General features: G+C 41.4%; 1 protein-coding gene across 2 annotated transcripts; it reads right to left on the reverse strand.

The window, feature by feature from the left end:
* Window positions 1-739: 739 nt before the first annotated feature.
* Window positions 740-41,346, reverse strand: LOC148012960 (uncharacterized). Of its 2 annotated transcripts, XM_087668182.1 has the most exons (5): window positions 40,713-41,346; window positions 39,616-40,615; window positions 39,182-39,382; window positions 38,889-39,059; window positions 740-1,035 (listed from the first exon to the last, which is right to left on the reverse strand). In XM_087668182.1, exons 2-5 carry the CDS (start codon window positions 40,396-40,398, stop codon window positions 946-948), a joined length of 1,245 nt encoding a protein of 414 aa, XP_087524308.1. In that variant the 5' UTR covers window positions 40,399-40,615; window positions 40,713-41,346; the 3' UTR covers window positions 740-945. The 2 variants fall into 2 exon arrangements, with proteins under 2 accessions (XP_087524308.1, XP_087524307.1); XM_087668181.1 differs by having other exon boundaries at window positions 39,616-41,346.
* Window positions 41,347-72,089: the final 30,743 nt, after the last annotated feature.

A 72,089-nucleotide genomic window follows, 5' to 3' on the forward strand; every position in this document is an offset into this window, starting at 1 on the left:
AAAGGTGCATAGATGTTTTGGATATGAACACCTTGGACCTAAAAATGGTTGCATAGATAAAAAAGGATTAGAGCTTGTGAATTGAAGATGATGGCTAGTTGCTAAGTGTGCTATGCAAAAAAATGACTACAACCTACAACAACACTAATGGCAAGTGAGTAGTTGAAGGATTGTGCCAATAAAATATGGATTCTTTGTCCAATATAAAAGGCAGGAATGGCTTCAAAGATAAGAAATAATTGAAATTTCCACATTGAGTTCATACAAGAAGTTCTAAATGACAAAGTTGCAACACTGAAGAACAAGGTTAATAGGGCATGGAAAGTAATCTTTCTCACAAGTTCAATGTGGAGGATTGTAATCAGTAAGGTCTCCAATAATGACAAAGGAAGGAAGTTCTAGGATATCTTACGTGTGTTCTACACAAATGAAAAAACGTGAAAATAGTAATGTAGTTTAACACTAATGTCCATTTACTCTCAAAAACCCTATGTTTGTATGAAAATAAAAATTGATGTTGTGGCACTTTCAACCCATAACAACCTCGTATTGAAAGAAAGCTTTTGTGCATTTGCTAATCAATGCATGGCACTTTGCACTTGCAAAGGATAATGTTTACACAAAAATATCTAGCATAGCTTCATGACAACTTGGGACCCAATATATTAGAAGAATATTAATAGAACATAAAAACAACTAGCAGTTGGCTAAAATAGAGAGCATTACCATAATTGCCCAACTTCTAGAAATTCATTTCAATGGAATAAGATGATTTAAAGTACCCTTTGTGAATGTATGATAGCTCAAAACATGCCCATATTTATTACATATACATACAAAGAAAATTTGAGCAAGGTCATGAAAACATGGATCTGTACAACATAAGTATCAGTCATAATTACATAAGGGAGAAGACTAACTTTATGAATTCCTACAAATCAACCTCTAAAGTAAAATTTGAAATCCCAACTTAGGAAAGATCCCAAAGATCATTGATTTGAGTGCCTCTATGTTTACAACTTCATTACTTTTGACCTGTTCAATAGAAAATGACAAGAACATAAGATATTAAAAATTGTAAGACCTTTTAAAGTTTTGCTTAGTTAATACCTTAAAGAATTAAGTGTAATCATAGTTTTCTTTGTTTGCAAACTCTTTAAGTATAATTGATAGACTTCTTTTTTCAAGTTTGTCATTTAAAAATTTTATGTACACAAAAGGTGAAGCAACCATAACATTCTACAAATATAATCCAAGCCATTATCACCCACTATAGGAGCTAAAACCAATAACTTAGTACCATATGTTTATGACACAACGGCCAATGAGAAACATTATTTGGATGAAATTCTTCTAATATTGGAATCACATTTTCCATAACACTCCCTCCCTCCCCCACCCCCTACCCCCCTCGCTGCTCGCACCCCAACCCCCTTTTTGATTGTACCTTTGATAGTCATTCACATTAGTTTCCTTCTCATTTTACTTCTATTTTGTATCCTTAGTGAAGGTGTCATTCATGAATATGTGTATGTAAGGTGGCTCCCATAGGTTAGTTCTGGCCTACTAAAGGCATTAATAGACCTTTTCTTTTATTTCTTTTCACTCCCCCTCCGTCTCTTTATCCCTTTTACATGTGTATGCACATGTGCATTTGTGCAAAACTTTGTACCTATACACAATCATGTGCCACTCATGGGGGGTTCACTCATAGTAAAGAAGACATGTCACCTGCGTGCAAGGACTTCTAAAAAACCCCCTATTTATGAAGCTTGTAGGACTAATATATCCCCCTATTTAAGCTTATAAGATATATACATGTATAACTTTTTATGTATCCCCTTTCTTAAATGTAAGTCTTCATAAAACATATACTAACTTTCTTTTTAAAAGTTGGAATTATCCTAAGCAATTAAAAGTATCAAAATGGTCATATCACAAAGTGATTTATGTAGTGGCACTTGGATACCATTGAAGTATGTGTCGCAATGTTTTTGAGTGGTCGTGCCCCCTTACCACATCAGGAGAGAGAGTAGGGGAATCAAACCCCTTTATACTTAAAGTGACTACACCAAGCAGACACCAAGCTCTCTTCGGAAGAAGGGGAGTTGAATCTCTCTACCAAAACCATGGGAGAGTGCCAACTCCCCCCTCCCACACTATGATTAATTCAATAACCCTACTATGTGAGGGTTTAGGTTTTTAACCTTACTTGTCAAGGTCTCTTGTATGCCATGGAGAAACTAATCTATGGAGACAGGTGATCAAATGCATCCCCCCCTTCTTTTTTCCCTCTATCCCCTCCTTAAATTTAAGTTCAATATAGGAAATTAAGAGGGGTCTACCTCTAATCTATATGCTTAAGTGCCCCCTTCCAAAAACCCCCCTCCCTTACACTCACGTGATACCATACAACATCTATAGTGAACCCCCGGGGTGCCACTACAATTACATGTGCAAGAAAGCTTGGTATAATGACATATACAATCATATGTGCAAAGAGACTCATGGATGCAATCTCCTTACAAGCATAACAAGTATGGTTAAATACTTATTGTGCCAAGACAAAGAGTATAACGAGGGGCAGTTGCCATCATTTAACAATTGAATGAGTGGCTCCACATAGATGCAATGTTCATTCAGTAACTTTCTATATAAGCTTTCAACTTGAATATTATCAATTTTGTATGTTTTTCTAGTTTTTAAGGAATTTTTGTTCAGTATACTTTTCCAAACTTTGCAAGTCTTTTGCCATTCAACCTTCCAAAGTGATGGGAGGGCTTGGAAATCCCCAAAAAATGTAAGAAATTTTAGGTGTACAAAAGAATAGGGAGATTGTTGCTCTTTAGAAGGGCCTCTAAAAATCCTTTTTGGTTTTGAATATGAGCAATTGTAATGCTCTACATTGGATCTTAATGTTTTCTTTTAAGTGCTAGCCATTTAGATGCAAAGTGTAATGAACATATTTTAAAAACCTCAATACTATTTCTAGAGGTAGGGATAATGGAAATGGTCTGGACAAACCTCATTCTATTTCTTTTCCACCTTTATAAGGAAAAATGGATAATGAGTCATTTTATGAAGTGGTGCAAGATTTGATTGACTTCATGTGTTTTAACTAATAATGGTTGCATTATGCTGAAAATTTTAATAATGAATAGGGAGTGTGTTCACACACTTACTAGATAATTATTATTTTATGTGTAAAATAGAAGAATATTGGCTTTCTGACATGAAGTTGTCACTTTTATTTATTCTTTTTTCAAGCCCACTTGAAGGTGGAATTTCTAAAGCCATGCTTTGTAGTAGAAAGTTCCACTCATATTTGGTTGTCCATCATCTACACATCTACTTAACATAAAAACTCAAAGTTATTCCACCAATGCACTATTGATTTGGAAATTTAAATAGCTATGAGACCACCACTTGATCCCTAATGTCCAAAAGGCTACATGAATGCTCTAAACTAGGGTTTTGTTCACATCAAAGCTTGGAAGCAAGCTCTAGTATCCTAGATTATGATTAGACGATAGTAGAAGGTAGACCCTAGTGTCTTTTTGTCACCCAAAAACTAGTATATTCCACATTGACCACAAAGCCTTTGATAATGGCATTGGTATGGCAATGAATGTTGTTGTTGAGATGAGAAACGTCTACATAATTAGAAACTTGCCTACCAAACTTGTCTATATGCCCTTCCCCTTGACGATTTCCCAAACTCCATTGCATAGCCTAGGTACCTGAAATTTTGACCTAGATGAATAATCTTGAAGCCTCGTTCTTGCATCCATTCTGGAGGGTCCTCAATCAAGTATATCAATTCATTCTTTGAGGGAACTGATCTTGGAGCCAAAGACCTTTGATTAGTCTCAGTAAACTTGTAACAAATACTCTAGTGAGACTTTCTCTATAGCAAGGATGTTTGTGTTGCAAAGAGTTGGACAACAAACTGGTTTTGCCATTAGAAAGGGTCGAGGATCTTAGAGCTCCTCTAATCTTAAGTTCCAAGTTTTTCATGGCAGCTAATTTTGTCACCAAGGCAAAGAGATGGGGGCTTAGGGGGTACCCCTATTTGACTAATCTATTCGGAGGAAATTGCCCTGCAATGTATTCGTTGATACATATTGTTGCATCGGAAGCGAGGATATTAGATTATAGAAAAATTTACCAAACCCCAAAGTTGCGAGTGTCTTTAGAATGAAAGGCTAGATTTTGCAATCATAGGCCATCATGATGTCATCCTTGCTAAGTACAAATGAGATAAACTAACCAAGTCAATTGCAATCCCTACTAGTAGAATTGTGGATTATATAATTTTGAGAACCAAGAATAGCTAGGGTAAATTTAGTAGAGTAGATTTTCCCCTTCGCATGACACATATGGTTGGAATTGAATCGAGTGTAGAGATATAAAGCATGTGGTGGATGAAAAGCTAAGGATATGGAGACAGAGTTTGATATAACAAATAAAAAGAGAAGGTTTAGAGAAATCATCCTAGTAGTCTGTTCAAGCCATATTTGAGATGATAACCCTTATTTGGAAGGTCTTGGATAGCTAACTCCAAGCTTTAGGTTTTCTCTACTTGCAATCATGCATTACTCTCATGAAGTTCTTATATATTTTGTAAAGTGGTGATGATACTTTCCATCACTGTATCCATCACAACTAGGCAAGATCAAGTATGTAGTCTTGCCAAACGGTTATGAGGGCGATAAGAACTTAGGAAGGACAAGGATTGCCTCCTTACAAAACAACTGATAAGAGAATAACTTGAACAAGAAGAAGAATGTATTTTTTCATTACAAAAAGATGAAGCACAACATTATATTTTATGATATTAGATTGATACAAGACAAGCCCTTGATACAAGACTAGATCAACAAGGACAAGACAAGACAAGAACTAGAGATACATGGCTTGAACTAGAATAAGAGAGGACTTATCTTGTAGGATCCTTACAACTGGTGTTGGCAAGATTGATGAGCTAGCTTGTAGCCCAAGACCCCCTATTTATATTATAGTTGAGGAGGTTAAGGAGAAGCTTTCATAATTAGCAATTGGTGTTCTAGAACCTTTCAAAGTCTAGAACCTTCTTAGAGTATTGTAGAACTTTCTTGAATCTTCTAGAATTTCTAGAAGATAATAGGTTTCTTGGTGTCCATGAAATTTCCCCTTCCTTCTAGTGATGGGTTCCATGAGGAGTAGTGGGGTTTCTTGGTAAGGCTCTTGGCTTCAATGGATGTCATTCATGAAACTCCTTTACTTTAGCAAGTCCTTGGTGAAGATGAGAGGTTGGTTCTCATGTCCGCTCACTAGCATCATAGCCCTTCCAATGATAAAGTATTCAAGCCTACTAATGACAAAGTATTCAAGCCTTCCACATGAGATTCTAGAATCAAGGATATTCTCAACTTTGCACTTTGGATGACCTTAAATTCCAACATCCAGTGGTGGTTGTCAGTTCCTCCCCGTTATTGAGAATGTATGACTAGGACATGGGATTCTAGGCAAATTCTCATGGATTGTGGTAACATGAGATTATGAGTGACTAGATTCACTTGGCCAATGAACTTGAACGACCCAAGTCTTTGATAATCCAACTTTTGGGAAAGGAAAGAAGAATATAAATCTTGCTACAAAAATCAAACTTAATCTTCAATGTTGTAAGTTGGATGTTTTCTATGTTGTCAATCGGGATTGTTTTTATAGCATTCCTAGGCTTGTTGAATATGTGACTTTAACTCCTTATGAATCTTTGATAATTATTTAGCTAGATTCATTGTTGTTGAATTCTTTATTGGGTCACTCATATAAATGCCCATTTTAGGATGTCTTTCATAGTTGGCAAACAATGATGTTTGCTTAGTAGAGGAATGACTACTATTATTGTAGGTGAATTCCGGCAAGAGAAGTGCATAACTTGATGGTAAGTAATTGTACATCAAAGATTTTATTCTAAGACTTGATTTACTTTCTCTGTTTGTCCATCACTTTGAGGTGATTGACTAAAGATAGATTGGTTTGAACACCTAGGATCTTGAGGAAACTTACTTAAAATCTTGATACAAATTGTGGTCCTCGATTTGAAACAATGTCATCTTGTAACCTATCATAATGGTACATATATTCAAGTAAAAGTCGTGCCATGTTTTCACCTATAATTTTCTTATGGGTGGTAATGAAGTGTACTATCTTGGTAAATGTATCAATGACCACATGAATGGAAGCGAACCCCTTGGAGGATAGTAGATTGGTGATAAATTTCATTGATACCAATGACCAAGGATGATTAGGAATAAATGAGGAGTGGAGCAACCCATGAGGTCGATGGTGAGGGACTTTTGTTCTGTTGTATGTATCACATGTGTGTACAAATTATTTGACTACTTTCTATATTTGAGGCCACCAATAATCTCGAGAGATGAGCTCTATTATTTTATTGGCCCCAAAATATCATGTAATTGGGAATTCATGCCTTGTTTAGAGTATATGTAATTGAAGTGATTCATGTGGTATATACAATAGCCCTTGATAATAGAGCAGACCTTCGACTTCTTGGGAGCCTTCAACACTTGTACATATTCTAAAAGTTGAAATTATCCTAGTTTCAAGAGAATGGAATTCTATTGGTCATGAACTATATCTTCTTTTTAAATGTGTAAGATAAGAGCATCGAGACAATGCATATGCTTTCCCTTATTGCTTGCCAGGTTGATATGTTATGACAAAATTAAATCTAGAAAGGAAGATGTTCCATCTAACTAGCCATAATTTGATTCAAGACTTGAGAACTCATAGTACTCTAGATATTTATGGTTTGTAAAGATTGTGATTTTATGGGGTGCCTTCTCTCTAGAAGATGCCTCCATGTTTCAAAAGACTTAATAATAGCCAAAAGTTCCTTATCATGATTTTTATAATTTATTTCAGTTTCAGAGAATTTTCTAGAATGAAAAACCATTGGATGTACTCGGCCATTATTGCCAACTTGGAAAAGGATCAGAGTTGGTATCCCAAATCCTCCTCCTCCACTTAGGCTATGCCTCGTAGCCTTGGATGGACTTGGGAACCCAGTTCACCTCGTCCTGCCAATAATCTGTTGGTTCTTGCCTCCATCTGGTAACTACAATGTTTCTCTCCTCTATCCATCTGTTGGGGAGGTAATTAGTCATTCTGTTGATTCTTCCACCGTCTCCAGGGGTCGAACATGATCCAAAGCTCGTGGATAGTAAAATGACATCTCAAATGGTCATGTCTGGAACTCTCGCTGTCGCCATATAGTCAAATCCTGAGACCAGTTGACGGGATGGGGATCCTCACGTATCGACATCGACTCTTCAGGGAGTTGCTATGGCCGTACTCTTTCTCTCCTTTGGGCTTTCTTCGCAAGCTCTTGCCTTATTCTTTGGGCTGCTACCATGTGTCCAGGAATTTGTGTCCCTTTTGGCTCTTCTGGTGGTAATTCAAGTAGAGGCGGACTGGGCTCTTTATGCTGTTCTTCCTCGAATTCTTGCTCAAAGTCCATCCCCTCTTCTGTGGCTTGCTCTATCGCTGACTGGTCTTCAAGTCGTGGTTGTTACACTTGTCCTTCAAACCCTAGTTCCCTGAGCTTGTCAACGGAAAGGCTGGCTTGCTATAGGTAACTGTATTGTTGTACCGCAATAATACCTATGTTGGTTAGAAGGGTGTGTTTTTGAAGGCCATATCTCAAGGCATGAGATGTCAATTCTAAGTTCCTCTTCATCCTTTCCATTGAGTCCTCGCTTTCAACTTGGGTGACATTCAACACCGTGCTCAAGAAGGCTTATCTCTAAGTGTTTGAGCACAGTTCGACAGCCTCTGCTCTTGATTCTGCGAACACTCTTTCGCATTCACTCGCTGCCAGGGGTTCTATTAGTCCACACACTCTTTCGAAGTTGTGCCGCTCCCATTGCCGTGCCTTCTCTTCCATATTTTTCCTTCCCTCCTTCTAGCATTTGCGTCTTCTCCTTATTGCGGCGGTTCAGTTGCTCTTCTACTATTTTCCTTGTTCCGCAATGGTAAACTGTAGTTGCGCCTTTGCGAATCTCTCTGATATTTCTTCCCGGATCTTCTCAAGGCTTTCTAACTCTACAAAATGTAGTCTTCTTTCTATTATTTCCATAGACATGAGAGCTTTGTGTATTTTCCAAGTCATCTTTCAGCTCCTGTGTGCTTCTTCCTGTGGCATCGTGCCTTTCTTGCTCTAGGACTTGGATCTCTCTTTCTAGTCTTTCTTGCTCCTCTATTTCATACCACAGCCGGAACGCCAGGGCTTCCTCTTGCTCTTGACACTGCTCTTTCGACTCCTGACTTTCTTCGTGCCAGTGCTTCTCCAAGTGAGCGGTCCTTTCCATTAGCTCATCATACTCCTGAATTAACATTTTTTAACTCTTTAAATGAGCTAGTACATCCTGTTCTTCCTCCTCCAATCTTCGCCTCAAATGATCCTCATTCTCTTGAGCTTCCTTGGTCCTGGCATCCAACTCCTCTTTTAGGGCCTTAATCTCTTTTTGATGATCTACGGCTTGCTTGGACACGTTGAGCCTCAAAGCTGCCGAGGTTTCCTTTTCAACGTCCAGCTCTGTCAAGGCTGCTTTCTTTTTCTCTCTGTCCTTGCTCAACTGAGCGAGGAGTTCAGCCACATGCGTCGTAGTCTGTTGTTGGTGACACTGTGAGAGGGGCCATAGTGGTTGATGCTTCCAGCTTCTTCCACTTAGGGTCTTGCCGTGATTCTGCATCTGCTGCGCCTGGCCTCTTTGTTCCTACTTCAGGGGCTATCTCCGCCACTTTGTTAGCTAGGAGCTGTATCATTGCCATTAATTGAGCCATATCCACAATTGGCACTGGCTCTTGTGTCATGGTGGGTGTGGTTTCAGTTGGGAGTGGCACAAGGGAAGAGGGGAGGGGGTGCAGTGGGGCCTTGCTCTTTCCTGCAACCACCGTGGCTATTTCTACACTACCAACAACTCCAGCCTCATGATGCGGGCTCAGTGGGCTCATCTCTCCCCCTCCATGGGTCTCTTCCACGGACCTGTGAGTTGCCTCTGACAATAGTCAGTTGCTACAATGATATATCAAGCCTGTGAATATTGGGCCACAGGACTAATGGGTTTGATGAAGTCAATGTCCCATTTCTTGAAAGGTTGTTGTGCTATTACAGCTGCGTCACGGAATAGTGTGGGCCACCATAGTTGAGACTGCAGCACCTTGTGGGCTATCGTGTCTCCACTAAAATGCCCCCTAGCGATTCCGACGTGTGCCTCTCTCAACATGTCGTGCATTTCATGTTGGCACATACACCTGTGTACCAACCCATCTTGCCCTAACCTATAAAGTTGGCCAGCAATCAGCTGATAGGGTTGGATCTTCACAATAAGCCTCCTAAGCTTGGCCTTCTTGGTAGGTCTTTTGGGTAGACCGTGTTCGAGCATGTGGATGACATTGTCAGCCTAGTATGGTGTTAAATCAGCCTTGAATAATTCCTTGTCACTGGAAGGTGATGCACATCTAGAAGGTTGTCCGTTATGCCTTGTCTAGTAGCTTTACCTATGGGTATGTGGGACATGTGATCTGCCATGTAATGTTGTTTCCCTTTGCATACAACCACAGAGAAGTCAAACTCTAGAAGAAGCGATAACCATCATGTAATGCGTCCTGTAGCTTAAGGCTTGTTCAGTAGATAGAGCAATGCTTAATGGTCAACAAGAAAGGTGAAGGGTGTGGCCAAAAGATAATGTCTGAATTTCTTAATGGTAAACACCATGACCAACCCCTCCCTTTCCGTAGTGGAATAGTTCATCTCCATGTCAGTGAGTTGCCTACTAGCAAAGCTCACTGGGTAATCAAGGTTGTGTTCGCCAGGTTGGCATAGAACATCTCCAATGGCAAACTTAGATGCATCTATATGCACATGAAACATTCTGGTCCTCCAATCCGGGGCTCATAAGATGGGTGCAGTGGTAAGAGCCTTTTTCAATTCTTCGTAAGCACGTTGGCATTCTTCGGTCCACTCGAATACAATTAGCAACTTGTACAATGGTCTTGTGATTAGTGCATAATTCAGAGTAAAGCGTCGATAGTACCCTGTGTAACCTAAGCACTGAACACCCTTATAATTGTTGGGTGGTGGCAAGTCGACAATAACCCTGATCTTCGAGAAATCAGTGGCGATGCTGTTCTTGGACACCACGTGCCCTAGGATGCATCCGTGTTTCACCCAAAATTTGCACTTCAGGGGATTCAACGAGAGATTATAAAGTCGACATTGCTTCAAGACTGCTCATAGTTTCTCTAAGTGTTCTGCCCAGCTAGAGTGTACACATAGATCGTCCACAAACACCTCTAGCTCACGTTTGAGCATGTCTTTGAAGATCATGCACATCAGGCGTTGGAAGGTTGCAGGTGCGTTCATTAGCCTAAAGGTCATAACGATTTAGGCGAATACCCCCCACTCTATAGCAAAGGCAGTCTTGTGCCTATCATCGGGGTGTACTCGCACTTGATTGTAGCCCGAGGAGTCATCCAGAAAACTATAGGCTTCTTTACCTACCATCCTCTCAAGCATGTGCTCGGTGTATGGCAATGGGTAGTTATCTCTCTTTGTAGCGGTATTGACTTTCTTGTAGTTGACGCACACTCGAATTTTTTCATTTTTCTTCATAACGATCACTATTGGTGATACCCAATCCATATGCTCTATTTCGTAGATGAATCTTGCTCTCATGAGTTTATCAATCTACTCTTTTACTACATGGGCATGCTTTGGATTCATGGGATAAGGGCATTGTTTTACAAGGACATCGTTAGGGACCATAAGGATGTTGTGGGTCATAACCCTGGGGTCGACTCCCTTAAGTTCATCAAGAGACTAGGCAAACATGTCTACATACTCTCGTAGGAGAGCAACAAGGCTAGCCGCCTCATCCTTGGTCAGGTCGTCTGCTATGAATACAAGTCGAAGCTTCTCACCTTTCCCTGCCAGGTTAACTTCCTTGACCTTGGCGGGTCCTTCAATAGGCTCACTGGACTAGCCCTGCCTCTTTGCTTCGAGCAAGACCACCACTCTGTCACCTTTCTCGAACTTAGTGAAGCATTTGGGTAGGTCTTGCGGTTTCTTCTGTCATTCTGTGTCTGACTCTTTTGTTCGTTTCTTTCTTTCCTCCTTTAGCCGATTGCGCCTTAGGTGGACTGGCAAGTCCCCCTTGGTGTGTTTGGTTTTGGATGGCATGGGTATTTCATGGTCGCTCTCTGTACTGACTTCAGACTCCAAATTGAACTCACAGCCCCTCACTGGAGGAAGGAGTCTCCCCGGGTGGTCGTAGTTCAATAGGTGCATCTGTCCTAAACACAGGTACCACTCATGGTTGGGCAATTCCAGCCTACTCATAATCCACTACCCCTATGTGTTCCAACCAAGAGCGATCGCAATCCAATCTCATAACTCCTCTCTTGATCTCATATGCATTCCTTTCTCGGGGCCTGGAGTCTACTCTTATTTGCTCTATCACCCTTCCATTGGTATCGTACTCCATGGTATCCATTTCCTCCTCACTCTCCTCACTGATGGAGGAACAATCCTCATATTCATTGTTAGAACCATCACTCCCTGACTACTCATCATCTCCTGGGCCCTCCTTTCTAGCCTCTTTCTCGTCAGTGATTAGAGCCCAATTGTATAGCAAGTTCACGTCATGAACTTTGGTCCACTTCCACTTGTGCTCACCCACGAGGTCTCTGAGGGGCAAGAGATTAGCAGAAGGATTCCCCTCCAATCAGCCTATCAAATACTCTAGGGTCTCCTAGAGTTCTAGCTCATCATTTGGGACATGGAAAGTGATTGGTTTGGGCCGACCACATGCACTCCTTGCCATCATGAAGAGTGGTATTGAGTGTTCCTCATCTGGCGTGCACATGGCTTGTGTGGCTTTCTTATACTTCTCCGCATCGTCTGAGAATGGGAGATTGATGGTTGCAAGGACATGCATCCAATCTCACTCATCCTCAGGGCAGGGGATATACTTGGTCAGCGGCCCATATGATGTGGTTGGTTGTGTCTTAATCCTCAATGTGGCTGAGATGGCATCTAGATCAACAGGTGTTGTCTTCCGAATATCCATCTCCACCCTTACTACTTCCTTCTGATTCCCTAAGAAGATTAGACCGTTGCCCTAGTCCTCGATGACTCGTGCATTCCTCATCCAGGGTCGGCCTAGCAGGATGTCGTAGTCCACTCCCTTCATAACAATGAAGTGTATAGAGAACTAGACACCTGCAATCTTCACTGGCCAATTCTTTAAAACTCCGAATGGCCTTACCTTCATTTCATTTGCTAGTGTGACATTGAACCTAGCAGTCTCGATGGGAGGGTTTCCCCAGGCCTGCAAGATTATGTGGCTCAAGACGTTACCCTACACCCATGTCTACGATTCCTTTCTGCGTCATGTCTCCTAGGGCCAGGATAGGTAGCACAGTGTGCATCTCGATGCCCTCCCAATAAGCATTTACATGCAGAGATTTAGGCACTGAGTGCAGCGTCAAGCTCGGTATCTGTGTGAGTGCATCATGCTCATATAAGTTAGCAGCAATCTGCTCAATTGGTTCCTCCACCCAGTTCTTTAATTCTAGCCAAAGCGTCACATGTTGCCTAAGTAGATCTCCTAGGCTCAAGGTTACTAGGGTGGTTACTAATGTCGTGAGGAGGTTACTTGTCATTTGTCTCTCCTCCATTCCCACATCTCTAGGCCATTGATCTTGGGTGTTTTGCTGGCCCATGGCTCCTAAGCTTCTCTTGGGTGGTGCTGCCCGTAGCATAGGTGCATCTCTTGAGCTTGGTCAAGAGGGTAAGACTAGGGTGCTCACACTAGAGAAGTCCTTAGTTCCATCTTCTATGATGGCCTCAGCATCCTTCAGGTTCTCTTGGGCTTCCTTTACCCACTCCTTGACCTTTTCAGTCGCTTCTAATTGGCACTTCTGGTGGGGGTACTCCCCTACCTTAGCACTCCCTTTCTCTGCTATTTTCAGAGTGGTGGTTTCAGCCTCAGCATCAGTTATCTTCCTGCCACTCACTAGCGTCGTCTCTCCCTCAGTTTTGAGAGTGATCTTAGCGATGATTTTCCTCTTTTTCTGCCAACGACTCTTCTTTCCTATTGAGGCAGCGTCTAGGTTGTTAGGCCCAGGCAATGATATGCCAGCCTACCACGTTTGTGCACGTGTCATGACATGCAGTGGGATGGGTGTATCCTCGCTATCGAATGTCTCAATGCCAAACAGCCCCAAAGGTACTAATGGTACATCGCCTGAGCTCAAGGACGGCTTTTGTCTAGGGCATTCCTTGGAGAGATGGGTGATGCCGCACTCGGCACATCTAAGATCAGCTCTCTCCCTATTAGCCTGCTCTTTTTCTAGGCATCGTGTCGATATGTGACCAGGGTGACCACAAGTCCAACACGTGACTAGGTCTTGGGTTGGCCCTGAAAAACCTCTGCCTCTTCCCCCTCCTAACACCATCACCAGCACTGGTTGATAGTCCATGAGGATCAGATTACCCTCTTCATCATACACGATGTAAGGGTTCACATATGACTCCTTGTCATTGGGCTCTTCCATGTAGTGGATGGGAACATCCCTCGGTGGATGTGCCACGAAGGGTCCAGGAGGTCTGGGTATGCCTGTGGGATTGATCTCTAATCTAGGAACGGCCGGTTTTGCATCATTAGGTGCTGGAAGGGCCAATGGGGCTCCTCTTTCGAAGAAGTTAGGTGGCCTATTCCCGTAGTATGGTGAGTTGTACTGCTGAGCGTAAGGAAACCTTCTTGGCAATCGACAATGCATTAGGTTGTGGCCAAACCTTCCGCAATTTGCACAAGGCCTGGATCTTGGATCCTGGCACTCGGCAGGGATGTGGTTGCCTCCACAGTGCACACACTAAACATGCGGTCTAGTGGGTCTCTTTACCAACTCCTGCAACCGTGCTAATTCCATCTTGACTTCCACTAGCTCTTGGTCTTGTGTCGTGCTCTTGCCCTTATTCTACATGTCAGGGGATGATCTCTCGCCATAGGTGGCAGCTTTCTCTATGGTTCTTTGGCTAGAGCCATCTCGATTCGAGCTTCTAGCGCTTCTCTCCCTAAGCTGGTCATCTACCCTTATTGCCTCATCGAAAACCCTAGCGAGCACATCTCTCTGCAAGCTCGAGTTTCTTGCTAGTGCCTTGTAAAGTTCCTCCTTGCGAATTCCGTTTATAAAAATGGTAGAGACCACTCTCTCGTTTGGTCATTCGTTGGTAGGGATTCTCTTAAATAGGCTACATACAAGAGTGACGTAGTCTCTAATGTCCTCCTTGTCCTTCTAACTGACATTCATCAGTCGCCTATGGGTTGTCCGAATACCCTCTCTTTGAAAATCTCTTGATGAAGAGATCCTTTAGGTGATTGAAGTTTGTTTGCTCTACTATGTCTAGGCTGGTGTACCACCTCCTTCCCTTATCACCCAAGGAAAGCTTGAAAGCCTGCGAGCGTTGGGCGAGGTCCGTGAGACCGTTGCCTTTGCAAACCTACTCGAATTGCTCCACGAAGCTATAGGGGTCGTTGTTGGTGGGCTGATACTTGTCCAATTGCTTTGCCACTGCAGGGATCTTGTTGTGGCTTTTCACCCCCTGCGTGACTTCTAAGCCTGTGAACAAAGAGGTGGCTAGCGCAGTTGCACTCTGTTCTGCAGCTGTGTTGTCTATGAGCCTCTTGGTGACAAGCTCGCTCAACATCAGGTCTACCTCTAGCTCCCTTCCCTCTCTGTGTTTGGCCCTATCGTGGCCTTACCAGCTCTAAGGCTAGAATGCATCGTGTCTCGTACACCTCTAAGTCTTGCCACAATTTCCTCGTCCTTTGCTCGCGGTTATAGGCCGTGGTGCTCTGTAGCACTTTCCTAGCTGCCTTCATCTCTTCTCCTCAAGGCTCGTAACTACTTCCTCGATGGGTCTGCCATGGATCACGATCCTTGTTAGCCGTTGGTCGACCATATGCTACAATTCGATTGGGAACTCGCCCAAGTCCAACTGGTCATCCTCTTGGTCCGCTCTGCTCCTGACATTTCTGCAACCTCTCGCTCCACTCGGTTGTCGATCAGTCCAATCAGCTCGAGTAGCGACTTGCCCTCAATCCTGTCATCTTCTAACTCTTCGGGGTCTTCAGGGTCCTATTAGCCGGGCTCTATGGCACCCAACTACATCTCAGGGTTTGCTCCTACTGGTGGGTTCTTTGAATTATTATGATTCTATGTGAGTTCCTTGTTATTGAAAGTAGCTATCAACTTTATTCGCACGTGTGCCTAGTGCTTTCTAGTGCACAATGCCAAATCAGGCTTTCTCCCTAGTGCTTTCCAGTGCACAGTGCCAAATCAGGCTTTCTCCCTTTTAATGTACTTTAAATTACGAAATTAGCGTGGGGTGCGAATGCAAAATGAACAATACAATTCTTGATTTTTCCCCTTTTGTTCGTAGCCTAATATGGCTCTAAGCGCATTTCTTGGATGTCCTCTCATATTGTCTAGGGTCTATGATGCACACTCTATACCCCGTCAAGGCCGGATTGGAATCAAAGGGTCAGTTTCACCTCTAAGTCTCATCTGTTCTATGGCCTGCTACTAGAGGTTGACTCTGGGCTGCACACGTGTGGTTTCTCCAAATTTTGGCTTCTGAAAGCCAGATCAGGTACTCAGGGATGTTTGGGGATTCGTTCAGAGTGGCGTTGGCCTTAAGGAGGTGGCTCACTTACCAGTTTAAAATGTTTTGCCCTCGTGGTCCGATTCCCAGAATCGGACAGTCCGATTCTAGGTGGTTCGACTGTCCAAGTCGAACTGTCCGATCGGACCGGGTGATCCAAACCTAGTCTTGGTCCGGACAGCTGGAGTTGGTCCGACTGTCTGACGGCGGTCCAATCGGACGGGTGGGTCCGAGTCTAAAATGGGTCCTATTGCCATGTGGCAGGGTCCAACTGGCAGAGTCAGACAGTTCGATCGCATAGATGGTCCAATTGGACCAGGTGGTCCGAGTCTAAGGTGGTGCATCCGATCGGACCACAGGTGGTCTGACTAGCAGAGTCGGACGGTCCGTCTCCGAGAGTTGGATAGTCTGAGTGTCCAATTCTGGGAATCAGACACCTGCAGCCTGGTCCGACTGTGTTTGTCGTGATGCAGTTGCGAGGACGCGAATGATGAATGCTACGCGTGGGGGTCCTGGTACAAGCTCCAACTTTCCAGATCAAACAAGCACAACTCAAAGAAGGTCAAGGAATACTTGGAATGGCTGGGCGACAACAAAACGACTTGATCGAATCCATTCTGAACTTGCACTCACACACACTCTCTCAAGCTCTCTCTCTCTCTCGATGTCTGACTATAAAACGAGGGCTCTCTTCACCTTTTCAGCCTCTTATTGCCCTGCTCAAGTCTCCTTCAACCTTATGGTTGCCCCTCCCTCTTTCCTTGGTCCTAATCCTATCCAAGCGCAATAAAAATAAAAAACTGTGGTGGCTGAGGTTGATTTACCTACTTGCCTACTCAACAACAAACCAAAATACTTACTTGTTTCGAAGATCAAACCACCTAAATCTCCTATCTATCTCAAGCACCGGTTTGGGTTGAAAACCCTACCTCTATGCTCGATTCGAATCGTGCGGCGCTCAAGGCTCAATTCTGTCAGTCCCGGCAATGGAACCAAAATGAAGGGAGTTACAAGCTCAACCCCCGAGACCTATGGACCGCTTATTGGTCAAGTGTTTCAAACTGAGCGGCCATGGCTACCTCGCACATAGCCGACGTGCCCTCCCTACCTGGGTGTAGTGAGCTTACCTTGATGCCCGATCAAGTACTCTCCTCTCCCATGCACACCGATAGCTCCACAATCCTTGAGGCAAGCTCAAGAAACCTCAATCCCTTTCCAACAAGCTTCATCCTCCATAGCGTGTGAGATAAGAGAAGAGTAGAGAAGAGAAGAAGATGAAGGGAGGAGATGGGGAGCTTCTTCTCCTCGGTCCCTCACTCTCACACACTCACTCCCTCACTCCCTCACACTCACTCACTCCCTCTCTCAAGCACAAGTAAGAAGGCAAGAGAAGAGTAGAGAAGAGAAGAAGATGAAGGGAGGAGATGGGGAGCTTCTTCTCCTCGATCCCTTACTCTCACACACTCACTCCCTCACTCCCTCACACTCACTCACTCCCTCTCTCAAGCACAAGTAAGAAGGCAAGAAGAAGAGAAGAAGAAGAAGAAGCTTTTTGCCACACACAAGAATGAGCTTCTGATTCACTTTTCAAGTTTATATACATGCCCTACTTCCCACGGGCGGTCATCCTCAATTTTTACATGGCCGGCCATGGACTAGGCCCTTTTTCTCCATTCTTTCACTTCCTAGCTACTCCTACTGCCCTTCTAAGTTTACTATGTGCATAGGAGGGAGCCTGGTGCTCTTTTACAACAATTTGAGAGCGCCTTTGCATTTAAAGGTGTGCTTTCTTGCTTTTAACTCCTTCAGACTTCGGCGGCTGTGCCTTGGACTTTTGGAGGTTGTTCCCATGCTTTTTGGATTTTTTTCGAACTTATTATTCTTTTGGGCGCCTTCTCCATGCCTGCCCTATGCCTTTCCCTGCTTCTCAGATTTTTCTATTTTTTCGTTTTTTTTCTTGTTGTTGATGTTACAGTAAACAAGTTTTGGAATCAAGGCAAGTGGATAAGAATTCTTAATGGTTACTTTATTGATCCTCTATAGTTAACACATGTACAAAGAGAGCCATTCTTGTTGTTGATATTGGAGCTCTTATTAATGACTCCAACTATCATCCAAAACCCTTAGCTAGATTCTCATCAATATATTTTCATAGTTCTAGCAATCCATCTTGAGATAGCTTAGAGATTGGGCCACAATATGATTGAGCTCCCTTATGGTACTCGATATGGCACAATCATAAGGTCAATGCTCATGAAGCATTTTTGCTTTCTATTTTTAAAAACATATTGATAATCATGATATTGGAATGAAAGAGCTTGCATGACTTTGTTAGTCACACTATTTCGGTTGGCAAAACATATATAGAATACTAGAAATTTTATTGGTTGCTCTCACATGAACACATTTTCCCTACACAATGTAAGTTGGTCTTGCATTCTCTCTTTTGGTAAATCATGCTAGCCTCGGTCTGAAATTTTTAATTTTCCAATTGATCTTGGGATTATGTATTTCGAGCCAAGGTAGACCAATTATGACTAGATTGCAATGGCCAAACTAGGAGCTCAGATCATGATAGTCTCAGAGGAGCGATTGGCCAAATGGCGGTCTCAAAGAGACCCAACCTATGTGGCACCAACTTCCCTTCGAGTGCTGACTGCCATTCGAGGTACAAACTTAGCTGAAAGTAGCCAAGAGAACTCTCTGTCTGATAAGGTTCTCATTGAGGAGGAGTTACATGTTGCTAGTAGACTCGGACAAGGTTCCATGCTACTCGATGTTGCAAAATACCTATCGGTATTGAGTAAGCTGCCATGAGTACTAGATGCGTGTGCCACACTCCAGTACAATCCGGAGTTCTACAATTGGCTTTTATCCTCGTGATGTGACAAGGATTCGTAAATATGTACATAAATAAACAATGAATTTTTTGACCCTGTATAGACAATATCAACACACACAAGCAATGATAGTCAAGCGTAGGGAGAAGAGTTGGGTTCAACAGGCTAAGCTCCTCAAGTCCTCCTCTCATCACACATTTAGAAGTCGTGTGACCATTACCGCCTCCAGGTGGAGGGCATGCGACCCTCATCCCCACCATAGGAAGCTCTGACCAACATCTTTGAGGGTGTGGATAGGGTACCGTCCCTTCCTATGCACCTTTCCCCTTATGATCTATCCTTTCGAGGATGAGCCCTGCCCCGCTCCCTAACAACCGGTCCACGCAACTTAGAATAAGCCAAGATCTGCTAATGGTTGGAGGCCAACCGAACATCATCACAGGGGCCATCCCTCTACTACAACCACTGCATGACTCATCTCTCCCCTCCTCGTTATATGCGCTTGATAAACCACTGTATAATCCCTTCCATGCGAATGGTTTTATCGTGTATCAAAACCTAATCCTTGGTTCACATTTTTCAGGTCCCCCTACATGGAAGACATGGAGCACCCAAGGTAGCTGGCTTGCAAAGACGCACTCTGCCGTCGAAGAGAACATGTAGCACAAGCTCCTCTGCCGGTGCGCTACGTGCCTAGCCTCAAAAGGTATGCAAAGAAACGAGGTCCCAAGCGACATCGCCTCGGACGTAGGCCGAAGAATCCCCAGGCCAGGGGAATAGAAGCTCAAAGAAGCACACAAGGTGTGGCAACACCGGTTGCGCAAGCCCCCAACAGACGCTCGGGCACCAGGTGCTTGAAGGCAGAAAGGGCAGCTTGAGACAAGGAAGAATTCGATGCATTGTTCAAAAGCATTTTGGAAACGGTGGCAGCCAGAGACTACACCATTCAGGTCTCGGCTGACATCTTCCCTGCCCAACCTCACAGGAGCCCCTCACCAGCAGAGTCTCAGTTGCCTGACCACCTGGACTCACCCCGCCTTGTGCAAATAGAGTAGCTCCTATGATATGCAAGCAACTTAACAAAGGCCATCCTGCCATAAGTTTTTGTCTTTTGAGGGTTAAAGGGGCAGGCTCCCCACTTGTACACACTTTCCTTACCTATTGCTAATATATGTCAAGTCTTTAACAAGCACCGGAATGGGCATCGCAATCAGCATCATAGGATTTTGAAAAAGTAACATCTTGACATGATTGCATTTGTTCATTGTACTTGACGCATGCGACTTGCATATACTCTCATGAAGTGACAAGTGGATGCAAGATGACACAGGTTTTCGTGTGAACGTGTTCAATGCCCAAGTCATCACAAGACCACCAACCTCACAAAGCACCGCGACAAAACCATGCTGTCGAACGCAAAGAATCACCCTTATGAGTGTCCACATCGCATGATCCAAAGCATAGTCATGGGCTACACTGTCTTTCTGGGTCAAGCTCTACAGTGGCTCATGATAGTTGGTACCTCAATTGTACCGACATCACGTGTCACAAAGAGGTTTGCAATATCTCAAGTGTATCTCCCCATCGCAACAACTGCTTCTCTAACAACGAGGCTAGGGCACAATCATCACTGTAATATCCATTTCCTGAGCCTTTGAAGCTTGACATTTCCCAACCCATTGAAAGGTTGATAGCCTCAACATATTGCAATGGTTGTACTCAGGCAAGTCAAAAAAAAAAAAGCATAAGAAAAAGAAACAAAAAAAGAAAACAAAAAAGGAGAAAAGAAATGAAATGAAATGAAAGGAAAAAAAAAACGAAAAGATAACAAGCACCCATGATCACACCACAGCACCTAGGGGTCCTCAAATTAGGTGCGTCCCCAGTGACCTTGGTCGGCTGGCTCCGTTCCTAGTCCTCTAGCCCCTTAGCATCACCCACAATTGTTCAGGGTACACCAAGGGCAGGACATACCTAGGGAGCTTGTCTCGCCTATGATTAGACCTATCACCTTGACCCATTCACACGATTCCCTCTTGCACTCTGCCTTAATACCATTGCAATCAATTGTGGTAAGCATCGCACGAATGGCCATGAGAAGTACACTGTCCTCATCATGCAGGTCCAATAGCTACCAACTACTGATCGTGCAGTGTCCTTGTGTTCAATGATATTACTTTTCATGGCCATTCGTGCAATAGTTACCACAATTGATTGCAATGGTATTAAGGCAGAGTGCAAGAGGGAATCGTGTGAATGGGTCAGGGTGACAGGTCTAACCATAGGCGAGACAAGCTCCCTAGGTATGTCTTGCCCTTGATGTGCCCTGAACTATTGTGGGTGATGCTAGGGGGCTAGGGGACTAGGGACGGAGCCAGCCGACCAAGATCACTGGGCGCACCTAATTTGAGGACCCCTAGGTACTGTGCTGTGATCGTGGGTGCTTCTTATCATTTCGTTCTTTTCTTTTTTCTTTCTTAACACAATATTAGTGAGTTTGGGAATCTCCCAATTCTCATTTTTTGAATACTAAAAAGGTGGCACCTGGACAACATGCCCATAAGTTTCTCAAAACCATATAATGTGACCTGTCATTGGAAAGTGCTTGAAAAATGGAATCTATTGAGCTATAGAGCACTTGATTTGGAGTTATAGTGTTCAAGTTATGAAAAATTCAAAGATTAGACCACGTGTCCCAAACTTATGGGAAATTCCCATGTTTCCCAATATGGTGTTTCTTTCTTTCTTTTTTTCTTTTTTGTTTCTTTTTCTAATGCTTTTTTCTTCTCTTTTTTTTTTTGACTTGCCTGAGTACAACTATTGCAATATGTTGAGGCTATCAACCTTTCAATGGGTTGGGAAATGTTAAGCTTCCAAGGCTCAGGAAATGGATATTACAGTGCTAATTGTGCCCCAGCCTCATTGTTAGAGCAGCAGTTGTTGAGATGGGGAGATACACTTGAGATATTGCAAACCTCTTTGCGACACGCAATGTTGGTACAATTGAGGTAACAATCGTCGTGAGCCCACTATATGATGTTTGTTTGGCCTCCAACCATTAGCAGATCTCAGCTTATACTAAGTTGCGTGGACTGGTTGTCAGGGAGTGGGGCAGGGCTCATCCTCGGAAGGATAGACCATAAAGGGGAAAGGTGTATGGGAAGGGACGGCACCCTGTCCACACCCTTAGAGATGTTGGTCAGAGCTTCCTATGGTGGTGATGAGGGTTGCATACCCTCCACCTGGAGGCGGTAATGGTCACACGACTTCTAAACGTTGTCGTATTGCTGTGCATTTGAGGTGTGAAATCCACCTAAAGGTTGTGTGTGGGATTTGATACTTTGTACATATTTAGTTGTTGTGATTATACTTTTGTTCTGCGTAGGCAGTATAGTGAAGAGGGTTTGGAGCAAGAGGAATTTATCAATAATGCTCTGGTTGACATGTATGCAAAATCTGGTATGCTTGGAAAAGCCCAAGAAGTATTTGACAATATGTCAGATCAAGATGTCGTATCCTGGACGACACTTATGACAGGATATGCTGAACATGGCTGTGATAGAGAAGCATTGGAATTCCTTGATGAGATGACACTCAATAGCATCGGTCAGGATGCTATTACTTATGTGTGTGGCTTGAAAGCTTGTGGCAATGTGGAAGCCATAGAAAGAGGTCAAGAGATGCACTTGGAGGTTACGAAGAAGGGATTTGATAGAGATCTTATTGTTGGCAGCACTCTGATCAAAATGTATGGCAAGTGTAGCTCACTTACAGATGCACAGGGCGTTTTTGACAGGTTGCCAAGTTGAGATGTTATGTGCTGGAATGCTTTAATTGCTGGCTATGCTGAACATGGGCCTTTTTTGGGAGGTTTTGAAATGCTTTCGTGCAATACAGCTGGAGGAATTCTCTCCAGATAATTGCACATTCTCTTGCATCTTGAAAAGTTGTAGCCATCTAAGAGCAAAAGACCAGGGCAAAGAAATGCACGTAGAAGTTGCCAAGGTGGGACTTGAAAAAGATATCTTTGTTGGGAGTGCTTTGGTGGATATGTATGCAAATTTTGGTTTCCTATTAGAGGCACAAAAGGTCTTTGATCTGTTGGCAGTGCGCGATATTGCGCTATGGAATGCACTAATTACAGGATATGTGGAGCATGGACCAGTTCAGGAAGCACTAAAGTGTTATGACCGAATGCAAACAGATAGTGTTTTACCAAACACTGTCACGTTTGTCTCTATCTTGAAAGGATGTGGCAGGATCGGAGCTATCAACAAGGGGTCGCTTTTCTGGTAGAAGAAAGACTTCTTTTTGGAGCGCAATAAATCTGGCAGAAAGAAAAAGCTCCTGCGATTATAGGCTGAAAGGCTTTATTGGTCGCGGAAGAACAGCTCTAACAGGTAGGGATGCTTGTACATGGAACTCAATGATTGGAATTAGGTGTTCGAGAGCCCACGAAATCAAAATGTTATGTTGTGGAATGCGATGCTATGGGGATACGTTGAACAGAATCAGCAGAAAGAAGCCCTTTGGCTGTTTGAGCAAATGATTCAGCAAGGAATGCTACCAGATAATGGTTTTGTACTTCCTATCATAAAAGCTTGCATTGGCATGAGAGCATCTGATGAGGCAAGATGAATTCATGCGTATGTTGTGGGAAAAGATCTGGAGGCAGATGCAGCTGTAGGAAGGGCTCTAGTAAGTATGTATGCCCACTTGGGTAGTGCAGAGGATGCTCGGCTTCACTTTGATAAGTTGCCAATGATGGAAGCTGGTGGGCGATTGGTTCGAGACCTGGATCGAGGTCGGGGAAGTGGTAGAGCAAGCAACAAGCCCGACAGAGTGCAGGATGATGACAGGAATGACTGTTAAAGTCCAGGAAGAACTTTACTTTGAGAACTACATGAGTGACCCAGATGCACCTGGATCTACACAAGTTATGGCTTCACAGAATGATAGATCCCGCAGATTGAAGAGGCCTGGTACTGCTGATGATGCTGGTGGAGAATGGTTCAAGGACAGCTGGGGAATGGAATAATATACCTCCTGATTATGCTGATGATGATGGCGAATTTTTGAGAGAATTCGAACTAGAAAGAAGTTGTAGTCAAGGGAGGATTGAAGCTCCTTCTTCTCAAATTGTTATCATAGAGGGCATTTATGCTTTAAGTCTGATTGTGCCCCAGAAGACATCATACAACAAGTTTCCGAAACAGTTTATCATATGTATAAAGCTTTCATTGAACCAGACCTGGAAACAGTGCATATCACATGAAGAGCAATTTAGAGAAGTTCTATCCTTCATACACACTGAGACAATAGAAGAGACTTAAGATATATATCTTTTGCCATCAGAGATGGGAAGAGATAATAGGACAAGCTAGGCAGAGTGTTGAGTTTTTGAAAGATCAAGAAGTCATTAGAACGGTGCTGAATATACTTCAGACAAATACAAGTGTTGCAAGCTCCCTTGGATCGCCTTTCCTTACACAAATATCACTTATCTACTTGGATATGCTGAATGTGTACAGGATGTACAGTGAATTCATATCTAGTAACATAGCAGCAGAGAGTTTAGACCAGACCCTGACTGGTTCTATACACTTATGGTATTGTCAACTGCACTTTTCAATAAGCCAGCCTTCAAAAACCTTGTATACAATGGTCTAGTTCTTGTTGAGAATGGGAAGGTGTCCTTTTACAACTTGTAAGCGCAGGCTTTCCAGAGTGTGGCCATGAATTGCAAAATCCTTGGCAAATTGTTTGTGAATACATCTCTACTGCTATGATTTTCAGAATAGAGGGATCAACAATGTGGAACTGATTCAGTTTCTCCTTGAACTTGGATTTCATATTGTTGGGAAGAATTTATTTTTGAAACCTTGTACTTCTCAACTGTGCACGGCTTTGAATAGAAAATATCTAACATAGGATGATCAATTGATCCATCTATTATCACTGATATCTCTTGTTTTAGAACTGATCTTCTATCTTGAAATTTGTCAAGGTCTTCTAAAGACGCGACTTTGCTTTCAAAAACCCTTCGACATCTTTGGTGAACCCGACGTGAAAGCGTCGCAGAAATTTCAGGATGGGAGATACTTCAGCATCATTTTCAGCCTCTTCTACAATTCCTGCTGCGTCCTCTACTTCAGCTCCATTATTGACTGCTGCGTCAAGTACTTCAACAGATGATCTAAAGCAGATTTTGCAGAATATGTCCATGTATATGCAGCTTCAAAATCAGCAGACACAATTGTATATGCAACAGCAGCAGCAATTGCATCAACAACAGTTGTCTCAGCAAAGCCAACTATATTCGGAGCAGGAGAATGCAAATAGCGCAACTAAGGCGATTGAAGCAGTTGAGAATGAGAAGAAGCTATTTGATGGCCGTAATGTTTCAGCATATTTGAAGACATATGAGATCAAGATGGGGTTTTTTGGAGTTCCACCTGGACTTATGAGTAAGTATTTCTTTCGTCTTGTCACACCCGCCTTGAGGGCAAAAGTGACTGATCTTTTTATTCAAAATTCGCATTGGCAAGATTTTAAGAAGGCCCTGAAAGAAGAGTATTTCCTTGAGGACTTTGGTATGGCTACACGGCGGTCATTCCGAGAGTGGGTCTACATGCCAAACAAAGGTTTAGCTGCTTCAGAGTTGATTTGAGAATTTGAAGAGAGGTATAGTCAGCTTGATGCCATTGAACAAAGAGCATTGGATGTTGAAAAAGTTGAGCTTTTCTTGCAAGCTGCAGATCCTGCTCTTCAGGAAGAATTGGGAGAACTTCTTGAGGATCGCACGAAGCCTATGGGACTTAAAATAGATCGGCAAGATGCCCAGGATGCAGTCTCGACTTTGACCAAGAGGAGGATATGGAAGACCCGCCTACAGAATGGTTCTATGACACCAACATCGTCTTCTGCTCCTATGCCTGCTTCTATCCCTGTTATTTCTTCTCCTCCTCAGCCAGTTTCTTGGCCTATGCCAGTGCCTACTGTTTCTACTCCTCCTATTCCTCCTGTTCCACGACTGATGCCTGCACCTTCTGCTCCAAAACCATCTGCTCCATCGGTGCCTTCCTCTCTTGATGACATAATCAAAGGCATAACGGATTTGACACTGGAGTCAGTTAAAGCAGAGTTGGTGGGAAAATTGAAAGAGCAGTTTGCTTCGACTGCGCCTACTATTTCTTCTAGTGCTCCTACTGCACCTAGGAGTGCTCCTAGTGCACCTAGGAGAGATCGGAGATGTATTTGGTGTGATAGTACGGACCATCAGCATTGCAAGGATTGTGAATCTTTTCAGGATGCAAGGAGAAAGAATTTGGTATATTGGGGACAAGATGGTAAGATTTGGTTGACTAAAACAGGAGCTCCGCTTGCTACCAACTTTGGTAAAGGTAGAATGAAGAAGTTAGTGGATGACATGGCTGCGCGTACTTCTTATGTGACAGCTAGAGGAGATGCTTCTGCATATAGAGTCCAGATTGAGAAGGGATCAGAGAATCAGTCAGCACTATGGACTTATGCTATGGAGACTGCAAACAAGGGAAAAATTCAACAAACTATTTTGACTAGTGCAGGCTCTAGCATCAGATCTGAGACAGGTTGGGATTTGCCTGTTGACAGGTACTCTATTTATGCCTACTTGGCTAAACAAAGAAGGGATTTGATAGAGATCTTATTGTTGGCAGCACTCTGATCGAAATGTATGGCAAGTATAGCTCACTTACAGATGCACAGGGCGTTTTTGACAGGTTGCCAAGTTGAGATGTTATGTGCTGGAATGCTTTAATTGCTCGCTATGCTGAACATGGGCCTTTTTTGGGGGGTTTTGAAATGCTTTCGTGCAATGCAGCTGGAGGAATTCTCTCCAGATAATTGCACATTCTCTTGCATCTTGAAAAGTTGCAGCCATCTAAGAGCAAAAGACCATGGCAAAGAAATGCACGTAGAAGTTGCCAAGGTGGGACTTGAAAAAGATATCTTTGTTGGGAGTGCTTTGGTGGATATGTATGCAAATTTTGGTTTCCTATTAGAGGCACAAAAGGTCTTTGATCTGTTGGCAGTGCGCGATATTGCGCTATGGAATGCACTAATTACAGGATATGTGGAGCATGGACCAGTTCAGGAAGCACTAAAGTGTTACGACCGAATGCAAATAGATAGTGTTTTACCAAACACTGTCACGTTTGTCTCTATCTTGAATGGATGTGGCAGGATCGGAGCTATCGACAAGGGGCCTCTTTTCTGGTAGAAGAAAGACTGCTTTTTGGAGTGCAATAAATCTGGCAGAAAGAAAAAGCTCCTGCGATTATAGGCTGAAAGGCTTTATTGGTCGCGGAAGAACAGCTCTGACAGGTAGGGATGCTTGTACATGGAACTCAATGATTGGAATTAGGTGTTCGAGAGCCCACGAAATCAAAATGTTATGTTGTGGAATGCGATGCTACGGGGATACGTTGAATAGAATCAGCAGAAAGAAGCCCTTTGGTTGTTTGAGCAAATGATTCAGCGAGGAATGCTACCAGATAATGGTTCTGTACTTCCTATCATAAAAGCTTGCATTGGCATGAGAGCATCTGATGAGGCAAGATGAATTCATGCTTATGTTGTGGGAAAAGATCTGGAGGCAGATGCGATCGTAGGAAGGGCTCTAGTAAGTATGTATGCCCACTTGGGTAGTGCAGAGGATGCTCGGCTTCACTTTGATAAGTTGCCAATGATGGAAGCTGGTGGGCGATTGGTTCGAGACCTGGATCGAGGTCGGGGAAGTGGTAGAGCAAGCAACAAGCCCGACAGAGTGCAGGATGATGACAGGAATGACTGTTAAAGTCCAGGAAGAACTTTACTTTGAGAACTACATGAGTGACCCAGATGCACCTGGATCTACACCAGTTATGGCTTCACAGAATGATAGATCCCGCAGATTGAAGAGGCCTGGTACTGCTGAGGATGCTGGTGGAGAATGGTTCAAGGACAGCTGGGGAATGGAATAATATACCTCCTGATTATGCTGATGATGATGGCGAATTTTTGAGAGAATTCAAACCAGAAAGAAGCTGTAGTCAAGGGAGGATTGAAGCTCCTTCTTCTCAAATTGTTATCATAGAGGGCATTTATGCTTTAAGTCTGATCGTGCCCCAGAAGACATCATACAACAAGTTTCCGAAACAGTTTATCATATGTATAAAGCTTTCATTGAACCAGACCTGGAAACAGTGCATATCACATGAAGAGCAATTTAGAGAAGTTCTATCCTTCATACACACTGAGACAATAGAAGAGACTTAAGATATATATCTTTTGTCATCAGAGATGGGCAGAGATAATAGGACAAGCTAGGCAGAGTGTTGAGTTTTTGAAAGATCAAGAAGCCATTAGAACGGTGCTGAATATACTTCAGACAAATACAAGTGTTGCAAGCTCCCTTGGATCGCCTTTCCTTACACAAATATCACTTATCTACCTGGATATGCTGAATGTGTACAGGATGTACAGTGAATTCATATCTAGTAACATAGCGACAGAGAGTTTAGACCAGACCTTGACTGGTTCTATACACTTATGGTATTGTCAACTGCACTTTTCAATAAGCCAGCCTTCAAAAACCTTGTATACAATGGTCTAGTTCTTGCTGAGAATGGGAAGGTGTCCTTTTACAACTTGTAAGCTCAGGCTTTCCAGAGTGTGGCCATGAATTGCAAAATCCTTGGCAAATTGTTTGTGAATACATCTATGCTGCTGTGATTTTCAGAACAGAGGGATCAACAATGTGGAACTGATTCAGTTTCTCCTTGAACTTGGATTTCATATTGTTGGGAAGAATTTATTTTTGAAACCTTGTACTTCTCAACTGTGCACGGCTTTGAATAGAAAAGATCTAACACAGGATGATCAATTGATCCATCTATTATCACTGATATCTCTTGTTTTAGAACTGATCTTCTATCTTGAAATTTGTCAAGGTCTTCTGAAGACGCGACTTTGCTTTCAAAAACCCTTCAACAACGTGTGATGAGAGGAGGACCTGAGAAGCTTAGCCTGTTGAACCCAACTCTTCTCCCTGCGCCACTTGACTATCATTGCTTGTGTGTGTTGATATTGTCTATACAGGGTCACAAAATTCATGGTTTATTTATGTACATATTTACGAATCCTTGTCACATCACGAGGATAAAAGCCAATTGTAGAACTCCATATTGTAGTGGAGTGTGGCACACGCATCTAGTACTCGTGGCAGCTTACTCAATACCGATAGATATTTTGCAACATCGAGTAGCATGGAACCTTGTCCAAGTCTACTGGCAACATGTAACTCCTCCTCAGTGAGAACCTTATCCATCAGAGAGTTCTCTTGGCTAGGTTCAGCTACGTCCGTTCCCCGAATGGCAGTTAGCACTCGAAGGGAAGTTGGTGCCACATAGGTTTGGTCTCTTTGAGACCGCCATTTGGCCAATCGCTCCTCTGAGACTGTCATGATCTTGGCTCCTAGTTCGGCCATTGCAACGCGGTTTTCATACCAATGTTGTTCAAATTGACTTCGACTCTCTGATAGTCGCTTTAGTTGCTCTATCTCTAAGAGATTTGGTTGGCAGAGCACATCATTGAATGTTACAGTTAAGCATAGTTCGTCGGCTTCCTCGTCAGAGATGAGTCGCATGCGTTCATACAGGAGCCTATTATAGTGCTCATCAAGATATTCTTGCTCTTCCCAGGATAAGGGAAATGGCAAGTATTCTTCAAGCTGCTCTTTAGGGAATGCGCCCATGTCTGCCAGGACATAGACACGTGCGAACACTTTGAGCTTAGCATCCAACTCGGTTAAGCATTCTGTGACACTTCAGGGCTTGCTCTGTTGCTATCTCATGCAAGGTTCTAGGAGTTTGCTTGGGCTTTAGCGTAGCTGGGGGCTCAGGCCTAGACGAGCAGGTTTGGCCAATGCTAGGATTTCTTATTCTCTCGGAGTTTCCATGTTTCTCCTGAGACTTCGTTATTATGTCATGGTTCTCCTTGGATGTGACTGGTATAGATTTGTCAGCTTGTTGTGGTAGCGTCATATCCACTCTTGATTGGTCAATGCGAGTTCTATTGTCGGTGGATAGAGTGTTGCAAGCAGTCGTTGATGGTAACGACTCCTTTGATTTTTCAGAGCACACGAATGTGTCTGAAGTTTCACCGCTATTAGGAGAGGCATCAATTGGTTTAGTGGTGGATGGACTCGATGCTTTATTTCTCATCTCTCTAGCGCTCTTCGTCTCAATGTTCTTGGGGTCCACAACCACATGCAACTGCTATTGTTTTCGTTGTTTTCTCCTCTTTTTCTTGGTCAGTGAAGGTGTATCTCTCAATGACTCAGGACCCTGGACTAGGTCAACCGTTGATGTGCTTGGTTGGGCCTCAGCATTCTGTTTCTCTAGTGTGTCCTCATGGGACATAGCCAAGGTCTGTTGAATAGCCTCGCTAGGTTGTGGGGGTACAACTACCTCCCTTTTCGGAGAGTCTAGCTCTTCAGCCAATTCCCTTGTGTTTAACTCCTCTAGCCTAGGCTTTAGGCACTTTGGAAGTGCTAGAGTTGTCAAGGAAGTTGGTTGCGACACCTCCTCCACAAGTAAACTACCTAGGATATGTTCTGCAAGGGGCATTGTCACGGCCAAGGGATGTGATTGCTGTGATCCCTGATTGGAAGTAGTACTGGCTAGTCCAATGGGCTGGCTACTCTTGGTGGATTGCGGTGTCAGGTCCCTAGGGCGATCGGAAGTGGTCGTGTCTTTTGTTGCCCTTTGAGCATTCGTCTGTGTAGATCGAGCATGAGTTGATCTAGTCCCATTAGGTTGCACAGGCATATCCTTGGGCCGAGAGCTACAGCTAGTGTCATGTCCCCCCTCTTGGACATTTGGAAGCTTAGATGGAGATAGAGATTGGGAGTGAGTAGCCGCCCTTGACGACCGTTGCTGTGCTTCCTGTGTCCGTTTGGGTGTAGGAGATATAGGACTCTTAGGTGGACTTGGCACTGGCTGAATGATTTGCTCGAGGCTATTGGAAGATAGTGCCATTTGCTTTGTTGAACAATCAGTCTTGCCATGAGCAATGTTGTGCCTATGATGCATGTTATTCTCTCAAGAAATTAAAGGCTTTTTGGGCACTAATGGCTTTTGTGCACGCTTTCCTGCCTCGAGACCTAGAGTTTCTCTTAGATTTCCTCTTGTGCTTTGTTGCTTTTGATGTAATCTGGCCTTCAGCTAATAGAGGTGGTTTAGCAGGGGGTTTTGGTACCCAAATCCATCGGTTACCTGCGTAATATCCTTGAGCACGTAGCAATGCTTTGCATATCCATTGCGGCGTTGTGCTGACCCTCCATCGATGCCTTCGTCTATAAGGCTTGGGCTTCTTTTGGGGTTTTCTATGATATTTATAAGTCCAAAGCCGTCCTTGGCATTGTCCCTTGACCTTCTTATTTCAGCCATGGCCTCACTCACTGGTTCTCGTCGTTCAACCTGTGCTTGTATCAACTCTTCCACGAAGTCCTTGCTCTCGTTAGCAAGCTTGACTGTTATGTCAGTACCTTCCTTGCCTTTTCCTCGAGGTTCGATGAGGTCACCTTTGCTAAAGGTTGTGACTATCCTTACACCCGGTAGTGTCAGATGTATCCTCTGTGCTACATAGTCGACCTCACACTTGATCGCCATTTTAAAGGGTCTTCCTAGGAGGGTTTCCTTACTGTAATTAGCACTATTTGGAGGTACATAAAATAGGATAGGCAAGCTTTCAGTTTCAATTGTTGCAAGGATTCTACAATTCCCTATGAGCGCTTGTGGGTGTCCCCCATAAGGGCTAAGAGTTGCGCTAGTCGGTGGGAGCTCTGGTTGGCCTAGTAGGGTCCACGATTCATAGGTCAAGATATTAAAATCTGCTCCTTCATCAATTAGAGCATCGATAGTATGTTCTCTTTTTGCGGTGAGTTTGACCCTAAGATAAGCAGGTGGTACTATGTCCTCGTCTTCTGGGTCTTGGCTTGTAAATATAAGCCTTCTAACAAATGCCCTTGAGTCCGCAATTGCACGACCAGATGTGGATTCTCCACCGATGTCTTGGGTCGTCTGTGCAGTGCTGCTCAAGGTACATCTCTCATCAAGAGTGTCATGTCTAGTCATCTTCACATTTGTAGCTTGCTGATGTTGCATTTTTCTTTGACTAGACACGGTCTGAACACAATGTCTTTGTGTTCTCATGGTGTGGCCTTTTTTCCCTTGATGGCTAGATTGGCCCATTGAGGTTCTAGGGTCTTTGTTTATCTCTGTTCGGGCATGGGTTTTTGGTTGCTCTTTTGCAAGTGAGAATCCATGCTCGTGTAGAGCCATTACTACACTAGGGTCTAATTTGGAGGGCCTGTCACGGTGCGCATTTTCTCTCCAACATACTTGGGGGAGGTGCGAAGGGGGCAGAGCCCCCTCTGCGGGGGTACGGAGGGGGGGGGGAGCAGTCCCCCCCGGCCCGCAGGGTCGTTACGGTAAACGCCATGTACAATTTGAAGGACCGTCTATAGCCAAATTTTGAACTACTTGCTCTAAATTTCAGCTCAGTGATGGATCTGTGATGTGCATTTAGCTCTATGTAGCCTTTGGGGTCAATCTTGGGGTTTAGATGCGTCAAAATTTGTGTTCTAGATGCCTGTCCAATTTTGACAGTTTTTTGTCCGATTCTCAGATGTCCGATTGTCAGGAGTCCAATTATCAGAATCGGACATCCGATTTGGGTTGGTCCGATCGGCTTAGTGGTCTGATTTTTGTCATGTCCGATTCTGGGAGTCGGATCGAAAAAGTGGTCCGATTTTTCAAAGTGGTCCGATTCTGGGAATCAGATCGGGCAGGGTGGTCCCATTCTAGTAGTCGAACGGTCCGATTCTAGGATCAGTCCGATTTCGAGATTGGTCCGATTTTGGGACTGGTCCGATACTAGGACTGGTCCAATTCTGGGAATGGTCCAATTTTGGGAATCGGATTGTGGTCTGATTTTTGGAGTCGGACAGTTTTCGAAGAGGTCCGATTTTCGGAGTCGAACTATCCGATTCCAGAGATAGGGCAGTCCTATTCTGGGACTCAAATGAACTGGTTTGACTGCGCAGTTGATGGCCCGTGAGTTGCACGCGACGCCTCTAGATTGACGTCTACTTCACTGAATTGTGCCGTGCCACCTAATTAGATGCAAAACCACAGAGGGAAATGCCTGGCGTACCTGAAAATGGTGCGGCGCTCGAATTGGTCAGCACGCTGACGATCTCCCTGCAGGTCTCTCTCTCTCTCTCTCCCTGGCTCTCAAGCTCACTCTCTTCTTAGAGGGTAGGATGTCAAATGTGGCCTTTCCTGGTTCCCTGGGCCTCTTATTGCCCCATCCCAGCCTGCTGTGACCTCAAAGGTTAGTCCCTCATACTCTTCCAGCCTGAAATCTGAATCTGTGCCCCTATTTCCCTATTTCAGCTTGTTATACAACAACAGAAAACCCTACTGTTTTCCTTATTTTTTCCTATCCTAACCTTAACCTAATGCAACAAAAATCAAAACCAGAGATGGAGATGGATTGTCCTACTCTAATATTCAACAACAAATCAAAAACCTACTTGCTAAGGAGATCGAATACCTCTTCAAACTCCCTCGCTTCCTACCTATCTACCTCAAGCACCGGTTTGGGGAAAACCCTACTCCAATGCTCGATTTGAAGTGCGCAAGCGCTCAAGGCTTGAATCTGTTGGTCCCGGCAACGGAACCAAAATGTGGGAGCTTTCGCTCAACCGTCAAGACCCACGGACCGCTTATTGTTCAAGCGTTCCAAGCCGAGCACTAATGGCTACCTCTCACATAGCCGACGCACCATCCATATCTACGGGTGTAGTGAGCTTACCTCCACGCCGATCGAGTTACCTCCTCTTCTGCGCACTCCAGTAGCTCCACGATCCAAGTGCAAGCTTCAAGCAAGCTCGATCCTCAAGCTCCACGCTCCAGCTCCATTGCCATGAGCAAGACAAGAGAAGACAAGACAAGAGAAGAAGAGAGGAGAAGATGGAGAGCTTTTCCTCCCCGGGTCCCTCACCCTCACACACTCACTCCCTCACACTCTCGTACTCCCTCTCTCAAGCAAGCAAGAAGAAGAAGAAGAAGAAGAAGAAGAAGAGGAGAGCCACTTTTGGCCACACACAAGAATGAGCTTCTCATTCACTTTTCAACTTTATATACAAAACCCTAAATCCCTTTTGGGCGGTCATTCCCTTATCCCCTTTTTTACATGGCCAGCCGTGGCCTAGGCTTTTTTTCCCATTGTCCTTCTATCTTCCTAGCTTCCTTTCCACCGCCCGTCTACATTTACAAATTGCACGGGTGAAAGCCCGACGCTCCTTGAATTAAACCATGATGCGCTTGTGCTCTTTTACTAAAGTATTGACTTGCGCTTTTCCTTGTGTGCCTTTCTCCCTTATTTAGGATTTTTCTTCTTGTGCGCCTTTGTCTTCTGTTTGTCTTTGCCTTGGCCTTTGTCTTTTGCTTTAGCTTTTCCAGATTTCCCACCTTCGTTCGTTTGAGGGTTAACACAATGTTTTTTTATGTTACCTTTATATGATGAGTTTCATACCTAACAACACCTGAAGAAAAAGGATGATCATCTCAGACTATACTTCTACAAGAACTGGGCTATATTTATCCAGGGTCGTGATACCATGTTATCTAGTAAACTTCTCATCCATGAAACATACAAAGGCTCTAGAATACAAAAGTGCTTTAAGATCTAGGTGTTGATGTGGTATTTCAACTCTTGTCAAAACGTAAAGCTTGAAGTAGCCTCAATAGACAAGGAGGGGCCTTCTAAGAGTAATTGATTTTCATCTAGCCACATGGTCCCTACTATGGTTGGATATGTTTTCTAGAAATGAAAGCACAATAGAGCTTCGTATATGTAGTCTTTTGTTAGAATTATATTAAACAATATACCCATGTCCTCCACAATACCAATGTAATCCTTGAGAATGGCATTGTTACTTTTCTTAATCTGGCAATGGCTTGAATCATGTTGAATTAATCAACATAGACTCGATATTGCTTTCTTATTTTCCTTGGGAAGTCATTGTTGTTATGGCATCTAAACTTAATGAAGCCCCATGACACTTCTCTTGACCTTTGTCTATTGCTTCAGAAATGAAGTTAATGTGTGAACCTTTGGTATTGTCAATAAAAGATATTGCATCATCATTCTATCCCCAATGAAATTGGCTGATAAAATAATTGTCATGCCAAGTCAAATCATAAGTAAGTTGCTCGAATTCAAATACTTTAAGTGATTATGGTCTAGATCCTTCATGTAGACTTCTTATTTTTGTCTCGAAAACTCTAGCTCTATCAGTATCTTTGAAGGTAGCTAAGAATTCTCAAAGAAAACCTTTGAAATCATAAAGTGGAGGAGATTCTTTCTCAAGTAAAGGTACGAACAAGGAGAGGGTTGTACCTGAGAGGAGTGTTCTGATAAGCCCCGTTTGAGAAGCATCATTAGGATAGCATTCATGTTACATGTGGATGAGCAACTGCATCTACCATAAAAATGTTTGAACTTTGATCTTGTTCCATTGAACTTTTTAAGTAGGTTAACCTTTAGCTCCTTATAACTAGGAGAGCGGCTACAAGATGTTGAAAGGCCTTCTTGATGTAAACTTGTCTCTCAGAGTTCTTGGAGTTGATCTTAAAGTTGTATGGCAAACCCCAAAGCTTGAAGTTTCTTCGCTTATGATCGCGCATTACTCTCATGAAGTTCTTGAATATTTTGTAAAGTGGTGATGATATTTTCCATCATCGTATCTATCCTAACTAGGTAAGATCAAGTATGCAACCTTGCCAAATTGTTGTAAGGGTGACAAGAACTTAGCAAGGATGAGTATTGTTGCCTCACAAGTTACAGGATAAAAACTTTAAGAAAAAAAAGAACTTATTTCTTCATTACAAAAGAATGAAATACAAAAATATATTTATTGATATAAGGTTTATACAAGACAAGCCCTTGATACAAAACTAAAGTAAAGACAAACAAGACAAGACAAGAACTAGAGATACATGACTTGAATTGGAACTAGAGAGGACTTAACTCTGGAGAGTCTCATAATCGAGGGCTTGTAGCCCAAGACCTTTATTTATACTAGAGGCATGGAGGTTAGCAAGAAGCTTCTAGATGATGACATCGTTGGCGACATAAGCATTGCTGACATACTCAGTGACATAAGCAATGCCATCTAAGGGAACTTCTAGAACTTTCTTGAAATCTTCTAGAACTTTCTCGAATCTTTTAGAAGTTTTTAGAAGATACTAGTTTTGATATCCATGACATCGACAATCTTCACAATGGTCCTCACGGTCACAACTATGTGAATGCGATCTTCTCCATCTCAATCATCACTTTGATGGTCCTCACAATCCTGACCCACTCAATCCTCCCTTATATTAAACTAGAAGCTTCTAGGATGACATCATTGATGACATAAGCGACAACATAAGCAATGCCATCCAAGCAAACTTTCTAGAACTTTCTTAAATCTTTAGAAGTTTCTACAAAGATACTAGTTTTGGTAATCCATGACATCCATGATCTTCACAATGGTACTCACGCTTACGACTGTGTGAACACGTCTTCTCCATCTCGGTCATCACATTGATGGTCCCCGGAATCCCTAACCACTCAATCCTCCCTATTATAACTAGTTTGCCATCTGCATCTTTGGAGAATCCTGCCCAAAGAAGTAAAAAACGCTATTGCTATTGACGAAGAGAACCTGGACGATGATGCCACCAGCCTGCTCGAAGCCCATCAGTCTGTTGGTGTGCTGGAGTGTCAAAACGCAGCTGTGGAGAGTGAATTGCTGCAAAACGCAAAGTATGGCCTTGCTGGGACGGGAGACGCAAGCTGATAACAGCCAGAGACTGGTTCACAAAGCCAGCTAGAAATGGGCCATCTTTGACAGACAGCAGTTGGTATCACCTCACCGGCATCCGGGCTGGAGAGAGGATGTCCCCCGGCTGAATAACTGCCTCCCAGCTCTCAGGGCGGACCGACTGCTGCAGAAAATGCAGCCTAGGCTGATGTCGCCAGCATTGGATAGCGGTCACCTGGCTGAGAAAACGACGGCCTGCTGTAAAACACAGCTGCGGTAGGGATCGCCTGTAGAAAACGTAGCCATGGGAGTCGACGTCCTGCTGAAAAATGCCTTGGTTCGGCTAGGAAGCATGCCGCCTTGCACAATCAGACAAAGAAAATGTAGACTGCAGCAGTTGCTGACGACTGCCAACAGTTGATGCATAGACAAACGCTCCTCTTCAATCCACTCTTGCTCCCACCCAAGGCGAATGATACTATGCGAGCCAATGCAAAGGAAAGTGAATGTCATGGAGTGAATAGAGAAGAAGGAGAATGAAAGAAACCTATGAGAAAGAAGAAACAATTTGACAAAAGACCACCGCACTCCGTCTCCGCCACCATCTATGGCGCTGTCATCATTTTCCAGCTTGATCTGGTGCCCTCACAGATGATTTGGGCTGTGTCAAGGGACTGATCGGTCCATTATTGTATTCAGCATTCTTTCCAAAGTCGGTGGCACTGCAGATTTCTCTTTCTCTCTTCTCCTTGTCTCTCCGTGTTCGTGTTCCTCTTCAATTGCACACTCTCACACTCTAGCCCTCAACATTTTGGGATCATTCTCCTGCCTCCGTCTAGCACCTTCACTGACACTCCATGTTGAGTGTAGGGGCTGACAGTTGCGTGCTTGTGCCTTTGGTTTTCTGTCAGTTTTATTCCTTTGTTTCCACTGCATTCCTCCTCTTCATCTTCTCATCTCACTCTTTGTTCATGTTCCTCTTCATTGCGTGCGCACTCTCACATGACCGGCAAACCATTTCATTAGACCTTATCGAAGCCTTCTCCAGTCAGCAAACTTTTACCCTTTTGCTGTTACAAGCCATCCGCAGACAATCTCATTTTTGCTATCTTGCCCCTAGAGACCTTCCCATAGACTTTTTCAGCCAACAAGCGTCTGCCTTTTTGCTGCTACAGTTGGTTCCATCAGCAAACAGTTTCGTTTTTGCTATTCTTGCCCTTGGAGGTCATCCTCATCATCCACCACAGCTATGGAGGACTGCATCTGGATCCTTCACTACTGTCCACCTTTATTCAATGTCTTCTTCAACACCCCCCTACCTGGAGATTGTTTTTTTTTTCCTCCATGGTGTAGATTCCTTCCAAGGTGTTGCCACTTGATCAGCCAGGACAATGTAGTCATCAGGGGTCACTCCATAAATGTGAGATTCCATCCTCATGCCTCAGCCCTAGTCCTAGAGACACATAGGCCAGGGGCTCCATTGTACACGATCCACCATTTCATTCGTACTGTAAGTTTCTAAGCTCATTCACTATCATTGTTTATTCGTATAGCCTATTATCTCAACTGCAGACCCTATGATCGCTTGTTTATATGGTATTAGAGTCGTCATAGGGTCTCCGTGTGCTTTGTTTATAATTCGATGCCTGATGTAGTAGTTTCTTGGATGGTCCATGTGGATGGATCCTTGGAAAGTATTAACTCATAGTTCATTGGACAAGCTATGGATGGATCATCTAGACAGGCAAATCCTAGCAATGCCTGTAGATGGATCACTTGGGAAGTAGTTCATTGGACAAGTGGTATAGAGTTGGACTGTGTGGTGACTTATGGCCAAGTTGAACTTGAGCTTGAGGTATCTAAGTTTAGAGCTGAACTTGAACTTGAGGTATTCAAGTTAGACTTGGATATCAGATCAGGTTTGACCTGAATGAGCTTAAAGATGCTGAAGGGGAGCTTAAAGATGGTGAAGGGGAGCTTCTCAACTGCATTTTGCATTAATTCCATCTGTCTTCAGATTAGTCTAGATGTTTGATAATTTATCTGTCTGTGCCCTCTTTGGTTCTGCATAAATCATTAATAACCTTTATTGAGATGAGACACTAAGCTGCCTTGGAACTTCACCTAGGTACAAGGGGATTCTGAAGCTTAACTAAGTACACTAAAGGATTCAGGTCTAACAAATGAAATTCTTCAAATTTGTTTACCCCAAATATCGTAGGCTATGAGCTTACTTTGTAATGTGACTAGGCTGAATTGACTCCCCAAGGTAAGTGCTGAGCTCTTACTGCTGCTTATCTTAACTATGAGCTTGAACATCAATGCCCAAAATTGTTATTTTTGTGGAAACAGTTCATCAGTCATGCATGAATGTTTAAATATGAGGGCAAAGATGCTAATAAGGTAATACCTTGACTATTAAAGTGTTCAGAATACGATCGTTTACTGATGTGAGATTGGCATTGATAATCTCTAGGTCCAAAGCCTCCAGTGCCCTTGTCAACTGAACAAAAGCCCCTGGTCCTCTTTTGCCATGAATTCGAAGATGATAAGTTTGCTCCTCCATTTGAGAAACCTCAAACTAAGCAGAGAGAAAGAGGTAGAGAGAGGGAGAAGTCAGATGAACTCATGCACATTGAAAGAAGTTCTACATTTGAACCACACAGAATTCATACAAGGAGAAAAAGGTCACCCTAGTCCTACCTCCAGGAGTTTGTGCTCGGGCATATTCAAGCCAAGTTCACTCCCATTACTTGGAGCTATGCCAGGTACAGTTGGGGACCCATCTTGCAAAGCATCCTTGTCTGATTGAAGAATACTAATTTCAGCTTTTATATCCTCCACCTGCTTCTGGAGATCTCTAACGTAGCCAATAGCATCACCAACGATAGAAGCCTTGTCCATCTACACACATGGTTCACTATTTGTTGGAAAAAATGGGAGAGGAAAGCACATGACATTTCACTCAATGTGATCCAAAAATGGTATTGGAGTCTGCAACCTGTGAATGATTATGATGAGACAGTCTAGGACTATCTTCAGGTTCATCATTTGCATATTGGAAAAAATCAAAACAGAGTGCATTTTGTTGTTAACAGTTAAGCAAGTTCTTCCCGATACAGCTGAGCAGAGAGTACCTTGCTTATTTTGGGAACAATGGCCCGTAAGGAGTATAGCCGTTCATTGAGTTTTTTCCTCCTCTTCCTCTCAGAGACGAGATTCTTCGACACGTGATTCTCGTCATCGGGACTGAGCTTACCTCCTCCATCATCATCCATGGCATCACTGTTGCCAGATGAATCAATTTGTTTCACGTCATTTGCAGATTTGGACCGCCCAAGTCGCCTTACTTTAGCAGACTGTGGATGTGCTGAGGAAGCAGCTTTTTGCTCGGCAGAAGAGGAAGCTAATGTAAGCATTTCAGCATTTGCAGCAGCCCCATCCTGTTGTTTCTTCTTATTGCACCAGCTTAGCTTGGCTTGGGGTACTTTCGCAGTGGATGAATGAATCCCACCCAATGCTGCTTGAGGAAACAAATCTTTGTGTTCAGTTGACGGATCCTCGGGAGCTTTCCAAGAAGGATAATTCTGCTCCAGGGGCAGGTTCCACTTGTCAGAATGCTCTAATAGTCTTGACAACTCATCACAGTCAATTCCTTGTGAAGTTGCGCCAATGCCAGATAAAAGCATTTCATGGTGAGTGGTAGTTAGCATAGTGGGGAGCTCCAGATCCTCTGGTGAAACGGTGGCAGGGGAAAACACCACCGGCACTGAGCATGGGATGTTGCTGTCCACTGTAGTCTGCATACTTTGAAACAGTTTAATGCTTACATCTGCACTCAACAAGGGATGCAAAATGCGAATAGATTCAAGGAACTTGTCACTTGAAGCCGAGTCATCTGCAAAATCTAACTCAGCCATGCTGATTGCTGCAATGGACCACCCCAACAGCTGTAAGGATTAGTCCTGTGATTGCTCTAAGGTGAACCGTAGCGAGTGATCAGACAAGAGACTATAGGATGAGCCCCAAGAGTGATGCAATCAACTTGAATTAATGATTGTCAATGAGTCTGAATCTTGTCAAAAGAAGTGTAAGGAAACATCTTCTTCTGGAGGAAGCAGCAATATATAAATTTGCCTGATATCAGTTCAGTTCATTAATGTCAGCACGCCATTCAAAATTGGGCTTGCTGTTTGTTAAATGGCATGTTGCTGTTCAGTTGTATTGAGCTTACCAAGGCTCAAGCTGGAGAGATGGTAGAATTGGCTGCTGGTTGGACTGAGCCTATGATGGCAATTGCACTTGGATGCTTGGATTGAGCCTATGGCAATGGCACTGGCACTGATGTCGAAGAGACGGCTTTGAATTGCAAAAAATAATGTATGGCCATTGGTCCTGATGACAAGGGCTCACCGAAGGACTTGGAAACCATAAGAGGTGCGATCCTTGAACTCAATTGAGACTTATATTGGTACTATTTGTGGAAGCAGATCAGGGCTGGCTGATGGTAAGATGGAACTGCAAACACAGAGTGGAAGTAGAGGGCTGGCTGATGGTAAGATGGAGCTGCAAACACAGAGTGGAAACGAGTTTACATGCATGGCTGGAACAAGGCGTTATCTGGATTACCAGAGCTTTTGTTGGGTTGTCAATGTGAGTTAGTGTGTCAAGAGAGACCCATTTGGAGAAGCTAAAGGAAGAAACAATGGAGAGTGTTGTTCATGGAGGGCTTGGTAAAAGAAGCTGGGTATTGGGTTGACGAGGGAGACTGTGCTGTCTTGTGCATGCAGGCACACGATACAGGCCACAGCAATATGCCAAAGATACTCTACTCCCGAGAGAGCGCGCGCGCGCGCGCGAGAGAGAGAGAGAGAGAGAGAGAGAGAGAGAGAGAGTGACAGAGATTACGGAAAAAGAGAGAGAGAGAGAGAGAGAGAGAGAGAGAGAGAGAGAGAGATTTGTTGTGAATGCGTTTTACCGTCCCGGGAAAGGGCTAAAAGTGCACATTACCGCCGAGTCCCGACCGGTCCACAAAGAAGGCTTTATTTATACTCTTTTAAGAAAGTGCTAACAGTTCATTACCCTTCACAAAGGGTGTTTTACTCTTTCAAGAAAGTATTACTCATATAAATGGGAAGAGATGTAGCAAAATGGTTAATCAGCCCTTCCAATCTGTTCAAATAGAAAGGGGGGCTACTCCAATAAGGCCTCCCAAAACTCACAATTGGGTAACCCTTCAAATTTGATTGCTTGGAACTTCACCCTACATGTAGTGGCGTTTCTCTCGTTGTGTTTGGATTTTTGACGAGCAACCTTAGAATGGTGCCACACCCAAGCACTCTACCTGTCTTTCAGGAATCTATTAAGTAAAGATGGTTGCATGTCCAAGAGGCAAAAATAACATGCTACATTTTGCTCATTTCCATAAAGTTCAGTTAGAGCTAGGCATGGTACCACTCTTACTCTTCAAAGCAAAGGAAAAGGACCACAAGCTCACAAATTTTGCGAACAAAAATGCATATGGTATGTGTGTATGATTTCCATCAAATTGACCCTTGTAATGAAATAAGAAAGAAGATGCTTGGAGAGGTGAAGTGGGTAGGTCCCACTGATTGAAGGGGGGACTTCTCATTGACCAAAAGTTTGTTGTGGGGATACTTAGTGCTAGTCCTACATGTTAGCCCTCTATCAACCAAAGTTGTGCATGGCACTAGCTAAGAAAGGTATTCAACAATGGAATGATGTCATGAACTTGCATGCTCAAATTTGAAAACAGAGAAAATGTTTACTAACCAAGAAGCTAAATGGCTTGGCCTCAATCTCTCTTCCTCTTGAAGGTATTGAATTGACCAACGTCCCTAGTGGTGAATGAACACCATGTGACCAAGTTCTTGGAAAGTGAATTAGGAAGGAGGGTGTTGCAACAAAAAGAAAGGGCTACAAAACACACCATCACTCAGACTTAACTTTGTGGAGTGGTGGATTTTAACTTGTTAGAGAGCCGATGAGATTGTCGGGCATCTCTTATGGGAGTTTGAAAGACAAAGCAATTGTGGATAAAAGTTAGAGGGTGGGTAAAGGGCCATTGGCTTTGTCGACATGTTTGGGTTGAGATTGGTCATGTTTTGGAGAAGAACATTGTCTAGACAAAGAGACTCTCAAGGCATGGAATTTAATTTGATTTGTGCTAATAAGACACTTTTGGGCCTTTAGGAATGCCAAGCCATTTAGGACAATGCTTGCTATTAGGGTCTTTAGTGAGTCCTTTAAACCTACAATTCTATGTGTGTTGAAGGGGGCTAGGAAGTTTGCTCAAGTCTACAAAGTTTTTGCCAATTCCTTTTGCAACAAGAGTTGCTAGGGTTCTTTCATCTTGGATGATGTACAAACTTACTTTACTTTCATAATGCAAGCTATGCAGTTTTTCAGAAAATGGAAGACAACGCTAAAAAGAAGAGGTGAATATAGTGTTAGTGGAATTAGTATAGAAACCTTTAACCTTTTATGATTTGCAAGTATTTTTACTTAGCCTTTGCTAGTTTTGCCAAATGACAAAAAAAGAGTTGTGGTACTTATCAAAGGTCCCAATTGCTTTAACTTGAGTTTGATATGACACAAATTTGCAAGCTTTCTAGAAGTATCTTTGTGTTGTACTAGTATGATTACACCCCTTCCCTTTGGACACTAACTCCCACTAACATACTAGTGAATCTAAACTTGGTGTCTTGATTGCAAGTCTCACATGTCTCAAATAGAGCAATTATTGCTTACCTTTGGTGGGGCAGAATGTTTCCTTTGTAGGACACTCATTAACTTTACATATAGGAAAGAAAGAAAAGTGGAAATATCTCATCCTTTCTTTACTCAAAACATAAAAAGGGGCATATTGATATATATTGAAGGTGAAAAGTAGGCAAATTTTTTTAGCTAGGTTTATGTCACATTCTTGGATCTACATTATAATACTACCTTGATTTGTATTTATAGCCACGATTTGTGCATTCAATGGGGAATCACTCTAGGAATTACATGATTGTTAGAAGATTAAAACATTTTTAAATTCAGATTCACATGAAGATAATTCAATCTTGCAATGCTCCAAAGATCATTCAAGCATCTACTCTTGCAATTAATATTTCAAGGTAAAGGAGGTGGTGAAAAGGTAACAATAGATGTGCTTAGCAAAATCTCTCTCTCTCTCTCTCTCTCTCTCTCTCTCTCTCTCTCTCTCTCTCTCTCTCTCTCTAGATATAAGCATCTTCAAAAATTCCCAATAAGATTGAACTTAGTAGATACCATGATTGTGTTCAGATCCTTTGATCATAGCCACATGTGGGTTCTTTGGATAGGAGTGATGCCTCTCTCTCAAGATAGAAGCATCTTCAAAAATTCCCAATAAGATTGGACTTAGTATATACAATCATGAATGTGTTGTGATCCCTCCATCATTACCATGTGTGGGAGCTTTTAGACAGGAGTGCTAGACACTTTAGTACAACCACTTAGCTTCACACACACACACACACACACACACATTCTCTCTCTCTCTCTCTCTCTCTCTCTCTCTATATATATATATATATATATATATAAGCATCTTCAAAAATTCCCAATAAGATTGAACTTAGTAGATACCATGATTGTGTTCAGATCCTTTGATCATAGCCGCATGTGGGTTCTTCGGATAGGAGTGATGCCTCTCTCTCAAGATATAAGCATCTTCAAAAATTCCCAATAAGATTGGACTTAGTATATACAATCATGAATGTGTTGTGATCCCTCCATCATTACCATGTGTGGGAGCTTTAGACAGGAGTGCTAGACACTTTAGTACAACCACTTAACTTCACACACACACACACACACACACATTCTCTCTCTCTCTCTCTCTCTCTCTCTCTCTCTCTCTCTCTCTCTCTCTCTCTCTCTCTCTCTTTGTGGTACAACCATATAGCTTCCACCTTTTCCATTGCAAGTTTGAATCCATAGCTACCTATGTTATGTTTTATTTTGCACATCCTTAGTGTGGTGTTAAAACATGCAAACCCAAATCAATGGTCTATACTATGGATCAATTGTGATAGAGGATAATGATTGAGGACTTAGTCATGCAAACTAAATTTCACACATAATTCATTGAAATCATATTTCTAATCATAAGAGTTTTCATAAGATCACCTCTAGAATGAGATGATTATTGTTTCTTACACACATGAATGCACGTACACATGCACATGTATGCACATGCATGCACTCATATAGTGTGTGAAAATGCATGTGATACACATCACATGTACATGCATGTGCATGTGTGTGTGTTAACATAAGCTAGCTAAGTAAAACCATAGTTGAAGCTATTGTCAATTGAATTGTGATACCCTTGCATTGGAGCCAAACTTCTCTTTCTTGTCTTGCCACAAGGTCAAAGATCTTAAGGAGTAGTCAATTACTGTAGACAAGATTTTGCTAAAAAATTAACTTATGTAGGTTGTTCTCAATGGTCTTCTTGATTCCTATTAGAGTTTTGTATCTATTCTTCATTTGATGATGAAAAGAAATCCAAATTCTTTCTCATTTGATGAGTTAGTTTCTATTTTGTTGAAAGAAGAACAATCTAGGTAAAACATGTCCACTATGCATGTTGTGGATCAAACTTTTGTGGCTAGTCAGAAAGGTAAAGGAAAAGTTTCATGTTCTACTAGGAAGTAGAAATCTATGAATGATGTTTAGACAAAAAAAGGGTGGCAAAGATGAGGAAAAAAAGAATGATATTTTACAAGTATTGTAAGGGAAAATATCATGTCATTAAGAATTATCCTAAATTAGCTACAAAAGAGGCTGACATGGCTGTTGTGCAAATAACTCTCCTTCTAAGTCAAAATCTACAAATATTGTGTAGGATACAAAGTGGGCATTTTGTGCACAATATAATTATGACCCTTCTTTGCATGATTCTTACATGTATGTTGTGGATTTCGATGTATGGTACTTTGATAGTGGTGCCATAAAGCATATTACTTCTCTATGTAATATGTTCACTTCTCTTGAGCTTGCCTTTAATGGAAGTACAATTACGTGTACCAATAACTCCTCTCATCCCATAAATGGAGTTAGAAAATCTATGGTAATTGTTATAAATGGTAGTACATTCACACTTACACATGCTTTGTACATACTAGAGATAAATACAAATTTGCAATCAATTTTTGCACTTGCCAAGATTGGCTTGATTGTGAAGTTTGTTGATGTGACATATGTATAATTTACTATCTCTCTTGTGGTGATACGATTATTAACAGTTGGTTCACTATGTTGTGGGCCCTACAAGCTCAATCATTAAGGTAAATGTGTGGAAGATGTGGTATGATAGATGTAAATTCACTGCCATTTCAGATACAAAACTTTGGCATGCACATTTTGGTCATCAAAATCTTGCTAGTTTATTGTGCCCACATAAATCTAATGTGGTGTCTTCATTGCTCACTTTTGAGGCACCTAAAAAAGACATTTGTAAAGGCTACATATTGGGCAAAATGTAGCAATGTTCATTTCCAAAAGATGGTTGAATGAGGGTTGTTCACAAACTATAACTAGTACACAATGATGTTTGTAGTCTAATGCAAACAGTCTTTTCGAAAAACTACCTGTACTTTGCAACTTTCATTGATAACTATTCCATACATTAATATATTAATTAAAACTTAATTTTGAATTATTTTTATGCCTCGAACAGTTTTTCAGTATGGCTGAAAATTTATCAAGATGTAAAGTGGATACTCTTCTATCATATTGAGAGGGGAAGTATATGCCTAAGGATTTTAATACATGTGTGGCTAAACGTGGGATAAAATACCGATGTATAATGCCTAATACACCACAACAAAATGGTGTAGTTGGGAGGAAAAACAAGTAACTCATGGCATGATACATGGTTAAGAGTCAACCTTTGCCATATAGTTTCTAGCTTGAAGATATTTTATGTGTAGCCTATGTATATATATCTAGTCACCTTTTAGGGCATACTTAGTAGTAACTCTTCTCTTTTGATACCTCTCAACACACTTTGAGTTGAGCTCTCTCAAGCTTCTTGTTCTCCAAGCTATGTACTTGCATTCCTGCAATTCTAAATCCAATAATTGGTATCATACTAGCTTCAAACCTCTTGGATAGAGTCATTAACATCCTCTACTTGATTTCCTCGGATTGGGATGAGATTTGATGAGCTTTGTCAAGTCCTTTATTCGATCTCATTTTGGCCTAGTTTGCTACAGCTAGTACTGTGTATATGCTATTTCGTCCTTTCATGCATAGTTTTTAATATCAATCATTTCTATTGGTAAAAGAACTTTTAGTCTCCTTTATATTGTATTACATAGTACATGTTGGTTTTGTGGATATTCTCCTCTATATAGGCAATTTTCACATCAAGGATAATCACTAGCCATGATAAAAAACAATGATGTATTTTATATATTGATTGTTGAGGATAAGTTTGATGGAACCATCTGTCGTGGGATTATATGATGTGTCATGCATTAGTTGTAAAGGGGCTTTGGAACATTGTACATGGAATTGAAAGACATCTCAATGGTGTTTTAGAAGCTACAAGTATAGCATAAGCAATAGAAATAGGTGATGTTGAGGATGCTATAAGTTTAGGGCTCCAGTTAATCATGGAGCACCATCACCACCTACTCTTGAAAAGATTCATTGGGATGGTAGAGATATAGAAGCTCATGATTTAATTGCATTGTCTATCAAACATATGATGATTATGTATATATGATCATATAAGAAAGTTCAGGATGCTTGGGATACTCTTGCATATTTGTGTCAAGAAAGGAATGAGGCTCGTGTTTCTTACCTATGTAAGCAATTAGATTAAGATATGGATGAAGATGAATCCATGGACAAATTTTTGAAAAATATTAAAGATCCTTAGGAGTATTTGCTACTAAAATGAGATTTTGTTAGTCAAATTAATTATGCAGATCGCTCTCAAGGATCTTCCTAATTTCTATCAGAGTTTTCTATCTACTCTTTATTTGATGATGAAAGGCAATCCGAATGCTTAGTCATTTGATGGTCTCTATTTTGCTATTACAAGAAGAATAATTTAGGCAAAACATGTCCATTATACATGTTGTACATCAAACATTTGTGGTTAGTCAAAAAGGTAAAGGAAAAGCTTCATTTTTTGCTAGTAAGAAAAATTTTACAAATGTTGGTCAAATAAAGAATTCTAACAAGTATGAGAAGAAAAAAGAAAGTTAGATGTTTTGGAGGTATTGGAAGGTAAAAGATCATGTCATTAAGGATTGTTCTAAACTAGCTACAAAAGAGGCTTAGAAGAAAGAGGTTGGTATGGCTATTGTAGATACCTCTCCTTCTAAGTTAAATTTGCAAATGTTTTATGGGACACAGAGTGGACATTTAGTGCACAGTGCAGGGCATGATTTGTACATGTCTATTATGGATTCCAATATATGGGAATTTGATAGTGGTGCCACAAAGCATATTACTTCTCTATGTAGTCTATTCATTTCTCTTGAACCTACCCCTAAGGATAGTACTATCACATGTACTAATAACTCCTCTTATCCTATTGTCAAAGTAGTTGGAAAAATTGTGTGACTACTATAACTAATAGCACTTTTATACTTATTATACAAATGATTTGTATATATTAGTGATAAAAAAGGAGTTATTTTCAATTTTTGTACTTGCCAAGATTGGCTTGATTGTGAAGTTTGTTAATCATCGATGTACATTTTATGATCTCTCTTATGGTGATACAATTATTACACCTAGTTCACTATGTTACGGTGTTGCAGCACGTAGGGTTGAAGGTCACCACAGGGGTTTGGCAAGAGAAGAATGTATGGGGGTTCAAGAGCTTAGACTCTAGAGATGGTAGAGATAAGAGAAGGGTTGAAGGTTTCAAGCCAAGTTCTTGAAGATAAGTGACATCAAGGTGAAGGTCGATTCAAGGAGAGGAGTGGACGGAAGAGAAGGGGTTCGAAGAGATTGAAGATGTAGAAGAATACTTCCAAAAATAATTAGAAAATATAGAAGAATACTAACATAGATGAACCCTGTCAGTTTCTTTCAGCATTATGAGAAAATATAACTCTAATAGACAAAAACGTGTACAAAATAATACCTTCCTCTATGCTGCTCAGATCGCCAATCTAATCCTTCCAATGGCTCCGGAAGGGGGGTTAAATACCAGGACACCTAGCCAGAATCCTACCAGATCACTCCATCTCCCACTTTCGGAATGCTGTTCATTGCCTAAAAACAGCGATCGCGCATTGCACGATTTCGCTAATCTCTCTTTTTACATAAAATCCTCTCAAATTAGTTGAAAGCTAGATGCTTTCTTTTACATGTCATCCTAATCTAGAAGTTGTCTATAGTTTTATAGATTTTTTTACAAGAGATAATATCTAGAATATTAAAAATTGACTAAAATCTAATATTTTTGAACCATGGACACTAACACTAATGTCTAAAATGGCATTGGCTCTCTAAATCTAGAAGGAAGCCACACTCTAGATATTTTTACACGGTGTGCGCGTAGCGGCATGACAATGGGCTCTACAAGCTCAATCATTATGGTAAATGTGTGGAAGATGTGTCATGGTAGTTGCAAATTCACATGCCATTTTACATGCAAAACTTTGGCATGCATGTTTGGGTCATCTAAAATTTGCTAGTTTGCTGCACTAGTAGTAATTTGATATGATGTTTTCATTGTCTACTCTTGAGGTGTAAAAAGATAGGGAGAGAGAGATGAGACAACAGGGAGCAATGAACTCCCATATTCTTCATTATTCCATATACTATATGACTAGAAAGAACTAGGTGTAAGTGACCTGATGACTACTCACATTGACTAGCTCTACTAGAGTTAAGTGTACCCGACTTATTGACTAAACTCACATGCTAGATATAGCTAGACACTAGGTATCATGTCAGTGTACATGAGTTGAGCTTGAAGTCTCAGCACTCCCCCTTAAGCACAAACTAGCTACTGTACTCCAAGTAGCTCCTTGAAACGAACGAATTTCTCTTTACCAAGTGATTTGGTAATGATATCTACTACCTGGTCTTTTGTCTTCACATAAAGTAGATCAATATGCCATGTAAGTACCATTTCCCTAATGAAATGGAAATGAACCTCTATGTGTTTGGATCTAGCATGATAGATGGGGTTGCTAGCCAACATCACATTACTGAGATTGTCACGATGCAATGTGACTTTGCTATCCAACTGGATACCCAAATCATGTAGCAATTTCACAAGCCAAACTGCTTCGCATGCCGCTAAGGTTGCACCCCTGTATTCTGCCTCTATATTATAAAGCAATGGTGGGCTGCTTCTTACTACTCCAGCTGATCATACTATTGGAGATTGTCACAATGCAATGTGACTCTGCTATCCAACTGGATACCCAAATCATGTAACAGTTTCACAAGCCAAACTGCTTCGCAGGCCGCTAAGGCTGCATCCCTCTATTCTGTCTCTATACTAAATAAAGCAAAGGTGGGCTACTTTTTACTACTCCAGCTAATCATATTGTTGCCCAAATTGAAAGCATAACCACTGGTTGACCTTCTATCATAGACACAACTAACCCAATCAGCATCCGTATAACGTGTCAAGTAGAATGATTTCCCATGCTCATAAAATAGCCCATAATTAGCATCACCCTTCACCTACCGCATAATCCTCCTAATTGCATCTAAGTGTGGCTTACGACGTTTCTACATAAACTAGCTAATCATTCCCACTGCATAACTCAAGTTAGGACGAGTAATAGTAAGGTAAATCAGGATGCCCACCATCTGTCTGTACATGGTGACATTCTCGATCTCAGTCCCAACATCAACTACAAGTTTGACATTCTGATCCAATGGTGTTTCCATGGCTTTACACTCCATCATGCCATATTTTAACAACATATCATGAGCATACTATTTTTGCAACATCCATATACCTTGTCAAGGTGTAGACACAACCTCAATCCTAAGAAAGTACTCCAGTTGACCAAGATTCTTGACTTTGAATTTAGCCTGTAACTTTGCTTTCATGTCAGCAATCCCATAACCATCATCTCCAGTGATGATCAAATTATCGACATAAATCACCACTACAAGATATAGGCCTTATACCGACGTTAAAATCGATGAAAATGTAAATAAAGAAATTTGCCCCCGTCGTCGCAAAAAGCATCGTTATTGGCGACGCCATAGAACGATTGGTATTCGCGTTGTTATCAGCATCACTGATAACAATGCTCTACGATGCTAATAAAGATACCAATAATGACGCGTGCAAGTAATTTTGCAACGCTAATAGCAACGGTAACAGGGAAAAAGAAAATTGTGGCAGGGCAGCTATGTGCTTTATTTGGGCCATACAAAATAGTTTCTGCACTATGTACAATACTCGTGTAAATAAAGACAAAATGTACTTAAATCATAACATTGATACATGAAATAAATACATGATCGCATAATAAAAGCGACTAGTACAATCATGGCAAGATATCACTACTACATAGAAAATGTCTACACCGATCATGCAACCAAAAAGAAGGATGTGTGAGCTCCAGGGATCCAAGGGGGAGCTATATATCCTCGCCATCCGAAAGCTCGTCCCGCTGCAAAGGAGCATCGAACGGACTCTACAAAAAAAGAAACAACTACACATCAGTCCACCATACAATAATTCATTCTAACTAAACCTGGTAACTACGGACAAGAAAGATGAGTGACTTACAGGGCCGTCGCGTCTATACAATCGGTCGATCAATGAAGTGAGACCGTGCCTCTCTGCATATCGAGTCTCAAGGCCGGTCAAATCGCGATTTGTAATGGAGTGCTACAAAGAAAACAAAATACTATCTATTAGAAACATGATTGTGAGTACAAAGGATATTGCAAAAAAATAAGCAAGCAAAAGAAAAGAAAAACTTACAAAGTCCTCCAGATATGTCCTATGGCCGCCACTCCCAAGATGATGGACCACTCCGGCTCTAGTCGTGCCCTCGCCGCCTTGCGCTGCTGACTCCAACGTCCTGGAGAATCTGTAGCCTCCTCCCTCAATCGGCACCAGTCATCTGTATTAGCCACTCGGGCTTTGCGGCCCCACTCTTGAGTGCCTTGTGTGCGTCCGATCGTCTGTGTGACATATATGCATGCATGCACTCCATCATCCAACCCGTAGAAAATCTATCTGCTGTGGCTACAACCGGAAACTCCTCATGCAAGGATGCTACTATGTAGTCCTTGCTCCCCTCCGGTATGTTTTTCCAATGATCTAGGACGTTGTGCCGAAAAACTTGTTGGCACAACACTCTCATGCGAGCCATCATCCTCCTCCCCTCATCATTCATGATGATGGCTCCTAACCTATCATTGACAAGATAGGCATATTCATTTGGGGTATGCCTAAGATGGGTCCTCTCCCACTTGCGACCATGCTCTTGGGCATATCTAGGAGACCCTTGTACATCTGGTGTACCGACCGAGGTAGTATTTATCGGTGTAGCACCCATAGGAGTGCCACATGTAGACAGCTGAGCAAAAGCTGGAGTAATTGGAGTAGACGTCCCCACAGGTGTGACAAATCTTGGAGGTGATGCAACTCCAGCAAAACAACGAGACGGAGACACCGCGTTTGTGCCTCCACAGCAATCACCTGAGCCACGCTCCTTGAAACCGCCACGAGAGCGAGGAGTAGCACCTGTATCACGTGCCGACCGTGGGCCCACTGCCTCCTATCTCTGTAGCATCCCTCTAACCCTGAAGCACTCCCTCCCTCTAGCCCAAGTCTGGAGTGCCGACCTTGTCTGCTCGAAGCTGAAGCATCTGATCGCGTCGAAGTAGATCTAATAGAGCAGCCGAGACAGCTCCTGGTCCGCCATGTCTCTGAATCTCGCCATCTGATCTGGAGACATACGCGTAAAGATATCTTGTAACTCCTCATCACTCATCTCTCGACTCATCCTGATGATCTAAGTATCCAAAAATGTCACTTGCACAGACAAAAAATGATATTAGAATAATCAATTTAAATCATACAAAGCACGATAATATAAATCCTAAAAAAATAATCTCACTTAAAATGCATATCTTATGTACCCTTATAAGTAATTAGTCAAGGAATTGAGTAAGTGGATGCTCCAAGTATGAAGTATCCTATGGTCCCATGTCAATCTCCTCACATAACTCTGCATACACTGGAAGGTCGATAGACATGTCACCACAAAAGGATGAACCCACCTCGTTCTCAAAGAATTCTGACTCCTGTATTTCCATCATTGTTACCTGATGCTGGCTCCTCTACATGCTCCAAGCTTTCGGTGGCCTCCACCCCTTGCAATATTGACCCCTCTATTTGCATATTGTCCTCATCTATGCTCAAAACATCGCTTTGATCCTCTTTCCCTATTATGTTTAATGTTTTTTCTCTTTTTTTCTCTCTCCTCTCCCTCTCTCATTTCCTCTCCCTTCCTCACCCTCTCCCTCTCTCTCTCTTTTCGTATTATGTTTAATGTTTTTTCTCTCTCCTCCCCCTCTCTCATTTCCTTTTTTCTCTTTCTCTCCCTCTCTCATTTCCTCTCCCTCCCTCACCCTCCCCTCTCTTTCTCTCTTTCTCTCTTTCCCTATTATGTTTAATGTTTTTTCTCTCTCCTCTCCCTCTCTCATTTCCTCTCCCTCCTTCACCCTCACCCTCTCTTTCTCTCTTTCCCTATTAGGTTTGATGTTTTTTCTCTCTTTTTCTCTCTCCTCTCCCTCTCTCATTTCCTTTTCTCTCTTTCTCTCCCTCTCTCATTTCCTCTCCCTCCCTCACCCTCATCCTCTCTTTCTCTCTTTCCCTATTAGGTTTGATGTTTTTTCTCTCTTTTTCTCTCTCCTCTCCCTCTCTCATTTCTTTTTCTCTCTCCTCTTCCTCTCTCATTTCCTCTCCCTCCCTCACCCTCACCCTCTCTCATTTCCTCTCTCTCCCTCACCCTCACCCTTTCCCTCTCTTTGTCTTTTTCCCTATTATGTTTAATTTTTTTCTCTCTCCTCTCCTTCTCTCATTTCCTTTTCTCTCTTCCTCTCCCTCTCTCATTTCCTCTCCCTCCCTCATCCTCTCCCTCTCTTTCTCTCTTTCCCTATTATGTTTAATATTTTTTCTCTCTTTTTCTCTCTGCTCTCCTTCTCTCATTTTTTTCTCTCTCCTCTTCCTCTCTCATTTCCTTTGCTCTCTTCCTCTCCCTCTCTCATTTCTTCTCTCTCCCTCACCCTCACCCTCTCTTTCTCTCTTTCCCTATTATGTTTAATGTTTTTTCTCTGTCCTCTCTCTCTCATTTCCTTTTCTCTCTTCCTCTTCCTCTCTCATTTCCTCTCCCTCTCTTTCTCTCTGTCCCTATTATGTTTAATGCTTTTTCTCTCTTTTTTCTCTCTCCTCTCCCTCTCATTTTCTCTCCCTCCCTCACCCTCACCCTCTCTTTCTCTCTTTCCCTATTATGTTTGATTTTTTTCTCTCTCCTCTCTCTCTCTCTCTCTCATTTCCTTTTCTCTCTTCCTCTCCCCCTCCCTCTCTTTCTCTCTTTCCCTATTATGCTTAATATTTTTTCCTTCCTCTCCCTCCCTTTCTCTCTTTCCCTATTATGTTTAATATTTTTTCTCTCTTCCTCTCCCTCTCTCTTTCTCTATTATGTTGAATGCTTCCCTCTCTTTCCTCTCCCTCCCTCTCCCTCTTCCTCTCCCTTTCTCATTTCCTCTCCCTCTCCCTCTCCCTCTCTTTCTCCCTTTCCCTATTATATTTAATGTTTTTTCTCTCTTCCTCTCCCTCTCTCATTTCCTCTCCCTCTCCCTCCCTCTCCCTCTCCCTCTCTTTCTCTCTTTTCCTATTATGTTTAATGTTTCCCTCTCCCTCCCTCTCCCTCTCCCTCTCCCTTTCCCTCTCTCATTTCCTCTCCCTCCCCCTCTCTTTCTCTCTCCCTCCCTCTCCCTCTCCCTCTCCCTCTCTTTCTCTCTTTCCCTATTATGTTTAATGTTTCCCTCTCTCCCTATCTCTCACTCTCCCTCTCCCTCTCTCATTTCTTGTCCCTCCCCCTCTCCCTCTTCCTCTCTTTCTCTCCCTCTCCCTCTCACTCTCTCATTTTCTCTCCCTCCCTCTCCCTCTCCCTCTCTTTCTCTCTCATTTTCTCTCCCTCTCTCAATATACATGAATTATACCAAAAACAAGTAAAAGAGAGAGAGATAACACAAAAGCAAAGCAAGAATGGACAATGCACTCACCGTAAAGGCTCGAAGAAGGGTTTGACAGCTCCTCTTCACGACGGCGGCTCCTCTTCGCCCTCTATACATCTCCTCCTCTTCTTCACGAACAGTAGTGGTGGCGGTGAGAAGCCTTCTTTCTCCCTCTCTCTCTTTCTCTCCCTCTCCCTCTCAAATGCAAGATGTTTGCTCTCCCTCACGCTCTCTCTTTCGTAAATGTACGCAAAATAACACGCTCGGGTTTCGGCCCACGTTTTTTTCATCTGAGTACCATCGCTATTTGCATCGCATTTGCGACGCTAATAGTGATGCAAATAGTGACGCTGCTATTTCACGTCGCAAATCGCCGTCGCTATACCCTCATATCCTTGTAGTGCACCAAAAAAACATAACCATGCTTTGTCTTTTTTGTAAACAGGATGTGATTTGCATGACCTATCTGAAAACCAAGCTACTGCAAATAAGTGTTTATGTGAGTATTCCATGCTCTCGGTGCCTGTTTCAGCCCATACAATGCCTTTTTTAGCTTACACACATATGTTTAATAGTCAGGGTGTACATAACCCTTAGGGTGCTCCATGTACACCTATTCAAGTAAGTCACCATTCAAGAATTCATTTTTGATATCCATCTGCCATAATTTCCATCCCTTAGAAGCTATTAATGCAATGACTATTCTCACCATTGCCATCTTGGTAACTGGGCTGAAAATCTCCTCATAATCTAGGTCGTATTGATGTGCATATCCCTTTGCAACCAGCCAGACTTTATACCTTTCCAATGAACCATTTGACTTTCATTTCAATTTAGAAACCCATTTGTAGCCATGTCTCATTTTCATCCAATGCTCATATTCCTCATCCATGGGAGCACACCAATTCTCATCTGCTGCCTCATTATTGAACTTCGTAGGCTCTCTGTAGCTTGACACTTTATTCATATATACATAATGTCTGGTTGAATACCCACTATATGTTAGCTTATCAATTGGTTTTCTAACCCTTTCTTGCACCTCCTCAACTATGGTGCACTCTGGGCTTGCCTCTCATGAGGCGGCACATACCTGCTTTGCCTTGCACTAGGCATATCATAGCTAATGGTATGCCCAATTCACTAAGGTGACTCATATCCAACTGTCAAACATCTTTTCTTTGCCTTTGTCCAATCTCCCCCTCATTGACATATCTGTGTCAATGGATGTAGTAGTAGGACTGCGAAGTCATCTTGTCCAAGGACTAACCATAGATGAGAACCATCACCTATCAGTCCACTCATAGACGTACTAGCTGAAGGATAATTTTTAGCATAAGTAGGGCTGCTGGCTAGTCCATCAGAGACCACTACATTTGGATTACCATACTATGAGGCCAGCTCATAAAAAACTACATCCCTGCTGATCAGGGTTTCTCGAGTGGATGGATCATAGCATTTGTAAGCCTTTCTCTCCTATTCATAGCCAAGGAAAACACTTTTGACATCTTTCAAGTCTAACTTCTTTCTCTTTTCATCAGGCACATGTACATAGGTAATGTAGCCAAATACTTTTAGGTGACTAATGTCGGGCTTGTGCCCATACAGTTTCTCATACACAGTCAAATCATGAACCCCAGCTATAGGTGTGCAATTCAGCACATAAACTGCAGTAACCACTACTTCAACCCAATAAGCATTTGGCAAATTCTTTTCATTAAGCATTGCCTTGGAAGCTTCCATAAGCACCCGATTTTTTCTCTCTACCACACCATTCTACTGAGGTGTGTAACTATATGTGAGCTGCCTTTTTATGCCATATTTAGCAAGGTATCTTTCAAACTCTCTGGATACATATTCTTCACCTCCATCAGATCTCAAACATGAGATATAATAGCCAAGTTCATTTTGGGCATGCTTCTTAAAGTCCTTAAAGACATCGAGCACCTCATCCTTGTGCTTCAGAATGTATAGCCATGTGTATCAACTGAAATCATCAATGGATACATAATACCTAGCACCACCAAAAGATGCATTATGGGTAGGACCCCATACATCCGAATGTATCAATTGCAAAGGCCGAGAATTGTTTCTGACATGTCTCATGAATGGAAATCTCACTTGTTTCCCAAACTGACAAGCAAAGCATACATGTCCAAGATCAGTGTACTTGAACTTTGGCAAGCCAAGTATAACCTCTTTCTGCTCCATATTTTTCAACTTCTATATATTAACATGACTGATGCATTTGTGCCAGATTTCTACATCCCGAACTGTTCCATTATCATGGGTAAACATGACTACCTTCAATTCCGGGATAGATGCATCAAGGTAAACATTCTGCCATCTCTCTTTTATTTGGCAATCAATTTACAGCCATTGCCATATTCTTCAATAAAACAACAATCCCTCTTGAATCTAACTTGTAGATTTTGTTTTGCCATCTATTGGTGCATAGATCGGATGTTGTATGCGTACATAGCGAGCGCCGGAAGGTCCCCAAGAACAAAAGAACTCTACTTTTGCACAAAAAACAAGAGAGAAGTCTTGCATGACATGAATCAAAAGACTAATTGGGTACAATCTCCCCCCATGCCTTGTGTGAGCGCTCCACAAAGCATGTATTTTATATATTATTCATCTCCAAGCTCAAAAAATAGCCCAATTTACAATTAGCACCCTTTAGCTTTTGTGTTTGCTTTTGTCCAACTAAAGAATAAAGTGGTTGGATGCCCAAAGAGTTGGGCTGTGCCCAAATACAATGTCCAATAATAAATATTTAAATCATGTACCCATGCACATACAAAATAATAAATAAATATCAAATACTACAATAAATAAGCGCATCAAAATAAATATTGGCGCCACGCCTAAGATGCGCGCCCATCAAAATGATAATTTCTTCCAAATAACTTGAATACATGCTATCGCCCAGTGCTTCCCAACGGCACCGCTGCTTGCTCTACACATCAATTGAAGCATTCACAATTATTAGAAAATAATAAAATTAAATCGCCAAAGTGAATACCTAGCAATCTTCAGCTACAAAATAAATAAATTGGTTAGAAATCAATCCTAACCTTAATTTATTACGAGTGGGCACTCTAAACTCATAAATGTCCATTAATTTAAATATGTATTTTGTGAAATCACCCGCTATGGAATCACCCACTTGCACATTAAATTAACAAGACGTCCGATAAGTTCAGGCGTCCCCATCGACTTTTTACACAAGGAATCCACCTTGTGTATGAGCTCGGTAACAAATATAATTTTACAGAATCCACCGCAAAACCTCACGAAATTCACCGTGGAATATGCCTCTTGGCATCATACCCCTAGGGTGGGATAGCAATTGTCCTCAATTGCTATTAGCTCAATGTGAAGCCAACAGTGAGGGGTAAGCACTTAGGTCTCGAGCGTGCATCCATTGGGCCTCTTCAACAGGATGATTTTTAAACTTAACAAAATATCTAGAATATCTACGACCAGTTCTAGTGGTCATAAAGTCAGTATCTAGAATAGTTTCAGGTTCAAGGATTTTAGTTTATTCTTCTAACTAAGGAGGGTTTTCATAGGCAAGATATACAGGTAATTGGCTTCTAAAAGGTCATAATAAAGTGATATGAAAAGTGTTGTGGATTTTTCAGTGTTGTGGTAATTCTAGTTTAAATGCATTGTCATTGATTTTGTGAATGAACTTGAAAGGTCCATAAAATCTAGGAGCTAACTTTACAACAGGGTGTTTGTCAACACTTTGTTATCTTCGCTTTTCAATGTCAAAACATAATCATTAACTTTGAAACTCATAGCTTTTCTTTTCTTGTTAGCTTGTTTTGTATATGGTGGCTAGACTTTCGCAATCATATCTTTAACTTCATAAAAAATAGTAGCATGCATATTAGCAATATCATCAGCAGTTTGAACTTTGTTTGACAATGATGTAACTAGTGTAGGTAATCTATATCCATAAATGATTTCAAATGGTGCTTTCTATGTAGTCGTATGTGGTGTGTTATTGTATGCAAACTGAAGTAAGTATAAATGTGTGTCCCATGTTTGTGGTTTTAAAATTGTGTATGCACGCAAAAGATCTAAAATTGTAATGTTAGTAGCTTCTATTTGCCCATTTGTTTCAGGATGAAATGCAAATGAAAAATCAATATTTGTTCTTAAATTAGTAAACAAAGTAATCCAAAAATTATTACAAAATCAAGAATCACAGTCAGAAATAGCAACTGATTAGTGAAAACAGTTTTCAAGAACAATTAAGCAGCTTGACATGCAGTTAACATTTTCTTGCATGGAATGAAATATGCTTGTTTGCTAAACCTATCGACAATAGTCCAAATCATATCATGATTAGCTTTAGTGTTAGGCAAACCAGTGATAAAATCCATTGAAATCTGTTCCCATGGTCATTCTGGAATTGGTAAAGGCACTAATTAACCATATTGTTTACCATGGTGTCGTTTAACTCTTTGGTAAATCCAACATTCAGATACAAAGTTAGATACGTCAAATTCCAGGTGTGGCCAATAAAAATCTTCAATTAGTGTACGCAAAGTAGAAATAATTCCTCTATGGCCTTGATATGGGGGACAATGAATTTCATGCAAGACAAATGATCGAAATGGAACAATTACACATAATCTTTTTTCATAGAACATAAATCCATCAGCGTAAGACAATGAATCAATTGGAATCCAGTTATTTGCAACTAATTTATTCCAATCATCTTGAAAACTAGGGTCTTGGTCATATGTATCTTTCATAAGAAGAAAAGAATCAAAAGATATCACAGAGATATTATGGATAGTTGGTCTTCTACTCAAGGCATCGGCAACAACATTCTCTTTTCCAGGTTGATACTGTATGAGTGGATGAAAACTTTGAATAAAAGCAGCCCATTAAATGTGTCGGTCAGATATTTGTGGTTGACTAAGGAGATGTTTAATACTTTGTCGATCAGTTTTGATCATGAATTCAAATCCCATTAAATAGTGTTTCCATTGATGTAAAGCTTGTACTACAGCTAGCAATTCCTTATCATAAGTAGAATACTTAAGTTCAGAAGGTTTAAGTTTGCAGCTAAAGTAGGCTATGGGATGGGAATCTTGCATAAGTTTCAGATCCACTAGCGTCAGTGACTACTGGGAAAAATGGTCTATTGAAGTCAGGTAATTGCAATACATGAGTATGAGTTAAAGTATGTTTCAGTAAATCAAAGGACTTTTGTTGATTGTCGGACCAATGATACACAATGCCTTTCTTTAATAATTTTGTCAAAGGTAATGCAAGCAATGAAAATTTTCTCAAATATTTTCTGTAAAAGCTAGCAAGACCTAAGAAAGTACGTAAATCGTACATATTTTTAGATATCGGCCAATTCAAAATTTCTTCTATCTTTTTAGGGTCAACTTTAATACCTTCAGATGAAACAATATGTCCTAAGTATTCAATTTGTGTTTGGAAAAATTCACTCTTTTCAAGATTAGCATATAATTGATTCTCTTTCAATAATTTGAAAACCAAATATAAATGTTCATAATGCTCATTTTCATTCTTACTGAAAACCAATATGTCATCAAAGAAAACAATGACACCATGCTGATGCTTCAAAAATATGTGATTCATCATACGATTGAATGTGGCTGGTGCATTAGTTAAACCAAAAGGCATAACAAGGAATTCATAGTGTCCGAATTGTGTTCTAAATGCAGTTTTGAAAATATCAGATGTGTCCAATCGTACTTGATGGTATCTAAATTTAAGATCTATCTTGCTAAATATTGCATACCCTTGTAGTTTTTCCATAAGATCCTCTACCCTAGGGATCGGATATCTATTATTAGCAGTGATCTTATTTAAGGCACGATAATCAATGCACATCCTATAGGTATTGTTTTTCTTCTTCATTAATAGGACATGTGCACCAAATGGAGAATTACTGGGTCTAATGAGTCCTCGGGTTAACAATTCTTCAACTTGGAGTTGAATTTCTTTCTGTTCAATTTGGTTATGTCTATAAGATGCTTTACATGGTGGTTGTGATCCACGAATGAGGTCTATTTTGTGATGTTCGAGATGTATAGGTGGTAAGTCAGTAGTAAAACAATCTTGAAATTGTGTGTGCTTATAATTCATCTTATTTTCTTTAACTTCAATCTCATTCACCCATATTAAGTAGGATTTGCTACCTTTTCGTAATGCACATTTAGCCTGTGTATGACTAAGCAATGGAAAATTATCGAGAGTGTGCATACCATGCAATGTGATTTGTTTTCCATTAGAATAAATCTTCATTAAATGCGTGGAATAATCTATATTGGGATTATACTAATGATGCCAAGGCATTCCTAAGATAATGTCACTAGATTGCAAAGGCACAACAAAGAAATTTCTATGTTCAACATAATCACCCATTTGAATTTCTAAATCATACACTTCGTGTGTTCCATTGTATCTAGTGCCTAAGAATGCAACCTTGATACGACAATGAGTGGAAATAGTACGTAATTTCAATTCTTTGACCAATTTTGCAGAAATAAAGTCGTGTGTGCTCCCATAATCATGTAAAATAGTATTTTCTCTACCATGCACAAGACATCTCATCGTTAATAAAGAATGGGGATTTGGTATACCTGGTAAAGTATCTGAAGTAGTACTGATATCATCATCGTCTTTTGTGAAATCTGGCATTTCTTCATGGTCTTCATGTTTTGTCGCTCCTAAATAGTTGATGTGAACAGTTGGCTTTTTGGATTGACAATTTGCCGCTAGATGTCCAGGTTGATGGCATTTATAACAACTATGGATTTGGCCTTAGACACATTATTGGTAATAGCGGGAAGTTTAGGAATGTTGGGATTTGGTTGAAAAGATGGCTTAGGGTTTGGATTTGTGTTTGATGGTAAAGTAGGGGGTCGTGTCCAGGTTTTACGGAATGAAAATGGAAGGAAACGATTTTGATTGAATCTTCGAAAATTTGAATTGAGTTGTTTTGAACTAAAGTTACCATTAGTTTGAAATTGTTGTGGTCGCTTCTCTTGTCCTCAAATTTTGTCTTTAGCATCATGGGCCAAGGAAATTGTATCTTCGAGAGTCATTGGCTTGAACATATTCACCTCCGCATAAAAATGTCCAAGTAAGCCAGACATAAACTTGCGTTTATGGGTTACCTCAGGTACATCTTCGAGCATTCGAAGTTGCAATAAAGCATTCCAAAAATGCTCAGCATATTGTGAAATAGGCTCACGATCCCTCTGTTGCAGAAGATCCCACTGTTTGATTGCTTTTTCATGGAATTGGGATGGAAGAAAATTCTGCAAAAATTTCTTTTGGAAAGTCTCCCAAGTAGTAGGACAATCAATGCTTTTGCAGACAACGGTCCACCATAGGGATGCTCTGTCCACTAAATGATTAGTGACATACTTAATTTTGTATTTCTCAATATACTGTTCTTCATTGAAATAATAATCAAATTGATTGATAAAAGCAAGTACAGTCTTTACATCATGTGACCCATTGAAAGTACGAAATTTGAAAATTCTTTTACTTATCTTTGTTTCTTTCCGAATAGATTGCGCTTCAAGTGTCACATCGATCATATGTCGTATAAGATCTTCAGGTTGCGGTCCATCTTGGTCGGCGGTAGATCGTTGCAGATTGGCCAATTGAGCTTGCAAAGTTTGACATGCTCTTTGTTCCTCTTGAAGCTGCATCATAATTAGGTCCAGTTTTTGCTCTATCGTTGGTTCAGGTAAATCACCTTCCGCCATAAAATCTTCCATGGTTTGATCAAACATCTTGCAAAATTTCAAACAACCTCACACACTCGAAATCTTGTTAACGGACGAGCATAGCTCAAAGTCAGGTTTACAAGGCTTATTTCTCTTTTTTTTAAAATGCCTTTTTGTAGTATTTCTTCTTTGCGGATGCTAAAGTTGATGTCACGGTCTTCTTCCAAGAGGATACTTCGTGCGTATAGACTGCGTGTAGCAATCTGTTTGCTGGAATTGAACTCTGTCAGACCCCAAGTGTGAACAGGGACTTGCAAAGAAGTATGAAACTGGTTCGGGAGTGTTGCAGTGTGAACAACCTCTATAATAAGATTAGAATTGAATTTTTGAGCCTTTATAAAGCTTAAAAGCTTTAGGCTTTAAGTAATAAAAGTTTTTAACTTAAATCGTTGATTTTTGAGAACGTCGGCAGCTTCTAAATGGTGACGGCGGCGATCAGTACATACTGTCGTCGCTGCCATTAATTTTTTGGAGATTAAGCTTTATAAAAAGCTTATTAAGCTTGATAGTCACTCTAATTAAAAATTTCTTAAATATTTCTTATGAGAATAGAAGACTTGATGAAGAAGCTTCTCATGTGGTCCTCCGCGTATAGAGGCTAGTCCTTCGTGATCCAATAGTGTAGCAGGGGGTTCTTCACCACCAGGAACACGCTGGTATTGATGGATTGCCGCGAAATTGACTGTAGAGATCGATCGTTCTAGGAGCTTCGCCTTTGCATGAGATGGTAAGCGATTTGAAGCCCTCGATCATCTCAGCTTCGCTCTGATACCACTGGTGCACATATCGGATGTTGTATGCGTACATAGCGAGTGCCGGAAGGTCCCCAAGAATAAAATAACTTTACTTTTGCACATAAAACAAGAGAGAAGACTTGCACGACATGAAACAAAAGACTAATTGGGTACAATCTCCCCCCATGCCTTGTGTGAGCTCTCCACAAAGCATATATTTTATATATTATTCATCTCCAAGCTCAAAAAATAGCCCAATTTACAATTAGCACGCTTTAGCTTTTGTGTTTGCTTTTGTCCAACTAAAGAATAAAGCAGTTGGATGCCCAAAGAGTCAAGCTATGCCTAAATACAATGTCCAATAAAAAATATTTAAATCGTGCGTCCATGCACATACAAAATAATAAATAAATATTAGGCACTTCAATAAATAAGCTCGTCAAAATAAATATTGGCACCACACCTAAGATGCGTGCCCATCAAAATAATAATTTTTTCTAAATAACTTGAATACACGCTATCGCCCAGTGCTTTCCAATGCCACCGCTGCCTACTCTACACATCAACTGAAGCATTCACAATTGTTAGAAAATAATAAAATTAAACCAACAAAAGTGAATACCTAGCAGTATTCAGCTACAAAATAAATAAATTGGTTAGAACTCAATCCTAACCTTAATTTATTACGAGTGCGCACTCTAAACTCATAAACATCCATTAATTTAAATATGTATTTTGCGGAATCACCGGCTATGGAATCACCCACTTGCACATTAAATTAACAAGACGCCCAAAAAGGTTAGGCATCCCCATCGACTTTTCGCACAAGGAATCCACCTTGTGTATGAGTCTCGGCAACAAATATAATTTTACGAAATCCACTACAAAACCTCACGGAATCCACCGTGGAATATGCCTCTTGGCATCATGTGTCCAACCAACAGTAAATTCTTGGTAATAAAAGGTACATGTAGTATATCATGTAGGCTCTTCTTTCTGCCATCAAGCATGAGTAATGGAACTGCTCCTATATGCCGAATATCATGCTATGTATCGTCACCAATACATACAAATCCATGAGACCCTGCTATTAACTCATCAAACCATTCGCCATGAGGAGTCATATGATTGGATGCTCATGAGTCTATGTACCATTTCTCATCTTTGTCTTGCTTAGGCATATTCTTTGATACATGCTACATAGCAAACAGTCTATCTCCCTGGTCATCTGAGTACCACTGGAAGATGCATAATGTCCATGTTGCCTACCTTTTACCTTCATATCAACTTGCTTTTTATGGCAATCCTTCCCGATATGCCCATATCTTCTGCAATAATGACAATCTTTATCCCTATTAGATTGCTCATGCGACTTCCAAGAGCCACCTCTTCATCTAGTAGGTGATCTCCCCCTACCTCTAAAGGCTCTAGATCCTCACTGTCCTTACGTATTTGAGCTATGCCAAGCATTTTGTTGTTGTTGTCCATGTGTATTTCGAGTGTCTTCTCAACCTTGAAAAGCTCCATGAGCTCTATCACCTCTAGCTCGCTGACTAGAGTAAAAGACAGTGTCTCTTCCTTGAAATGTTCTTAAACCTATATTCAAGCCAATCTTTACTTCTTCATGTAGTAGTAGTGCAAGTAACTCATCCCAATCAAGGGGTTCTACTCTCACAAAAATGGGCGTATCAAATGCCTTATACTCCTTGCCTAACCCATTCAATGTCACTACAATCATATCATCCTCTGAAACACAAGATCCAATAGTAGCCAACTAGTTAGCTATGGTCTTTATTTCCATCATGTGTGCTTGAATGCTCTTGCCATTCCTAGACATGTTGTTGAACTGCTACTTCAACCGTATCTTCCTTGCATGCATGACATTACCATAGATCTTCATGAGTGCATCCCAAGCATCCTTCGAGGAATGGCAATTGGTAATCTGCATAGCCATCGCATAATAAATGCACAAAGAAAACCAATGCAATACTTTACTAGCTCTTTCCAACCATTGTTGATGTCTCTGTTGTTCCTTATGTCAGATTTCGTTCAGGCAATTCGGGCTTGGCTTCAGCCCCCGTACACAAATCCTAATAACCTTTGCCAATCAAAAATTTCTACATCCTGAACTTCCATAGAGTGAATTTTTTGTTGTCGATCTTCTCACGGACAACTTGAGTGACGTCATCAGTGCCTTCAGCATTGGCCATAGCTGCAAATTTAGTGCTCATTGAATAGTTGACTCCCTGCACACCCCTCAAGTATTTATGACACTTTCAGTTCAATAAGATGTCACAATAAAAACCAGCAATATTTTAGCTCATATGTATGTCAAATGCATCCCCACTATGTGGCAAAACATCTAGATGTAGTGGCATTCCAAATAGACAGCATGTGTCTACATAGTAGACATGTAGGTATCCATAGCATTTAATGACTAGCACCAATTTGAAATTAGCAATCTGTAAATAATGAGTGTTGTATTCTCTATTGGAATGAGAATATTCTCAGCTCAAACAAGCCACAAACACAATATCTAGATGTCATAACCTTTGGGATTCAATACATAACTCAACAAACGGCAATGCTTGTCTAGTTCTTCATGCAACAATGCCATATATGCCTGCTACAGACTGTTAATAGTCACCCCCACTGCAATAACAATAGTAAACTAGTTCAAAACCTATTATTAAATGCTCACAACATTCCCAAAGTCATCTAATAGCCATGTTACCTCACCCACATATGGTTAGGACATCAATGCTTACTCCTGTGAGCATCAACCTTCAAGTATCATATTATTCCAAGGTTATGACGGTGTTGGAGGGGTTTTTGTCGAAAGGTCGAATCCACTGGGGATCAGAAGTAGAAGGAAATAGAGATAGGAGATGAAAGAGAAGATAGAGAATACCCAAGTGGTAAACACTACAAAAACAAATCAGATCTCTTGGAGCTTCTTCGTAGAACAAAACGTATATAAAAATTACAGCTCCTTCTCTGCTGTTCGGAACCCAAATCTGATGGCTCCGTTGGCTCCAAAAGGGGGTAAAACCCCAGGACACCTAGTCACGGATCTCCCAGATCACTCCTTCTTCTTTCAGTTCAATCTGTAGTTTTTCAACCTATTTACAGCAATCGCAACGTGCGCGATTTCGTCAATCTATCTCTTTTATGAAAAATCTCCTAACTGGTTGAAAAAGCAACTAGCTTTTTGCATGCCATCCTAATCTAAAAGCTTTTCTAACTTTTTCAAAATTTTACAATAAATAATATCAAATATAGGCTAAAATTATCCAAAAATCTAGTATTTTTGGATAATCCATGCAACTCACACTAATACTAATGACTCAGATCACATTGACTCTCTTGATTAATAAGAAGTTGGATGATGCTGCATTCCATACTTTTTCACACTGTGTCCTCATAACATCACGACATCCACCCCCTCTGAACCTGCACACCCTCCGGTATGTTCCAAAATCCTAGTTGTCACCGGATTCTGAGTCCTCCTCATCCTCTGTAACCATATCCTTTGCTTCTTCATCTTCCATATCTTCCTCGCTAGCCCCTATATCATGGCCACTGTTTTCTTCCAATTCTGGCAACTCATAGGCAGTAGATTCCTATCTTTTGAATAATTTGATTCTTTTCCCTACTATCAGAAGTTTTATGGCTATTCCATCCAGCTCATTTAATGCATAAGTAGCATTATCAAACACATGTCTTACCACATAGGGTCCAAACCATCTTTTGGAAACTTTACGCATGGCACTATGCTGGTTATCTAAACTGCTATTATAAATAAATACCCAATCCCCATCTTGTATGGTTCTTGGTCTCAATCTATGTCTTTTGTTAAACTGTTTCTTGCTCTATATCCTTGTTGCCCTTAACTTTGCAGTTGCTACCTCTATGTCTTTTGACTTTCTTTCCAACTGTCTAATGCGTAAGGCCAACAACTCCTCTCGATTCAACTCCTCCTCCCAAGGTAACACACTCCATGTGACTATCATCTCTTTTATTGGCATGATAGGTTTTTGACCATACATCAACTCTGCAAGCATATATCCTATAACAGCACTATGAGTTGTTCTATCAACCCACAAAGCATAAGGGAGAAATTGTGGCCACTCTTTTATCTTCTCTCCACATGCTTTTGCCAATGCCTTCACAATAGGTGGATGACCTCTTTCACTTTTGCCATTTCTTTCAGGGTTATAAGCTGAAGTTAAAGCAAGCTTTATCCCCAACTGTGCAAAGAAATCATGAGCTTCATCTGCATCCAACTCACCCCTATTTGCTGTAATTTTTCCCACACAGCCATACCGACAAAAGATCTCTTCTAAGAGAAAAGTACACACAACAATTGTTGTCTTAGTATGTAAAGCTTTCCCTTCCACTTGATTAGTCAAGTCTTCACGAGCAAGCACAAGATACCTCATTTTCCAAAGATCTATAGGCACCCACTTAAAATGAAGAGACAATGGATATGTGGATTGCAATCCATCCCGATGTCTCACAGTTGAATACATTTGACATGTCGTACATGTTTTCACAAAGTGAGCAACATCTTTATACATACCCTGCCACCAATATCTTTCTTTGATCTTTGTAAAAGTACCCCAAACACCTCTATGACCAGCCCATAAGCTTTCATGAAATTCTTGCATAACAGTTACTTGTGAAGCTCTATCACCCAGAACTCGCAATGGCATACCCTGTTTCTTTTTAGCATGTTTCCATAAGTATCCATCTTTTAAGAAAAATCCATAGGCCTTCCTCTTGATCTTTTTAAACTCCTCATCTGACCATTCATCTCTTTTTGTTAATGTACTGAGATATTGACCAATTCTCAGCCACTCTCCTGCATATTTGTCTTCCAGAAACACTTCTACACAAGATGCAAAACATCTAAAGTGTCTTCTCTTTGTTGTCCAAGCTTCTGTTAATGTTTTAACAACACCTTGCATTGCTAAATTCACTCTTGCAACATCATTTTCAACCATAAGAAAGTCATCTTCTTCCTCTTCATCCCTTATCCCATCTTCATTCTTATAACGTGCTCGAGATAACATGTCTGCCACACTGGGTTATCTCTTCATGCAATATGCTGAAATTCAGGATTCAAAGATTTGATGTATGCAATCCACCAGAGCATAGCAATGTCCGGGTAGCACAACTAGTAATCATACCCAATACCGGCAAACAATCTGTCTCAATGACTACATGAGCACCCATAAAATACTCCTTATCACATTTAAGGTCTGTCACAATTCCCCATAATTCTCTTCTTACCTGTGGATATCTTCTCTATCGTTTAGTCAATACTTTTGCACCAAAGCGAATTGCATATCTTTGCCCTTCCTTATCATCTTGCCCAATTGCCCAACCAATCTCGATTGGGCTTGTATCAACAGTAATAATGATAGACTTTCCATGTGAATAGTTAGCCTTTCTCAATGTAGGAGCACATTTTAAGAGTTGCTTCAATTTCTTCATTGCTTTTTAATGCTTCCTTTCCCAATGAAATTTCTGACCTTTCCTTAGAAGCTAATAAAGAGCATCAGCTACATGTGCAAAGTGAGGAATCCATATCAAATAGAACACACATGCACCCAAGAATCTATGCACCTCTGATACATTCGTGCATACATCTTGCATTCTATCAATCCCATCTATTTTTGCTGGTGATGGCCTTCGCCCATAAGGCCCACGCATATGCCCAACAATCAAAACCTCTTCAACTCCAAAGACAGACTTTTGTCTAGAAAGAGTTAAATGCACCTCTTCTAGACGTGTCAAAATCCTATCGCAATCCACAATATGATCTGCAACAAACTGTTTGCATTATACATGAGCATCCATCTCTTCATTCTTTTCATCCACTACACACCCTTTGATTGGAACATCATCTAAGAAGGGCATAGTCAATTATGGTATAAAATCCCTGAGTACCCTATTCATAGCATTTGTCATGTGTGCCACTGAGTTTGTTGCACCCTGTGGGAGAGTACACATCCGTACTAACCCCAAAGGAGTCTTCATGGTTGTGATATCCCTGCTTTCAACTACAAGCTAAAACTGATCATAACCCGAGTAAAGATCACCCAAAGAACAGATCGCTCTGCCTGAAAAAGCCTCTGCAAATTCATTAACCACAGGACTTGCACCCACATTTCTTATGGTCACTTTATTGACCGGTATCATGTCTTGAATAAATCTCAAAGCCCCATACTTTTTGGGCACAGTAAACCAACGATTTGAGTACGGGGTTGAAGAAGGCTCTAAGATCTTCATGCGAATCTTTTCATTTAGCAAATCCATCAGCTTTGGCAAGTAAACTTTAGGCACTGGAATAGGCCTCAAGTTCCATGGTACATGTGGTATAGTAAATATGACCATAGGAGAGACAACATTTGGATCCAAACAACCTATTTCACTTGGCTGAAATGCAAATGCCTTCCCATGTCTAGCCAACATCCGCATAAAACATTCTCTCTCAGCAGGCAAAAGAAACCCTTCTGCTCCAACTTTCAATTCCTGTAATGTTTTAGATGTAAACTGATGACCTATATCTTTAGGATCCCGTAAGCTTGGCTGCCTTGACACTTTTTCATACATACCCTCACTCTCTGGTGGAAGTGGCAAAGCAATTGGTTTCACCTTTTTGTGAACTGTCTTATCCTTTGTCTCCACAAGTGCTTAAGCCCATTGTAATCCTTCCTACTGAGCAAACAATGCTATAACATCATACATATCCAAAGAACATACTGACAACACTCTGTTTTCAACCTTATTTTTTGCATGTATATTTGCTAAAATTTCAACCATAGTGTCAGTAATATTCATCTAAAAGATGCCTGAAATGCCATCATTTTCAGCTAACAGCCCCAATGCTCTCAATTTCTTAATAGCCTGTTTCATAGATATGCATTCAGCCCTACACATAGCTTCCATAGGCTTAAACCTACATGAACTGTTTGCTGTAAACTGAGAATTACCAATAGTAAATACATGCTTCATTTCATCAAGAGGCGAGTACACCCTCTGAACAACACTACTGTAGCCCCGGATTACAACAGTGTTTAATGAAAATCTATTTCTTTGAATTCCCTTACATTTTGAACCAAAGGAGACTCTCGAAGCGTATCCCGATTTCTAGGATGATTAACACAAACAGTAAGAAATTGGACTGCTTTTCTCCCATCCTTGCTTCTGACTCTTGCATAAGCAGAACCATCATCAAGCACCTTTGTTTCCATACGCACACTTGTAATATAGAGCTATCCCAAAATCACTGTATATGAGGAATTATATTGCACAAAGAAGTGTTGCTCTTCATGTACATCACCAATCATCACTTTTACATTAGGACATGTAGCATAGAGCTCCCCTGAAGAATTATTTGTAGCCCTCATATGCCAACCATGATCAGTGTCCACAAGCCATGCACCATTTTCATACAATCCCCACTCAATGACATTTATCTCAGACCCATGGTCAAGTAAAGCAACACAAGGAGTTTCACGATCCCCATTTTCACTACCGTTTCAGTGGTAGCTCTAGCCCAATGATTTCTTGTGTAGTGACTTTGAGGAATAAATCCTAGAGTCTCTTCTCCATATTGTTGCATTTTCCTTACTCCACCATGCATATTGCTACAAGACAATGCATTTTTAGCCACTTTATTCGCTTTTCCACATGCTGTCCACTGATTAGTAGCATCCTGCATAGATAATCCAGTACTTAATTCATGCTCATATTCAGCCCGAATACCCAACAAACCAGTTTCCTCTTCAAATTGCAACAATGCACTAGTGGTATCACCAAGAAACTGACGCTTCCTTTTAATTATGTCAATGATCTCATCATGAAATTCTCACTTGGCAATGCTAAGCACCTCTCCCAAGGTAAATTCCACCCGACTGTTTAAGATCCGTTCTTCAAGAACCTTCTTAAGATCTGTGGCTGTCTCAATGTGAGATTGCAACTTATATCCTGGCTGCTTGCCCTTCTTTTTGCCCTCTTGTTTGTTATCTTGTTTTTGCTCTTGACTGACCTCTTCCATAACATGCTCAAGAGTTCACTGATTTGTAGCTTTAGGCTGATCCATACTTCTTCTTGTCATTCTTTTATATGTCCCTACAATATCTTCATCTCTTTTTCATTTTTCTTCCACAAGTACATCCATGTTTTGTACCTTTGCTAAATATGCATACACCGAATATCCATCTACCGGTGATTCCCAACCAGTTATGCCACGAATGTCTTGCCTTGCATGAGACATTTCACTATCAATGACCTTTCTCTTTTCAGCTGCATGTAAAGCATGTGTCCATATTTCAACCTTTGGACCAACCATCACTTGGCCATGCATTCTATCCAACTGTAGACCAAAAGTAGAAGCATGTACCACCGCATAAGCATTTCGGACAGCCAAGTCTTCCAACAACTTCTGCATACCTCCCTTTCCAAAATTCAAAGCAAGAGGCAATCCCGTTTCTTGTGCATGGATCTTGCCATCTTTCCAAAAGATAAGGTATCGTGCCAAGGCCTCCTGATAGGTAGCACAATCCTTTCTCTCGTACTGCAAACTATCACACCACATACATCTTTTTCCGGGCTTAGGGACTGTTGCCCATCCCCTTTCCTCTTGTCCTTTTTCGTCCAATTTTGCAACCTTCAATTGAAGATCCCACATCCCTTTGACCAATTCATCCAAGACATCTTCCCTAACAGAGGGAACAATAGCAGGTATAGCCATAGGGTTAGCCATAGAAGCGGGTGGCTTATTGGATACTTCAACTATTTTGCCCGTAACAG

Source organism: Lygodium microphyllum, chromosome 26, assembly GCF_053477565.2.
Source record: "Lygodium microphyllum isolate KBCC chromosome 26, Lygodium_microphyllum_v1.1.10, whole genome shotgun sequence".
NCBI classification, from domain to species: Eukaryota; Viridiplantae; Streptophyta; class Polypodiopsida; order Schizaeales; family Lygodiaceae; genus Lygodium; species Lygodium microphyllum.

Excerpts from the sequence above, each read along its gene's own strand:
- LOC148012960 (XM_087668182.1), bottom strand. The coding sequence starts at position 40,398 with ATGGCTGAGTTAGATTTTGCAGATGACTCGGCTTCAAGTGACAAGTTC. Across the intron at positions 39,060-39,181 it reads CCGAGCACAAACTCCTGGAG|TTTGAGGTTTCTCAAATGGA; the intron begins GTAGGACTAGGG and ends CTCTCTGCTTAG. Across the intron at positions 1,036-38,888 it reads TGAACACTTTAATAGTCAAG|GTCAAAAGTAATGAAGTTGT; the intron begins GTATTACCTTAT and ends TCTATTGAACAG.